The sequence below is a fragment of the Ischnura elegans genome, chromosome 3 (genome assembly GCF_921293095.1).
Source record: "Ischnura elegans chromosome 3, ioIscEleg1.1, whole genome shotgun sequence".
NCBI lineage: Eukaryota > Metazoa > Arthropoda > Insecta > Odonata > Coenagrionidae > Ischnura > Ischnura elegans.
Window position 1 is genome coordinate 667,713 of NC_060248.1, and position 72,089 is coordinate 739,801.

Sequence of the window (72,089 nt, forward strand, 5' to 3'; positions counted from 1 at the left end):
ATCATCGCCATACGTTGCTTGTCCTACTCACGAACAATTTTGTTTAAAAGCTCTCGCAGGAGTGTTGCAATAGAATTGCAGCCATGGAAAATTTTAAGGCAAAACACGACAGGCACATAGCATGAACCTTCCCAAGAGATTGGACAACAATCGGGGAAATCTCAGCGCCGTAGGATAAAAACCACGTCGTACATTTAAGGCCCCTTGCACATGCACCGATTTTGGACGGCCGGTAAAATATCGGCCGTCCACATTCCAATAGTGAACAATGGGAGAGCAAAGGAGCTTGGACACGTACCGACCACGCGCCGGCACCGGCAAAATGCCGGTTAGCTGCCGGCCACTGTCACTGTGGATCGCCGGCGCCGGCTCAAAAACATAGCAACTTATCGTTTGACCGGTAAAAATCTGGCGTGTGTGCAAGCATCGCTTCGCCGGTAAAATATCGGCCGATATTTTACCGACCGTCCAAAATCGGTGTGTGTGCCTCTGCCGTTTTTTTCCTTTCCGAGACTCCACAGGAAAATAGGAAAATATCAAGTTACAAGGGAACAATGGAAACATGTTTCATCCCTACCCCATCTCACCAACTGACCTTTTTCAGCCTACCAGGTTCAATTCTCTGAGTTTCTGGAGGTCAAATGCTAGGTAAGTCACTTTCTGAGCTCGAAGATATCTCGATGTCTTTCAGCAATTATATGACATGCACGAGGTTCTAAAACGAATTAGACCTAACGCGACGTATATCTGACAGCATTTAAGTTTTTTGAGCTCTAATTGATTGACACAAAGATTTATAGCTAAAACAAGGCTACTAATATTCAACATAGTCCAAACAGCACAATTTTCGAAGAAACAAGCGTAGCGTAAGCGCATTCAAACAAGACGAGACGGACTGGAAACTTCAGGCAACGCAAACTGCGTATTTCAAATTGCTGCGCCTTCGCCCCTTTGCTGTGAAGGAAACGACATCACATCCAAGATCGGATGTGTTCGTCCCTTGCTCCTTCGCTCATAGCCTCGTTGCTTTGAAGGGATCGCGCTCCTTCCCCTCGACCTCTCCTTCTGCACTCTTCACTTATAAGCATTTCTGATTTCTTCTATCCACAATTTAGTCCAACACACACTCGTCCGAATTTTTTAAACCGCAGGATTTGACACCAATATAATTTTCAGTTGCAAAAAATCCTCATATTAGCGTCTGAAGATAATTTTTGAAAAATCAGGTGCTCAGCGTAATGGAAATCGCTCGGCAAGTCAGATGTTGACTATTAACCAGGTATGTCCTTCAAAACTACGCGTTTCTATACGTTTGATAAGCGATTACTATATGCAGTATAAATGCCGCGGGATGCCCACTTGTGGCAGTAAATTTAGCGCGCATTCCCGAGCTAATCACACCGTGCGATCTTTTCAATGTTCACCTCTGGGGTACCGACGTGATGGCGCGATGTTTGCAAGAAATTCAAACAGGAGCATTTTAAAAATACGTCACTAATGGAGAAATTCCCATGCCTGCCGCTTGATTTTGACCCATGGTTTCAGATGACTGACTCACGCTGAAAACCAAGGCCACTCAGTTCCTCTTGGACTTGCCACCGGGGAAGGGGAGGGGGGAAGATAACAAGTTTGTGTAAGAGGCGCACCCCCATTTTCGGCTGCAATTTCTGGGGAAAAAGGTGCGCCTCTTACACGCGCTTATACGGTACTCTGGGATATTCCTCTATTTTGTTCTGTTCTTCAAGAATTGCCCCAATTAAGCGGCTGCCCCAAGTAACCGGTGGACCCATTGAACGGAATCTACTGTACTAACTTTTATAAGGTGTAACATTCTGACTTTTGATAATGTATTTTATAACGAAATTGCTATTTTCTACTACCAACAAGGGCGTACTCAGGATCATAACGAGGGGAGTTTGGGGGGCAAGCCATGGTCTAGGGAGAGGCTAACCAAGTTGTGACATTAGTTTATGAGATTATTTCCTTGAAAAAATAGTTTCAGTTTAGTTACATATATTGTATTTATGCATATCATTTTTCGTGGGTTTAAAGAAAATTTTTTGAAAGTTTTCATTTCAATTCAGTACTGATTTTGCTTAAAGACTTAAGCTTCTAGGGTGAGCAGCTGCCTCCCCCTGGCCCCTCACTGGGTACGCCTGTGACTTCCAATTATCTAGTTTTTAAGAGCCAGAATAGCGTCAAAACACATTTTCAGGCATGGAATTTCCTAAAACTTTCCAGGGAAACACTCCCAAATTCCTCATTGTAGTAGGGTCCCATTATGAGCCCTAGCGGAGGGCCCACATTCTCCCTAGACCACCCCTGGTGGTAACTGTAAATCCCCCAAGTCCTGGGGCCTGATTCTGGATTCTTTCTGGCTATCGCCAACGTGATTTGTCGAAAAGGTTAGCGGACGCTGTGTGCATTGATATTCTCATTTTCATTCGCTGGCTATTTCGCCAGAAATGCTTCCCGTTTTGTCTATGGCAATGAAAAAGTTATTCTCGCTCTGACTGGCGAGAATGTAGCAAACGCAAACATATGCCATGTGCGAATTTTGCTAGTGACGGCAATGAAATCACTTTAGGGGCCTTGTGAAAGACAGACTTGTGATTTTTCTACGGCTTTACATCATTATTATGTTGTATTTTTGATACCAATAAGTTGAATATTATCTTGTGCTCATTGGCTAATGGGTAATTCGTCATTGCTCACATCACAGCATTTTGCCGAGAGATGGAAGTTACCCAAACTGAAGCGATAGGTGGGGTGAAAAGAACGAGAATAATCGCGGAGAAAATTTTCGCTTCGCTTCGAGTTGCCGTGGCGAAGCAAAGACCCTGGAGAATGAGAATTACCACCCTGGACATTATACCTTTTTCACTTTTTGTCTAGTTTCGTCAAATCCGTTGCCGCAGTATTCTAACTATCTAAGTTTTGACGCTCTCTCCTCTTTGGAATTTATGAGGTTCCATCCTGTTCTCAAATGACACTGTCACATGTTCCTGCATTTTCTGTTCCCATAAGTAAATCTCCATCCGAAACTTCCACTCTTCGGATTCCTCTCTATCAAAGAGCAGAATTTTAAATCTTCAGTCATCCATACTACCAGAAAACAAATCACTCTCCTTATTAATTTACAATTTGATTTTAACAACAATATTCTTTTCCCAGTGCTGATCGGGGCCCTTGACCTGTTGTCTTGGGTGGATTTTCAGACCGAATGGAAATTAATTACTTAGTGACTTCAATCTTAAAAAAACATGTGTTCCCTGTTTAAAAATTCACAAACTGACTCTGATATTAAAAAACAACAACCAGCAATGCACATCGTAGTTCAGAGAAATAAACATGGAATTTGCATACACATATACACCAACAGTTCCCTTGCTTGCCAAATGGCTAATTCCCCATCACAAACTCTTTGCCAACTTCTTACCTACTCCACGTAGAGCACACTCTTGATTATCCAGGCTAATGATGGGAACAGGTGGCACGAATAATCAGAAGACACGTATGATCCAAACTTGTGTTCTATGTCCGGGCCTGCTCTCCGGCTGTGGTGCTGTGCGCACGATTTGGACTGCTTGTGTCATCATATGCTCAGCAGTCTACATCTCGTCCGGTAGTGTCCGAAAATATCCACAGGGAAGAATGGCGCCTTGGTAGCTTTACTGGATAAAGCACTCGACCGGAAATCGGGGGATCCGGGTTCGAATCCCGGTCAAGGCAAATGATTTTTTCTCTGTGGATCTTTCTTATGTTCTCCCGTAAAAGTTATCACCGCAGCTACTCCCGGTATACTTTAAACTATCCAAACTTTAACTTTTATTTTTTTGTTTGAGGCGTAACTTGGTGAAATCATCATCATCATCATCACTGGTCAACAATCCTAGGATTGGTTTGACGCAGCTCTCCACTCAGTTCTCCTATCAGCTAATCTTTTCACTCCTACGTATTTCTTCTCTTTCACATCTCTCTTTACTTGTTCCATATATTTTGTTCGAGGTCTTCCTTTTCCATTCTTGCCTTCCACCTGTCCTTCGACGATTGTCTTCATCAGGCCATCATGTCTCAAGATGTGGCCTATAAGGTTGTTCCGTCTTCTTATTAAGGTTTTCATGAGGCTTCTCTTCTCTCCTACCCTTCTTAGGACTTCCTCGTTACTAACTCGGTCGATCCATTTGATTTTCATCATTCTTCTGTAGCACCACATTTCAAAGGCCTCTATCCTTGCTTTCTCCGCTGCGGTCATTGTCCATGCCTCACTTCCGTATAGGAGCATACTCCAGATGAAGGTTCTTGTAAATTGTTTCTTTGCATCCATATTTAAGTTTCCCGCTGTAAGCAGGTCTCTCTTTTGGTGGAATGCTCTCTTCGCCTGGGCTATTCTGCTGATAATTTCTTTCTTGCTTCTCCCGTCACTAGTTATCTTGCTTCCCAAATAACAGAATTCATCCACTTCTATCAGTTTTTACCTCCCTATTTTAATGTTGGTCTTGACTTCTTCTCTTCTGCTGCATACTAAGATCTTGGTTTTCTTCGTGCTTATTTTCAGTTGATATCTACTCATTACCCTACCCATATTAACCAGAATATTTTTCAAATCCTTCTCTGTTTCTGCTATAACGGCTATGTCATCAGCAAATCTTAGCATGCTTATTTTTTCTCCACGGATATTCACTCCCAATGCTTTTTCTTTGATTTCCTTAATGGCTTTTTCAATGTAAACGTCGAAAATTACGGGTGACAATGTACAGCCTTGTCGCACTCCTTTCTTAATTCTTGCTTCTTCACAGCTGGGCCCTGATTTTATCACGGCTACTTGGTTTTTGTATAAACTGTGGATAATTCTTCTGTCATTATATTATTAAAGTATTCTACCGATTAAGGTAGGTTTGCATGGAGTACTAAAGAAGTAATCTGGGTGCCTCCTTTTTCTTCCAGCACTGCCTTCTTCAATTCACTATAAGGCCTACTCCCCTTCAATCTATCCAAAAATCCTATTCTTTTCCTTCCCCTCCCTCGTTTCCCTAACATTCTACCCTCTAACACCTTTTTCAACATCCCCTCCCCGCTGAGTACTTCCTCCATCCATACCTTCTGTCTCCTCCGTATCTCATCCAAAACCTGCCTATCCTCACCCACCATATCCAGCACTTCGTCGTTCCTTATCCTCTCCGTCCATTTCACCCTCTCCATTCTTCTCCATACCCACATCTCGAATGCTTCCAATCTTCTCTCATCTTCTTTCCTCAGTGTCCATGTTTCGGCACCATAGAGAGCTACACTCCAAATCAAACTCTTCACTAACCTTTCCTTTAAACTCTTACAGAACGATCCTCTAAGAAGCTCCTTCCTGTTCATGAACACCTCCTTTGCTAGTGCAATTCGCTTCCTGATGTCTTTGCTACTGTGTCCGTTTTCCTCTAATGTGCTGCCCAAATAGTTAAACTGCTCTACCTGTTCAAGTTTTTCCCCACCTACTTTGATCTTGAGTCTCACATTCCTCGCTCGCGATACTTTACAAAACCACATTACCTTAGTCTTCTTGTGATTAATCCTCATCCCATACTCCTCACACCGCTCGTATAACGCATCCACTAGAGCCTGTAATCCCCTCGCTGACTGGCTAATCAGTGCCTGATCATCCGCGAACCTTACCGATTTCAACGTCATTCCTCCCACTTTCACTCCAGCTTCCAACTCGTCCCACGCTTCTCTTACCATCTCCTCAGCGTATACGTTAAAAAGCAGCGGCGATAGAGGACAGCCTTGCCTTACACCTCGCCCAATGCTTGCCAACCCAGATTCCTCGCCCGCTACCCTCACTTGCGCAGTCTGGGCCATATAAAGATTACGAATCAGTCGTCTATCCCTCCAATCTACACCTATTCTCTTTAGAATATCCATCAGCTTAACCCAGTTCACCGTATCAAATGCTTTCTCAAAGTCCACGAAACAGGCATATACGTCTTGGTCATATTCTAGGTTCCTCTCGACGAGGGACCTCATTACTGCTATTGCATCACGAGTTGATTTCCCTTTTCTGAAACCAAATTGATCTTCGCCCAAATACTCGTTTGCCCTTGCCTCCATTCGTCTGTTCAATATCCTCACTACCACCTTCGCCGCATGCGATATTAGGCTGATAGTTCTATAATCTCCGCATTCCACAGCTTTCTTCTTTTTCGGAAGCGGAATTAAAACCGTCTTCACGAAATCTTCCGGCCAACACCCCTCCTCATAGATGCTGCGAACTAGTTCGAAAAACCTTTTCTTACTATCCTTCCCTAGATTCTTCAGAAGCTCACATGGGATATTGTCAACTCCTACTGCTTTCCTAGCCTTCATATCACGAAGTGCTCTCTCAATTTCCGAATCTAATATCCCCTGCCCAAGATTGTCCTCCTCCACTGCACTTTCATCCTCTAAACTCAATCTCTCCGGCCTGTTTCTTCCGTCATACAGATCCTCCACGTATTCCTTCCATCTACTCTGTACCTCTTCTCGCTCGTTTAGCACTCTCCCATCTTTAGCCTTAATTTTAAACATGGCTTGTCCTCTTTTGCCGCACGATAGCGACTTAACTTTGGCGTACAACGCGCCTACTTCTCCAACCTTCTGGAACTTTTCCATTTCCTCACACTGTACTTTCCACCAAGCCTCCCTTGCCCTCTTAGTTTCTCGACGTAATCGATTATTTAGCTCTCTATATATTCTTTTTCCCTCCTCTGTGTCCACGCTCTTCCACTTCCTTCTCTCATCCATCTCTTTTACCATCGCCTCCGTAACCCAAGGCTTCTTTATCCTTCTGCTGTCAACGTAGCCAATTGACTTCTCCGCCGCATTAGCTATTCCAGTTTTAATATTATCCCATCTTTCCTCAACAGACTTCGTACCTTCAATCTCCCGTACACTGATGTCCACTAGTTCCCGATATTCTCTCCTTATACTCCCCTTCAGTGCTTCTACATTCCATTTCCTCACCCTCCTGCCTTTCATGAGCCTCTTGAATCTTACATTGCATTTCATAAGTACTAAATTGTGGTCTGAATCCGCATCTGCTGCTGGGAAGCTGCGCGAGTTTTTCACACTATTCCTAAACCTCTGTCTTACCATAATGTAGTCTATTTGATATCTGCCTACATCCCCTGGACTTTTCCACGTGTACCTTCGCCCTTTATGATTTTTGAACCACGTGTTTGTGATGAATAATTTGTTTCTCTTGCAAAATTCTGCTACTTTCTCGCCCCTGTCGTTTCGAATTCCTAATCCAAATTCTCCTATTTCGTTTCCATCCCTACCTTCCCCGACTAAAGCGTTCCAGTCCCCCATCACGACCAGATTTTTCTTACCCGGTGTGTCTCTAATTATTTCCTCGAGCTGTTCATACACCTCATCTACTTCTTCCTCCCTATGATTGCTAGTGGGCATGTAAACTTGGACCACCACAAGGTTGGCGGGCTGCGCCTCAATTTCTACCACCAGAATCCTATCGTATACCTGGTCTATACCTACCACACGCTTACCCATCTTCCCGTTTAATACTAATGCTACCCCTCGCTGGCTTTCTTCCCCTCCACTATATATAACCCTATACCCATCACTCCAATAGTCCCCCCTCCACCTCACCTCGCATAATCCTAAGATATCTATTCTCCCTTTATCCATTTCCCTTTTGATATTTTCTAACTTTCCCGCCCTCATCATAGTCCTCACATTCCACGTCCCCACATTTATAGCCGACTTCTTCTTCTCCATCTTCTTGGTCTTCCATTCTTCTTTCTTCATTGCTGCTGCCGCTGATGGTGATGATGATAAGTCTCTGCAAGGATTTTGCATGTTGGCGACCCCGAGGACCTTGCCGACCTCGCTGCCGTGCCCGACACCCGCCCTATGCGGACGGGTCCCGGGTGATGAGATTCCGAGGCTCATTTGGTTATACTCCATATGTTCAGGGAAGAGATAGTTGGTAGGGTTTCCCACTTCCATTCCAACAGTGTTTTTTACGTGACACCATCACGTGGACTACCTTTCGTCTGGCTCCTACCCTTCGACCTAACTGGCATGGGTGGCCCTACCGGGAATAATTTAGAATTAATCCCGCCAGTGCAGCTCTAGGGGTCATAGGAACGCGCAAGCCTTTCCACCGCGACAAGGTTGTAGCCCAAGGGAAAGGCTGTCATTATAAAGAACCCCAATTTCCTTTACGATTCCAAGCATTGTGGTCCAATCCACGTTATCAAATGCTTTCTCTAAGTCCACAAACGCAACGAATGTTGGCTTGTTCTTTTCCATTCTCTTTTCTATGAGCAGTCTTAGGGCCAATATTGCTTCCCTTGTGCCTTTGTTTTTTCTGAATCCAAATTGGTCCTCATCCAAGTACTCTTCTGCTTTTCGTTCTATTCTTCTATAGATGATCCTTGTCAGTATCTTTGATGCATGTGTAGTAAGGCTTATGGTCCTATTATCTCCGCACTTCTCCGCTCGTTTCTTCTTAGGAATAGGGATTATAATGTTCCTCTCGAAATCCTTTGGTATCTCACCTGTCGTATACATTTCACTAATGATTTTGTATAGCTGGTTCAACGTCTTCTCTCCTGAATGTTTGATTAGTTCTGCAGGAATGTCATCAATGCCAGACGCTTTATTTATCCTGAGGTCTCTTACAGCCGCATCAAATTCCGATCTTAAAATTGGGGCTCCCATGTCAATTTTAAGATCGGAATTTGATGCGGCTGTAAGAGACCTCAGGATAAATAAAGCGTCTGGCATTGATGACATTCCTGCAGAACTAATCAAACCACCACATTATCATCCCGAGGAGTCACAGCTACTCCACTCAATATATATAATGACATGATGGAATTCTCTCGGGTAAAATATTCCGGAGGTAAACTAGTCCCCCATTCGGATCTCCGGGCGGGGACTACTCGAGAGGGTACATCGGTCAAACGAGAACTTGGTGAAAGCGATTCATAATTAACCCTTAGGTGCACGCTAAGCGGGGATTTTGCCGCATTTTTCAAAAATTTGAAATTGTGCGTTTACTGTGAATGGATCACTTGTGGCATACTTTGTTATTCTATTTCTGTACTTTTCCCTCCACGAAGGACATATGTTTGCGTCAATGTGACGACCAACTATTGCGTTAGAATCTTACAAAGTGAGAACGACGAAACTTTGGGCGATTTGCCAGTAGATGGCGTTCACACGATACTAAGGAACTTCTGATAATCTGTTGTTACTGTGGAAACTTGGAAGCATAATCCTTTTTTCAATACTATGGTAATATGTTGTCTCGTATTTATTATATTTTTTTGTAAGCATTTGCATTATCATTTCTTTACTATTATTATTTGTCAAACTTTATGCTTCACGACCCCTTATTATATATATATTATTATTTGTATAATTTATGTTAACCTCAAACCACATGTCGCAATTTAAAAATTTCGTCTTCATACTCAAATATGCATTATATTATGTAAACATGCACTACATTTTGGTACAACCCTCGTATTTACCACGTTTCGTTACACTGCGGACTTAATTTCTCAATGGCCACATTCACAGCTTTTTTCACGGCATTTGAGCGTAATTTTGGATGAAAATGAATGTATTTTGCAGAAAATAATAAATATTTAACGTTTTTGGCTTAAAAATGTGATTTCAGAAAAGTTTTTCAAATTTCGATTTATTGACCCCTTAAACGCCTAGCGGTACCATATAGTACCAGGCTGTATCTCGGTAACTATTAGAGATAAAAGAATAAAATTTGCACTGAATGACTCAGAATTTCATTCGTATTAAAACATATGATTACCACAAAAATTGCAGAAACTTTTTAATTCAGGCGATACTGGGTTAATATTGACCGCAGAGCTTCGTTCAAAGTTTGGCAATTCTTAGAATAAAACGAGGAATTCAATTCAAAGTCAGATATTTACGTTCAAGCAACAATTATTCATATAGCTAAATCATACAAACAAAGCATGATTGTCCGCAAAGCAGTGCCACTGGCAGTAGGTTTATAAATGTGGAAAAGAAGGAGCATAACTACCCTCGGAGTACGAGATAATGTGCAGTCCCCGCTAGGAAGGGTCGAAAAAGGTTCGTGCTGAGTCTTATTAACAAATGTATGGATTTGAGGTCCTTGACTGTGTATGTGCAGTGCCATGTTATAAAAGATTCTGAATTTCTGCATTCTTTTTCTTTCTCTCATTCTAGTGAGCACAGGCAATCAGGATATATTTTCTGCGCAACTTGCGGATGTGTGGGAGCAGTTTGCGGACGTATCCCAAAAAAAATACTGCAATCTTGAAGGTGAGTATGCTGCTACTGCTGCAGTGGCCATCGCTTCTTTTCCTTGTTTACACATAAGTAGGCTCCGCCCTCCTTTATCCAGTACTACACAGTTACATTCACTTATTTCATATTTATTTATTCACATTTGTATACATTCACATTTACTTATTAAAAAACTTATATTCCCCATATAATCTGAGGTTTCAAACGAGATGAAGTGTAAACGTGACATAATGGAAAAGGTAACTGATGATGCTGTAAAGCGAAACCAGTAGTACATTAAATTTAAAATTGTGGAAATTGCTCCTGCTTTGTCATTTTCCATTATATTCCCCAATATTTTGCTCGTAGTATATAATGCATAAATATATTCTAGGATCAAATATGGTTTTCTATTTTGGGGTACATCTTGTCACAGTGATAGGATTTTTAAACCGCAGAAAAGGGCAGTTAGAACAATTTCCAGAATCTCAAACAAAACTTGGGAGTTTTGAGTCATCTACTAGCCCGAAAGGTGTCTAACAATGACTTTCGGCAATTATTATTACACCTTTATTGGATTGAAATATTAGTAATGTGTGCGTAATTTAAAAAAGAATAAGACCAAACACGACATATTTCTGACTTTATTTAAGCATTTTACTCAGGAAAATAAATACCGGGAAGAAGAAGAAATACGACGGAGGCTTAGCATTTTGGTGTAATGTTCAAATAGGGTGGTTTCCTATTATTTTTTATTGCCTAAATCGAAATGCCTGGATACATAAAGAAATTAAATTGACAACATATTGATAGAGGTTAGTTAAACAAATGTTACTAGAGCTATCTTTTGGGATGTGTTGCACTATGTGACTGTTGCATATTGCCCTTAAAATTTACCACGCCTGAAATTCTATAGCTAGCCCTTCCGAGCGATTAAAATTAAACCCTTTGATTTGATTATTAATGTAATTAACTGTCGATTAACTAACTATTGGTACCTAATTATAGGTTGATTAACCATTGGTTAATTATTAACCTTCAGCTTTTTAATTTAATTTAACAATTTGTCACTTAACCATCGACTGCTTCCTCCTATCCTTCGCTTTAATAACGGATTGGTAGGTTTTTATCCTCTAACTACTTTCAAGCCACTTGAAGATTCTTTCGAGATAATAAGTAATCACTCGTAGGTAGATGAAATTTTCGAGCTGAATTAATTGCTTGTCTGAGGTGTAACGGGCCCCTTAAGGGGACCCGGATACCTCGACCGATTTCGAAACGCAGCTTCTTCCCCCCTCCACCGAAAAACTCAGCATTATGGCTGGAGAGCCTAGCGAGAGGCCTTGTACCCGAGGGAGTGGGAATTTGGCGGTGGGGGAAGTGTTTAGGGAAGGTAGGGGAGGCGATGTGGAGTGAGACGAAGGGGAAATAGACGTCTCAGAGGCCTGAAAATTGACGAGCCGACTTCTCTCTCTCGGCTTGAGTTTGAGGCTGCTGTCCAGGTCGTCCAGCCGATGCGATCGTCTCTCCGCCGCATGGAAGTAAAGAGATCTCAATGCAGTCTTAGGGTTTGGGAAATATATATTACTAATGAAGGAGACTTATACGGACATAGGTGTTTCGTCTCGTCGACATACGAGAGTACTCGTAGTTTATTTAAAAAAATGATTTGACAATTAATGCAATCTCATGTAGTATCGGACAAATACGGTGAAAAAGAATGGCTCGGTATAATTTTATTAATATACGCATTTGTTTCAGAATTTCCTTGGTTTTTGCAGTGTTTCAAACCCTCAAAATATTAATGGAGTTGGTTGTCAATGAAAAACGTTACTCTCGCTGTTAATAAAAATTTATTTCGTATTTTTTTCCAATTTCAAAATTGCTGGGAGAAGGTGATCGAGGTAAAATGATTTTAACTTCTCCACCATGTGGCATTCCCAAAAAGCTTTGTCCCTGAGAATTTTTTCTGATATAAAACCTTGTGGGGTCCAAATTAAAAAAATGCAATACGTTTTCTTTGAAATATTCAGTTGCCCCTGGATTTGGTAAAAATAACCTGAATTTCTCTTCAGACTTATATTACCCTCCCGAATGTCGCAGTATTTAATTGTTTTGTTTTTAATACCCTCAATAGCAGTGATATCTTTGCATGAATAAGGGCACTTCACTTCCACAATTCCTTCTCCATCCTCCAGTTGACCATCAGGGGAGGCAGCCAAAAATGGGAACTCCTCGTCCACGTATAGTCCAGCTGGAAACACTTTTTGACCAGTCTTTTTTACATATTCCTCCAAGGCGATTCTCTCCATCGTTTGGCCGTATTCAATGGCCTTATTTTTGGCATATCTTGGGCGAAGAATGGACCGGACTGTATTACCCTGAGCGGTTGTCGCCCGAAGTTTACAAACGCGGCCAAACGCAGAGGCAGTCAGCCTTTTTAGCCTCTCGGCCATCCACAATTTGGAGTGCCGCTGGTCCCTAGTCTTCTCCTCGAGGGCTGTCCTCTCATCGGCACTGAGGGTGATTTCTTCAATAAAAGCCTTTGCGGCTTCAGCATCAATTTCCACTGACTGGGTTTCAATCAGCCCATAGTGCTCGTCAGGGCCATCCATATGAGTCCTTATACGCCCTGGATGGGGCATGTCAAGTTTTCTTTTCGATCTACTCTCTGCCTCCCTTATTTTTTGAGCAGCGTACTTATTGGTGAATTTTCCTGGGCTCTTTGTGGCCAACTTCTTGTGAATAATGGTTTGTAATTTCGGTCCCACATTATGGGCAATTGCTGCAACCTCACATCTTGCAGCATATGATCCTCGAAGGGAAAAATTCACCCTTTTGCCACCTATGTATTTCGCCACGTAGGAATTGTACATCTCTGCCAAGTTATTGTTAGCATTAAATATTAAACTTGGCACGTGGCGAGCAAGAAGAGTATTTGCGTAGGACAAATCCTCCCAAATACCACTTCCTATGAGTTGGGGAACCAAGTTTAGCTCACCCGACTTGCCCTTGGACCCTTGCAAAAGTACTCCTTGAAATTTTCGTGCTCTCCAAATACGTGATAAGGGCCGTTTCTAATGTCGCTCTCCAAAAGCTTGATCGCCTCTGCAGACGTACCTTGTCCTCCCTGGCCCCTGTACTGGATCGCTGAAGTCACAGCAGTCCTAAGTCGCAGCAAACATTCGGAAACTTTCTTCCGAAGGCTAAATGGCACCTGCCCTTTAGCATTTCTTGTCCTCTTACATATCTCACGAATCCTATTACAGTAATTCTGAATTAAATGATTAGAGCATTCTATCTTTAATACAGGTAAATTAACCCCGTATGGGAGTATATTACAGTACAGTAATTCCTAATTAGTTCGACGTAGTGCTGGTCTTGTATTATAGTGACGGTTAAGACTTGTGTGCGTCAGTTTAATGACACCGAAAGGCATGGAAATAAGATATTTTTGTAAAATAATTAGAATATAGAAATCTCTTTATATTTAATGCATCCTTTTCAAAAATTTATCCTTAAAATGCAGAAAGGCATAGTTTAAAACTAACTAACCAGAATCGTAATCGGCGTGCTTTGATCGTATTAAAAACACTTACATGGCTCCAGTGTAATTATAGCGCAATATTGTAGATAATAGTCTTATTAAACGTGTTGTGCAAAAATGGGCAAATTCCTTCTCCCTCCCCACACTCGTGCCTTTCCCACCATTTCATTTCGGTCGCATGTCCTTGGGAAGGAAGTGCGAACTGGGGAATACCGCGAGGAAGGACAATGGAAGGGGCGGGAGAGAGAGGGTTTTCGGAACTCCAATGAGGGATTATATGGAAAGGGCAAACGGATTGTTTCAGAGCAGGTGATAGAAAAGCAAAGACGGAGGAAATGGAAATGTGAGTTGTCGAGCAAGAGATAGTGTGAGGCGACAGGGAGGGGGTGCGTAATGAGAGGGAAAACCAAGGGGCTAAGGAGAGACGAGAAGCGAAAAGAACAGGTGGGGTCGTCTAGGGTAGGGACCGTTTGAACCGCTAATGCCTCTTTCACAGATCCATCGCGTCGCCAACCCTCCTCCCACCGTGGGTTCGGTGTCCGCGCGTGTCTCTCGAAAAGTGCGGATTTTCCCAACCAGCCCCCTTCCCGTACGCAGCACCTACACCATTGGTACCCCTTCGGCATTATCCACATCGGCCACCTAAAAGGGAAAATCCACCCCCTTCTACAGCTTGCGTTACCAGGGCGCCGAAGTCGGAGGGAAAAACCAAAGCGCTGAGGAGAGACGAGAAGTGAAAAAGGACGGAGCGAAGTTGGGGGTGGATGGATGGAGGATGGGGGGAGGTGGAAGGGGGGGGGACACCTCTGCCCACCCTTTGCCTTTCATACACTTCACTATCCCTTCTTCTTCCACTCTCCCTCCCCCGCACACAATTTCCTGTCACGTACAGTAGCGTAACCGGATAATGTTTGCGGAAATTATGTGGTACGCTCAAATAACTACTTTACACAATAATACTGCGTTAAAAGTAATGTAAAAAGCATCCAAATCGTGTCGATTAATTACCATGAATATTTGATCAGCAATATGAGGCATTATATACTCCGGTAAGGGTAGCCTTTTTTAGTCGAAATTAAAATAACATTGATGCACTTAGCGGCATGAAACTATCACATTTGTATGGAGCGAAATATTTAAGTATGAGATGTTGCGGATATTGCGTGAATGCCAGCATCCTGTTGGCTTAATCAAAAGTATGCAGCCGTGAATCCTTGACAAATGTATGTGTTAATGATGTGATGTTATAATAAAAAAATAATTAGAGACACAAGCTGAGTCCTGAAATCATTCAGTAATTTTGAAGTCTCTAAATAAACAACACTGGTTCCATTTAAAATAAGGCATCCACATCACCATGACTTTGAGTAAATTTGGTGCAAAGAAACTTCCCTCTAAATTATGTAACAGCGAATTTTGTCTTGTATTTACAAAGGGAAAAGGAAAAAAGTCCGTGGAATGATGCACATCAGTGTTCGGATTAATGGTTTTCAGTATGCTTCATTCCAATATATGCAGGAGTTACGAATAATGCTGTCATATCTTTTGAACTATAACTTTGTTATTGTATTCGTCGTCAATATTTTGCACAGACAAAAAAGGACGTAAGTTTAATGAAAATGCTTTTGTGGGGCACGAAGTGAGTTTTTTGTGTTTTTAAAAAAGTGAGTTTTTAAAAAAGCCGGATTCCTAGATATTTTGCTTCGGATTGGAACACGAAAGTTTATTAGAATTCGCATTAAATTTTTTACAAACATATTGCAAAACATCATGCGTAGTACACGTTGTCCATGGGTTCTTGATATACCTCACAATATGATTAAAATCACTTAGAGAAACTATATACGTTTCTATAACAAAGATGTAAATCCGCACGCTGGTCCACGAAGCGTAATCGATGACGCGCAATGAACTTTCAAGAATTACTATGATTTTCGCAGAACTGTAGGCATGGTAATTTCCCGAGCTTACCTTCTCCATAAAACATGGTCGGAGTTTGATGTTGAACTGCATATCACTGATAAATTTTTAGCAAGAGAGAATACACCGATAAAACTAAAATATTACCTTACCACATTGACAGTAATAACGCGATACAATTTAATACTGAAGTTTATATAAACCAAGCAGGATAATACATAGGATTTTTTTTCCGTTACCCGCGTTTCCGATACTATATATACAAGATTCATTACCACGCATATACTGTGCATGCGCAAATGCTTCTTGCTTGCATTGAAAAACATCACCTTATTATAACACGGGAACGAAATATTGATGGAAAAAGATCATCATGATGAGGAAGTAATCTGGCCATGAAGTCATGTAATGCTAAAAAAGTACGCAACGTTCTGTTTGTCTACCGTGAATCAGTTCCTATTTCTGAGCGTGTTACTGAACCAGAATCAAATTCGGCTCAGAAGAATGGAGTACACATCACACGCTGAACGCCCCTCACAAAGCGCACATTCTCCATAGGATGAGGACTACTCGGCGGCTGCCGGCGTACTGACGGCAACAGACCCTATGCTAGTGCTCTCTCCTTCCTATGCCCCTCCTGCAGCGCGCTGAGACTCGCTCAGAGGCTGAAGCGATGTGAACGGGAGAATGTCGCAGCCGTGGAGAACGAAAAAATAGCGTGCAAAGGTTCGCATGGATTGACTTAGTGCCGCTACTATGAGGACTACATTAAAATGGTATGTATTAATATGAAGATGAAGGATTATCGTTTAAAAAGGCCGTAAAACATTTTGGGTTCTGTCATCTTACACGCCGTAGCAGGCAGCCAATTTTGCCGAATTTAGTGTTTTTTTCCGTGGTCAATATTGCAGTATGAAAAACTAGAAATGAAAAATTACGACGATCTTTTTAAATATCCATGTTTCTTCTTCGTAAATAAGCATTCAAATGTTATGTGCATACAATAACAGAGGCCTCAGACGAATCTGCCCAAACGTCTGCAGCGCAGTTTTTGGACTAGGTATCCGGGAGCCTTAAGTCGTATTGAAGCTACTTCCGTGCCAAATTTTTAAACGCTCACATAGACGATGCTTACTATCTTCATGTCATGTCTTTAAGTTACAAATCAAAAAAATATAATGTCCCCTCCTGCGTTTCACTAGTTGCTCAAGCATGACGCGTCGTGACCTCAGAGTTTACAGGCAAGGACTTTGCTCCGCATAGGCTGGCGTATGTGAATAACAAAGCCAAACCTCCTATTTTAAATATAATAAATTCTAGACTTACAACAGAAATTCTGTTTAAAATCTCTTGAAAATGTCAAATTAATAGCCTCATTATGATTAAAACTGTGTTGCGTTTTGCCCGGCAATTGCCTTTCCCGTCGGCGACAAATTAAATAACGAAGGTCGCACATGTTCCTAATGGAATGAAAGCACCATCGCATGGGAAGATTATATCCCTAATTGTCAGTTTCACTGCATGCAAATTTAAATCGTAGCGGACGACCCATCATCGTAGATTTCGCCAAGGTAAAATACGGGAGAAAATTATTTGGCCTTAAACAGGGAACGCTAACCTAACTGCTAAACGTACCCAGGCTTCAAATCATCAGCTCACGGTTTTTGTCTGATGTTATTTATAAAAAAATACCAATGGGTATGCTCTATTTTTTATACCGCAATAACTTCCGATGCTCAATGAAATTCCAATTTAGATGATCTGTACAGGTCATTACGTTGTAACCTTCGCATTCGTAACTCATCTATACTTAACATTTTATCTCACATTTCGTGTGTATCATCAGGGTAATTAGGCTCACATAACATACTTATGCATGACATCAAATAGAATTATTATCAGTTAAGGATGCTTTCTAGGGTCGATTTATATCAACAGCGATACTCGTAATTGGTGGAAATGCCACTGGCGTAAACAATGTATAGTCAATAATGTACGAAAAGGTTTCCTGGGGTGTTAGGAGTGAGTAAGTGATTATGGATTCAAAAAATATCACATGGCAGTATGGATTATCCAAATCAAGAATTAATAATTTCATTCTAGCAGGAAAATTGAAATGCAGGAGCGACGCGAAGACAATACTTAGCATACGGACGTGATGAAATGCAAGTTAAATAGCTCATGTTTTGCTTCGTTATGCTAGATTGCAGAGATTAATGCGTTACAACAAACTCGAATATTGACGCTTATATATAAATATTACTTTGAATTACCGGTACTATTTCCTGACTTATTATGCCAGAATCGGTGATAAAAATTGCCAGCTGTAAGCACTAAGCTTATAGGAAGGGCCAGGTTCGTAGAAGGCAGAATGAGATGACAAGTCTGGTTCCACACGTTTAATTGTCAGCACAGGTATAAACTCCTCCTCCGAGATACAGCGTAAGACTCCCCGTGTCTATTCCCTCCAAGAGGCTTCCTTCCGTGTCGCATCCGTCCCTTGACCCTCTCGGCATCCTCCCATTGGCCGGAAAAGGCCGCATGATCATGCACATCATACGCCTTCCCACGCCAAGATACTGCAACGTGTTACGGCATAAAGTGTTGGAGGAATACGCGGAGACCAATTCCCACGCGAGAGCAAGTTGCAAGTTGTTAATCGGAGTAGGGTGTCAGAGTCATGCACGAGGATGGATCCCACGCAAGAGGTTGCAACGTGTTATGGGTTTCAGATATTGGACCCATCACTCGAACGTGACTCTGCGATTCTTCCATTACCCCAAGAGTGAAACCGAGCTGACACGAGAAGGCAAGCGACACCCTTACATCTCAATTCCCCCCAAAAGTGAATCGCTGAATAATAAGGAATTATTGTTTATATTCAGCAATTCATCCAAATGAATTCAGCCCACAAAATTTAGATACATATAACTATCACAATATAAGAATTAAAAAGTTCATGTTCCATTGAAAATTCCAACTAAAAAAAACACTTTGCATTAAACACTATGGTAATAATCACTCTTCCTGCAGAACCCATATATGATAGAAATAGATAGGTAGATCAATAAACAGACCCAATATTCCACCCACAAAATTCAGCCCACAAATTGAGATACATTTAACTATTAAAATACTACCCACAAAATGTACTGTCCATAAAATACATAGTTACGCAAATTATAATGTTTATGCAGCAAACACCCTCTAAAATTGACTACTAATGATATCAGAATTAAAAAGTTCATGTTCCTATTGAAAATTCCAACTAAAAAAATAACATTTCAGTTCATTTTTGCACTAAGCACTATGGTAATAATTACTCTTCCAGCAGAGCCCATATATTATAGAAATAGATAGAATAAAAACAGACCCCATATTCCGGTTTAATTCACCTTTTAGGGGTTGAAAATCCCAGGCTAACTTCCCACTTGCTCTACAGGCCCTGCACCCACCTCCTCTCCGGGAGCTTCCAAGCTCGATAGCGTGATGCGCACATTCTTCGCATCGACTAATCTCCTCCTCCTCTTCCTTTCGGCCGCTCCACCGAAGCATTCACTACCGACCCACGACCGCTTCCAATATAAACACAACAAGAGCACTATTATCCCAACGGCGCTCCCCAATCCCCCAATAATTCCCCAATTTCCATTTTTTGTAGAGGTGCTAACGGTCCTCAGTCTCCCTAACCATTTGGTGAAATCCACTGGGCGCCTGTGTGTCATTAATTCCCGCCCCAGTTCGTTTCGCAGATCCTCCAGATTCGAATCATTTCCAAGATTTATGCCCCCCCTTTCCTCGTCTATCCTAACATCCGGAAAGATTATTTCCAACAATTTACCCTTCATCTCACTCCGTTGGTAACCACTTGCCAATAACTTAAAATTGCTTCCCACTATGTCACAGTGGCTGACATTTGTAATTATGCCACTTCCCTCGAGTCGGCGAGAGTCTGGCCTACTCGCCGTGGCCGAGTCTCGACACGCAACTGTGACATAGGATGGACTTGGCATAGAGTAAATCCACCCTTGATTCACTCGGTCGAAATATGGCTCAGTAAAATTAATCCCTTCCCTTTCACACCCCTCTGCTCCCTTTCCTATGAACAAGTCGTACTCACAACTCCTCCAAGACCCGGTTCGCAAGACAAACTTTGCCGGACACGTATAAATGGGGCCCTTCTTACAATCAAACATCTCGTCTTCATTTAGAACAGTATAATATGACCGATCCCCGTTCACTAACAATGTGTCTCTAACCCTCCATTTTCCGAAAACCATCAGTTTGTGATGCCAAACTGGGAAAGGTTTAAGTTTATAGCGTTCAAACATACTATCCTTACTTCCCAAAGGGATCTCCACAACCAACCGCAACCGGTCCTTGACCACTACGGCCGATGCCTTCGCCATTTTATAATACAAATATAGTGATTCGTGGTCACAAGGAGCTAACATATGGAGTGGGGGGTTAATGTTATCACGAATTCTTTTGATTATCTCTAAAAATTTTCCAGGAGGAACTAAAGCACTACTAAGGCAGTTATACACGCTGTTTTCCAGCGACATCCTTAACCCCACGACACAGAATAGAAACCTAGCGGAATCAGAATGGTCACTCCTGGCGGTCCCTTTGATGTTTCTGTGGCCATCAGTCCCTCTAGCGGAAACCTAAAGAAATAACGCCGCCATCTTCCCAGATGGTTCACTGCAATGTACTGGCCAAGGATACGGGTTGGAAGGCGCACTCGAAAGCAAAAAAAAAACTATTTTTTCGATCGTTACTGTTCAAGTATACTGTTGTTAATACGCGTTAGCACACTGTACCTTTAATGTTCTCACAATTTTCTAATGACAATGTATAATTACGTATTGTTCGTGGTTGTGATGAGAAACCAGGTACCTTGATGAATTAATTATTTTATGACGAAAATTACGACGAATTATTCTTAAGTCATTTTACTTCATACGTACGTCCATACCTAATGACGCACTAGAATGCTGCCCTTGTTTTCAGTCGGGTGATTTTTAATTCATCAACATAATGCGACGATATAACCACTTGATATACGGGGATTATAAGGCAGCGTTTTTCACGCATTTGGGATATTAAATAGGTGAAGAATTTAATGATAAGTAAGCCTCCTTCCGGGTTTCTGTCATCGCCGAAACTCATTATATTCTTAGTCAGTGTGTATGGCCTGAATATATATCGGTAAACAGGTATTTTTTTCGGAAGGCAATCTAGAAGTCCCCAACGGGTTAGTTCAGCGAAGTTGTGTTACACCTCAATACACTATGCTTGCGAAACAAACTGTGCTGCAACGGAAGTACTTGTTTATGAACATAAACACATATGAGCAGAAAACAGGCTTTTCGAATACTGTGTCACAGATATAATCAAAGGTGATGTACACGTCATTGTGTCGGTATATCGGTCACCTCTAACTGATCTCAGGTGTTTTTGAATAAATTCTATTGATTGAATGAAGAGATATTCAATGCTAAGAGGTTTTCTAAAATAATTATTACTGGTGATTTCAATAGCCACCTACTTGAGACTAGTGAAAAAAATTGACTTCCTCAGTACCATCGCAGCTTTTAACATTGATGTAACTAATTTTATGCCAACCTAGCTCATTCCACTCAAACTTTGAAAATACTCTTACTAATATGCACCATAATGATGTTAGCTCAAGGGTTCTTGATGAGGAAATATCAGATCAGATGCCTATCGTATCAACATTTAAGTTTTTTCTTGTCACCTAAAATTAAAACATACTCCACTACAAATTTCTCAGGTAAAACATGTCATACTTCAGGACAGCTCTCATCTCTTAAGGCTGGGCAGGAATTTTTAATGCTGAATCCTTGGAGGATAGTTTCCAAGGTTTTTATTCATTTTTCTTCCAACATTTTAATGTAGCTTCCCTTTTGAAATCAGAGAAGTTCAAAATGCAAAAAATCCTGGATCACCGAAGAAATTGGTTTGAATTCATCATTCCTCAAAAATGTAGTACATGAAGTGAAACTACTGAAAGTAAAGAGAATTAAAAGGATATAAAAAATCAGTACAGATCACTTCTTAAGAAAGCAAAAAGGACTTTTAATGATGGGACTTCTGTGTTGCAACTATGAATTTCTAACCCAACTTTGCTTTAGTATTCAATGATTCTTTTGGTTTAGTACCGAACTCCTCAGTTCCTCACTCCACTTACACTGCAATGGCTAATCCAATGCATTTTTTTGTGATGACATGGAGATAAAGTCAGTCATATCCAAACTCAGCTGAAGCAGTTCAAGTTCCGGTGTAGATGGAATCCCAGCAAAGATAATATAATTATATAATAACAAAAAAGATACACTTGCTTTACTTTTGAATTGTACTAAAGTTTTTGGCTTCGTAAATCACAATCACCTTTTTTTCTAAGCTTGAAAAAATTGGTAACAGAGACATTGCTCTTCAGTGGATGATATCATATCTTAATGACAGAACTCAGGTTGTAACATTAACTGTTGATGGTGTTAGGCACGTAGCTTTACCTCCTTATTCTAATAATATATATATACATAAATGATTTACTGCATACCTTACCTTGTGCCTATTGACAACATTACCCCTATTATATACGCTGATGACACAACAGTAGAAATATTATCCACTTCACATAAATCTTGATCTAAAAAAGCCCCTGAAATATGATACATATTCCAACCAGCAGTCAGCCATCTGAAAGTATGCTAATAAAATCATCTTCACCGAGCTTCGATGGAATGCACTGTAGGCCAACACAATACATATTATTTGAAGGGAAAATTATTTAACTGGGGTAGGAACAGTGAACACTTGAATGGAAACAGCGCCTTTTAAAAACAGAAACATTTATTACCATTTTACAAATTTCTTATAATTGTAAATTTTCTTCTCTTACTGAAAGATCCCGAAGAGAGATCTCTGTTAAAAAATTTTATAGCATGGTACAGCCTCATCCTCACAAACAGCTTTACTAAAAACACTTTATCAAATTTGTCACAAGGTGGGTGAAATGGAATATTTTTAATTATACTCTTCACCATCATATGCCCTATGTTGTTCCTTAATGCTAGCTGCTCTAATCTTTTTGCAAATACCTTCTCCATATTCTCAACGAATTTCACAAATCCATTGTCAGGCATAAGGAGTCCACCATAGATGGTTCTTCCGTCGGATTTATATGCCTTATTTCGGCAAAATATTGATGCCATGTCAACATTTTGACCATTCCTATTTAAGTAACTTCTGCAGTTACTGCAGGAGTGCCTACCTAAGCAGCACTTAGCCAGATAGCCGCTGACATATTTTACTGCATTGGTGAATGGCAGATCCACCTTATGCATTTCATTTTCAATAAGGAGAGGTTCTGCAACTAGAACCTCCTTTTTACCCTCTGCTACATTGACATTAGCCACTCTTTCATTCAGCAATGTAAACACTTTTTCCGGAACTGCTTCACAGTTTCCTGTGCCACGACTGTGCAGGTATCGGAGGACAAACAATTTCTTGAATGCTCTTTTGAACTGTACTGGAGTAGGATTAATGGAATTTCCTCCAACTCGCCTCACAGACCCAAAATAATTCTCAAGGCAGTCCTGATTCAGCCTTCTTGTCAACAGGAAGGAGAAACCAGATATTTTTAACTGTCTCCAGAGATGGAGAAGTGACGAGATGGTGATCTGGAAACCTTAAATGAACTTCAATGTTCTAGAAATTTCATGCCCATCAACATTGAAAACTTTCATGTTGTCAAAATTTGTCCTCATGCGCTCTATAAATTGTAACTGGAAAGGAGCTCCCATCCATGCCCTGTTATACATTTTCGCATGTACTCTCCTAGAGGAGTTTAAAATATCAAACATTTTGTCGATGTCTGACAAAAAGGATGACGTACCACAAGCTTTTTTGGGTAACCTCCCCAGGGCTATGTAGGTATCAATAGCACTAGCTACTGTGAAGCTTAGTACCTGACTAGCAAATTTGACTTTCATTTTCTGAAAGTTATTTGGTTGAATGTGAGCATCAGAGATTTTAGATATCAGCCTTAGATTCACATTCTTGTCTTGGTTGTACAAAGCCCTGATGTCAGACCAAGAAGCTACTTTGTCATAAAAATGGAAATCATACTTGATCAGATTATTTCGCAGTGATTTCAACAGATGGGGAGGGTCAAAAATATACACTATGTCACTTCCATTAAAAGAAAAAAAGGGCTTCTCACGAGTAATTCCTAGAATTTTACTTAGCTGAACAAAATTGGAGCCCATGTCTGAGGTGATGCTCACCACATTTAATCCTATGTTAAATAAAGCCTCAATGCACTTCATAAGTATTTCATAAAGGGCTTTGGCTTTGCAAGATGAACCAACAAAAAAATAAGCAATAGGCTGCTTCCAAGGACTATAAATCCCTCTTGCCATTACCACTAGGGCATTTTTTGCAGGAGACAGTGCTTTGTTCTCTCCGTCATCTTCAAAACCAATAATATCATCATTGTTAATGTCATAGAAGAGGTTACTTTTCAGAGACATCTCATCAATGCTTAGGGCACAAAACTTGGAGAGGTGAGACAAAGTATCAGATTTACACTTCAATGCAGCAAATAAAGAATCATTAAGTCCTGGCCTATAATTAAAACCCTCGGTGTAGCGTCGCAAAGACCTCAATGATGGCAACATAAAGGTCTGTTGCAGAACAGTATATGCTGATGTACTGGAGAAATACACCTGAAGGGCAAGCTGCTTTACAGCATTTGAATACCTGTACCCTTGTTTTTTCCTCTTATAAAGATCAGCCTGGATTTTCACAAAGGAGGCAATTTCAGGAGGCAAAAGTAAATCACACATTAATGGAAATGAGTTAAGATCAACTTTTGTACTCCTCTCCTCTAAGTCCAGTTTCTTCTTCAATCTGGCAGCTGATGCCTGTAGTGCTTTCACTTTCCTCCTCAGCACAGCTTTTCGAGGAGATGAGAATGAGAGGCTGGGTGGAGTTTGAGTCTCAACTGATGAGGCCATCGTCTCCACCAATGCTGGTGAGCTCACATCTAAATCCTCCTGGACTGGTTCAACAATGTTGTCTTGAAGTTGCTTCTCATGCACATCAACAAGAAAAACGTCTGAAATGAAGAGAAAAAAATATAAGTTCAAATAAAGAAGTCCGAGACATCTATCTTTAAATCCTAATCTGTGTACTTGAAATATAGGCTTTGAATCCTTCACTAATTGTAAGTTAAAAATAAGTAATAGGTAGTTGAATATTGAAGCTCATAACAAATCAATTAAGTAGACATGAAGACACAATTGTTAACACATTTTTTCAATGTACATCATTGGCCGAGTGTATCAAGGAACAACGTTTGCACACTATATATGGCATGTCAGGAAGTAATGAAAGTAATTGAGAACACATAAATGGACAGCACCACAAAAAAGTAACCATTGCACTGCTCTACAAATATTATTTATCAGTGATCCATTAAAATTGGTTAACTTAAAAGGATCTGCCATAGGTAATCTCATTGCAACTATACAAGACGTTTTCTCATAGAAAAGCTTTTGGTTTTATAGTAAGGCATTGCATTCATGGATTTCATGGAAATGGGTAGATGATTGTACAATGGAAGTCTCATCCTCCAAAGAGGTATCATGCAATGTCTTCGTTATAAGAAAAAGATAAATTTTTATGGGCATACATGGCAGCAGATTCATCTTTCATGACATTGGGATTTCTTCATTGGAAATGCCTCTCAATAGCCAACAAATTAAGACATTATGAAACAGTTTACAACAGAGAATGACATATGCAAATGACACCACCTTGAATGGAAGTAACATTATAGCAATAGATACATTACTCAAGATAGAAAAGAGAAAAGTCAGAACTCATTGGAATTAGAGTATCTAGGATTCATAAAGAGAAACTGTCAAAAATTATCTTTACTCTTTCTTTAAGGACTATTAATATAGCTCTGTATGCTCAAAACTTAATACTCTGTTGCCAATTGGTCACCTAATTATAATGAATCAATCCAGTGTGAAAGTGTCTAAATTAAATTTCTCACATTTATTTATTAGAAATTAGAAATTTCACAGTATAATTACAGTACTTCATATTTGATCCCCCTTTTATTAAAACCCTTATCTGACAGACATTAATAATAATAATAATAGTTTTATTAGCCAAAAGAACCAATACAAGTAAGTAAATGGTATAGGCTTCGTCAAGTATAATACATAATTGGTATTTTAGATAATGTTCACTCAAAAAAACAAAGACATCTTCCTAAAATAAAAAAGTTACATTACAAATTTCAAGCACACAATAGTGAAAGCTGAACAACAGCCATGTATACTTCAACACTTACTTCACAGCACAAAACCTTAAGCACAGGTATACAATTCTCATTTAATAGGTTAACACATCAAACTACATACTTTCTTTACAATAGTTAATAAATTCATCAACACTATACAATGCCTTTCCAGTCAGGTATCTTTTCAGATTTACTTTAAAATTATTTACAGAAGACAAACTTCTCAATTCTTCTGGTAAAAGGTTATATAGTTTTGTACCCTTATGTAGAGGACCATTACTACTCCTTTTTGTTTTCCTGGGTAGCACATGTAAACAGTCTTTGGTTCTGGTCATATGTGAATGGAAGTCAGCATTTTTTGGGAGAGAATTTATACGTTTTTTTATGAATAGCATTAAGTTCAGAATATAAATGGATGTTAGAGTTAAAATTTTGTGTGCCTCAAAGTGAGGTCGACAGGATTCTCTATATTTTAGGTTTAGCATAATTCTTACAGCTTTCTTTTGCATAGTGAATACCTCAGTGCTATTGCAACTGTCACCCCAGAAAATAATGCCATAAGAGATTAAGGATTGAAAATTAGCATAGTACACATATTTTAAAACACTCAAAGAAACACTTGATCGTAAATAGCGCAGTTGATACATAATATGTGACAGTTTGGTGGTTAAGATTTCGACATGTCTAGACCACTTCAAGGATTTGTCTAGTGTGATTCCAAGGAAAGAAATATTATTTACATAAGTTATTTCAGAGTTGAATAGTTCCACTGTTGGTGGCGATTTACAATTTAAGTTCATACATACAGTTTTTTCTAGATTAACTGCCAACATACTATTTTTTAGCCACATTTGAATACTTTTAACTGTAGAGTTTACCTTAATCTGTAATTCTTGCGAATTTGGGGCTTGCAACAATATACTAGTGTCATCAGCGAATAAGATTGTTTTTGCTTCCTGGAGATATTCAGGAAGGTCGTTAATATACAAAGTGAACAATAACGGCCCTAGGATTGACCCTTGGGGTACACCATATTTGACTTCTTTCATAGTAGAGGAGCAATTATTTATATATTTTGTGTTTGAGTCCAAGTAAGAAATTTGGACAATTTGGTGTCTGTTAGTTAGGTAAGAATTTAACCAAGAATAAGCTACTCCTGTAATACCATAATTTGAGAGGCATTTCAACAATATGTCGTGGTTTACAGTATCAAATGCTTTTCTGAGATCAATGAACAACCCCACAGTTTGGTTATTTTTGTCGAGAGCATCAGTTGCATCATTTAGAAATTCAAACAAAGCATCAGTTGTTGACTTATTTTGTCGGAAGCCAAATTGGTATTTGGATAAACTTGCATTTTTATCTAAAAAACTTAAAAGTCGATTGTACATGACTTTTTCGAAAATCTTTGAAAAACCTGAAAGTAAACTTATGGGTCTGTAGTTATTACAATCCTTTTTGTCTCCTTTTTTAAAGAGGGGGTAGACTTTGCAAATCTTTAGCTGCTGAGGGAAAATACCTTCTGATATTGATAAATTACACAAATAGGTGAGTGGGTTTACGATGAACGGGATAGAGTATTTAATAATCTTATCCGGGATGCCATCAAAGCCCGATGACATTTTGTTATGGAGGGAGAGGCCAATTTGTAAAATTTCCCTTGGAGTGGCTGGGTAAATAAAAGGTGCATTCTTATTTTTAGATGCTGGTTGCTTGTAATAGGGATCTTTTGTAGCATGATTGCTGCTTAATGTTTTGAGTATTTTCTCAGGGGTTTCAATAAAGTGATCATTAAAAACATTTGCCACGGTTAATGGGTTTTATGTTAATGGGCCATTCTTACATATATGCCCTATTTCTGTACAAAGCTATTAATTCCTATATCTATTGTTCATTTCTTCTCTCCTTAATAAATTTTCATGCAATTCACCATAGCTCTAATTCACCCATTCTTTACCCATTTGTTGCTGATTACCATTTTAAAAATTATGCCTTAAAGAACACGATATCCATAATGATGTGGAATTTTAATAACCTTGGCCAAACATTGATTTCTTTAAGTCTTTATCTCAATTTCAAAGCTACTTATGGCAAAGCTGAGCTCAATTCAGAAATTCTACCACAAGAGCATGTTTATATATTAAAGTTTATCTTATTGTACCTACCTACAAATTTTATACATTGATGTGCAATCTTGTAAAGATTTTTAATGAATTTATTGCACATTTATTTTTTCCTCTTGTCTTTCATCTATGTGCAATCTTGTAAAGATTTTTAATGAATTTATTGTATGTTTACTTTTTTCCTATAGTCTTTCATCTATGAAGTTATATGTAAGAATATGATTAGCGGGCTATCGCATTATCAGTAAGTGATAATAAAAAATACCAAAAGAATGGGTACCGAATGATAGCTTAATATGAAACGAGTCTACAGAGAAATAAATTTCACCGATCCTGATGGAAAGTTAACTTTAGAAACAATCGTTTACAGCAGGAACACTTCTCTGATCACCGTTATCTTTATAAAATCACAGGTGTTACTCACCATCAGCAATCACGTTTGCATTCACGGGAGGTTCCTCTGCCGAAGCTTCCACAACAATATCCACGCTTTCAGGACGAGTGTCATTTCCTGGAAAATAATGGAATTACTTTAGTATAAAAATACTTCAAAAGCACCATTGCGGCGATAGACAAGCAGGAAACAAATTTGTAATAAGTTAATATGTACGTGTATTCAAGCAAATGAAGGAATTATGCAAGCATTCTTTATTTATTGCGAAGTCTTAAATATTATACTTTATTTGAAATATCTTACTTATCACAATTCGATGGTCTTATATTCGTAAATTCCATAGAATTACAAGTTGAATAAGCAGCCTCTCCCCATATCATACGTTAGCAAAATGTCCCATTAGGTTTCTCGGCCCGCCATCTGCCTCCGCGTCTTCTACTAGACCCTGCAATTGTGCCCAGCGTCTCAGTGTGTATTCTCCTGTGACTGGATAGAAGTCGTTTGCTTGCAGCAGATTTTTTGCCTTCTTTTTATTATAATATATTTATTATAATATTTAATATTTTCTTTATTAGTAGTGCAAATTTTAATAATTTTGAACTATGTATGATTGTATACGATTAAGGAAGACATAATATCTGATATTATTGCAAAATATTTTTTCCACGTGGCGGTGTGTTATGATAAATTTTCTCAGCATTGAGTGTGTTAAATGCATTGTTTTTTAGTTGTAAACGTAAATGAAGTAGCTGATGAAAACTTTCTCTTCTCCCTCAAAATGATTTTTGGTGGTATACTTTTCAGATTGCAGCAATCATTTAATACTTTTATATTTTTACGCAAATTTGAGCTGTAAAATTATTAATTACATTTTACGTTTGCTCCACCTACTTTCGTGAGGAAATGCTGAGGATGATTTGATCAAAGCGATGAGACTTTACGTATCTTGAACTCAACTTTCATACTTTGGTGTCAATAAATGTTTCATGCGTTTGGTGAGAATTTTTTACCCAATTCGAGCAAAATATAATTTGAGTTACATGTTTTTTGCTGGTTTCGCTCCAACAGTGTCAGAATATGGAGAGTAATTAACCGATAATCGTAAAAACCACGAATATAAGGACAGGGCTTGAAGGGATAAAAATATTATTTTTTTGGTATTATGTAGCAAATACCACCATGTTTTCTTGGAAAGGGAATGCTAATATTTTCAATAAGAGAAGTTGATATGCCTACAAAGGGCGTCAGCGTCGAATGAAGGAAATCTCGAAATAGGTAGTTCAATGATATTTTGCCGTGCAGCGTGGACTTCAAACCGGATGTCATTCATTTGAAACAATTTCAAATATAAGGAGGGTGGGGAGGCAATTTGTTTGGGTTTGTCACCCCTGCCGGCCATCCTTGAATGCTGAGTTGGCAAAGAAAGCCTTTCCGTTGGCACGTGTGTGTGCTCTGCAGAGGGGTTTGGGTGGTCGAGTTACCGGCTGATGCATGGACGCGTGCACATGATGACAATCTATCGAGTGGCGGTCTTTTCTTGCTCCCGGCCTCTCTCCTGGGCTCTCCTATTTCCCTTCATTCTCGCTCTGCCCCGCGAAAGGGTTTTGGACATAAAAGCCCGATCCAGAATGAGTATACGTCGCACATTTAAACACGTTCAGGAGTACATTAACAAGAAAACGACGAAACTATACACAGCGCAAGTGCGTCCATTGGTGACATAAAAATCATAGGTTTGGACTTTCACTCCGCCTGACGAGATATCACTCATTAGCATTCATATGGGCAGGGGAAGGTTTTATGAAGAATCATGAATATGATGTTTTCCAATGGCACTTATGAACAGCTTCATGAATTTAAAAGCCTTAAAGGAGGTTGCATTTCACGCATTAGGTACGCATCTCCAGATTAGCAAAAAAAGCTTTTAAAATCCTTGAATGTGTATCTCCGTTCATTGTTAATAGCATTAATAAATGTGTGGGGGGATTTGGTCGGACCTCAGACATAAACCTGCGAAGGACTTCCACAAGAGATAGTGTTTTGTGAACCAAAGGTGAATTGACTAAAATACACTAAGGCCATTTATTGTTTGTGCTCCTTGGTATTTTTATCGCGAAAAAAATCCCATTTTATGGTTATTCAAGTAGCTATCGCAGTAAAAGCTGTGCATCGCTTTCTATTCTCTCCAAGACGTTTTAGTTACTGGTACTGCTTCCCAAGTGCTTAAATGCTAAATAATTTTCAATTTTTTAGCTCTCTGTATAAATTATTTATGTCAATGTAGTATTGAAATAAATGTTTTCAATGATAAATGAATTGTTCGTGTCCCATTAATGTAAACTAAATTCGTAATTTTCATCCGTTTATTCTCGTGATCGTCACCATTAGCAATTCCATGCAATACCCACCGTCTACTTCCGCCTTTCCTTCTAAAGATTCAAGGGCTGCATTGTTGTGTGATGAAGGGTCGTTCTGTCGGTGGTGATGCAGGCTGTGTGGATAACAGCTCTCGCCTTAAGAGGAGAGTGGAAAGAGAAATGCATTTCAGGAGGCACAGATTGAAACCCTGGGAGAGGAATGGCCTAGTATCCAAGGCGGCCCTTGTCCCTCACCAGAAAAAGGGTCTTCCAGCCGGAGACACGGTCGCAAAGTTTCGAGGGGGGAGGGGTCTTTGGCGTGTTCGGAGGGGGGGCTGAGGGGTCCTGTTTCCTACTACCAAAGCAGCGGGTTGAAGCGGTGGTGGGCAGAAAGGGCTCTCACAACCTTACCATTAGCGGACAAAATCGCGGAATCTCGTTATTGGGCGCGCCGAAGGCGCGTAATCTTACCGAGCGAGCAGAGGTACAGGGTAGCTGGAAGGAATACGTGGAGGACCTGTATGACGGAATGAACAGACCAGAGAGATTGACTCTAGAGGAGGAAAGTGCAGTGGAGGAGGACAATCTTGGGCCAGGGATATTAGATTCGGAAATAGAGAGAGCACTTCGTGATATGAAGGCTAGGAAAGCAGTAGGCGTGGACAATATCCCGTGTGAGCTTCTGAAGAATCTAGGGAAGGAAGGTAAGAATAGGTTTTTCGAACTAGTGCGCAGGATCTACGAAGAGGGATGTTGGCCGGAAGATTTCGTGAAGACGGTTTTAATTCCGCTTCCGAAGAAGAAGAAAGCTGTGGAATGCGGAGATTATAGGACTATCAGCCTAATATCGCATGCGGCGAAAGTGGTACTGAGGATATTGAACAGACGAATGGAGGCGAGGGCAAACGAATATTTGGGCGAAGATCAGTTTGGTTTCAGAAAAGGGAAGTCAACTCGTGATGCAATAGCAATAATGAGGTCCCTCGTGGAGAGGAGGCTAGAATATGACCAGGACGTATATGCGTGTTTCGTGGATTTTGAGAAAGCGTTTGATAGGGTGAACTGGGTGAAGCTAATGGATATTCTCAAGAGAATGGGTGTAGATTGGAGGGATAGACGACTGATTCGTAATCTGTATATGGCCCAGACTGCGCAAGTGAGGATAGCGGACGGAGAATCTGGGTGGGCAAGCATTGGCCGAGGTGTGAGGCAAGGCTGTCCTCTATCGCCGCTGCTCTTTAACGTGTACGCTGAAGAGATGGTAAGGGAAGCGTGGGATGAGTTAGAAGCTGGGATAAAAGTGGGAGGAATGATGTTCAAATCAGTGAGATTCGCGGATGACCAAGCGTTGATCAGCCAGTCAGCGAGGGGGCTTCAGGCTCTAGTGGATGCGTTATACGAACGTTGCGAGGAGTATGGGATGAGGATTAATCACAAGAAAACTAAGGTTATGCGGTTTTGTAAAGCATCACGAGCGAGGAATGTGAGACTCAAGATAAAGGTGGGTGGTGAAAAACTTGAGCAGGTTGAGCAATTCAACTATTTAGGCAGTACGTTAGAGGAAAACGGATACAGTAGTAAGGACATCAGGAAGAGAATAGCATTAGCGAAGGAGGCGTTCATGAACAGGAAGGAGCTTCTGAGAGGATCGTTGTGTAAGTGTTTAAAGAAAAGGCTGGTGAAGAGTTTGATTTGGAGTGTAGCTCTCTACGGTGCGGAAACGTGGACACTGAGGAAAGAAGACGAGAGAAGATTGGAGGCATTCGAGATGTGGGTATGGAGAAGAATGGAGAGGGTGAAATGGACGGAGAGGAAAAGGAACGACGAAGTGCTGGATATGGTTGGCGAGGAGAGGCAGCTTTTAGATGAGATACGCAGGAGACAGAAGGTATGGATGGAGTTAGTGCTTAGTGGTGAGGGGATGCTGAAAATGGTGTTGGAGGGTAGAATGTTAGGTAAATGAGGTAGGGGAAGTAAAAGAATAGGTTTTTTAGATAGATTGAAAGAGAGTAGGCCTTACAGTGAATTAAAGAAGGCAGTGCTGGAAGGAAAGGGAGGCTCCCAGATCGCTTCTCGAATACTCCATGGAAACCTTCCTTAATCGGTAGAATACTATAATAATAATAATATATTTTTTAATTCTTTTTAATTGGTTTTTTAAGTATTTAAATGCATTTTTTTTTTCGCCTATACATTTTTTGCTAGTATTGGTATGCATTTAATAGATTTTTTTTCCCATTATAAAGCATTGAATCATCAAGTAAAACAACAATAAAAAGACCTTCACATAATCGCTAATCCTAGAAGAAGATGGAAAGACATAGGATAGACTCATAGAAGAGTTACTTGGTGAGGCAGTATATATGTCATTGGAACAGTTGGATCGTAGTTTCAGATGTCTGTGAGGAGTGTATTTTTTGTTCCCTTGAGCCTGGACTTAAAATTATTTACAAGTTTGTTAATAAAGTCGTTGATCGACGGGATGTTGTGTGCGCATCGAACGTCCTTCATGCTTGTTAGTCTAGAGAGGTTGAGGATACGTCTAAGGGATTTGTTTTGATGGCGTTCTAATTTTTGTCTTATGGATTTATTGCAGGCGAATATTTCGCAGCCGTAGAGGAGGGTAGGCCGGACAATGGATTTGTATAGTCTGGCTCTGGAGGAATGAGGTGGAGGAGAGGTTGGTGCGCAGAGGGAGTAGACAGCTTGCCTTGCTTTGAGGGCTTTAACTGAGCAGTATTTAAGGTGTGGTAGGAACGTTAATTTGTGGTCTAAGTAGACGCCGAGGAATTTGTGTGATCGAGCTCTTGGTATACGAACTTTGTTGATGTATGGTGATGAATTTGGAGTGAATTTTCGTCCGCGTGTGAAGTGTATGTGTGTGCTTTTGGCGGCATTTATCTGAATTTTCCATGTAAGTGTCCATTTGTGTATAAGTTTTAAGTGGTGGTTGAGTTTGTTGATGTTTGTGTCTCCCTTCCTTGAAGTAGCAGCGATGGCTGTATCGTCTGCATACACGTGTAGTGATGTTTTTTGTGTGGAGGGCATGTCGTTGACTAGTAATGGACTTAAGATGGAACCTTGTGGAACGCCTGCTTCCATCGGTCGAAGGGATGAAAGTGTTTAGCTTCGGCAATTTGGAATTGGCTCTGGCCACATCTAAAAATACAGCATCGGTGGTGTAGCGGCTGTTAAAACCGTGAGATATTTTTTCCACCAAACGTAGGATTTGGTGTGGGGCAGACATTTTTCTTCGAAACCCAAGCAGGTCTGGTCGGATAATGATGTGTTCTGATGAAAAGGATTCTAGGCGTTGAAGAACAATAATTTCGAGAATTTTGGAGAGGTTAGAAAGTAAAGAAATGGGACGACTGTTGCCTGGAATTTTAGGATCTTTGCCCGGTTTTGGAAGAAGGATAACTTTTGCCTGTTTCCATGCAGGTGGGATGAAAGGGAAAGAATAGAAATGGTTGAAGAGATCAGAAAGAAGGAATAGAAAGTTTGGGGAACGGCTGGCATATTTCAACTGAGTGTTTGAAATATTGTCTAGCCCGGGTGCTTTTTTAGCTGAGAGGGAGTTTAGAATTTTTTGGACTATTGAGGGGTTAGCAATGGGAGTGAACACGGATGAAGAATGGAGAGTTCTTAGGAATGAATTGATTGTAGGTTCTAAAGGGGAAAGTGATTGGTCACGGGCCATGGTTTTCTGAAGGTGGTCTGCTTGGATTTCGACTTTTTCAGCTGGGTCGAATATGAGATTGGAGTCAGAGATAATTGGGTGGAATAGATTTTTGTCTGCCCTTTTTAGGGATCGTATGGTTCTCCAGATCAGTTTTTGTTGGCTTTCTGTGGGATTTTCAAGCGTGAGGTTATTGATGTGGTTTTCCCAGAGCGCAGTACTGTATTTCTTGACCTCGGCTTTGTGACGGTGTTGGCAAGTTTGTTGTACTTGATCTTGTTGGCAGGAATGTGATATCTTTGCCAGATATGTCGGGCTGAGTTGCGGAGTTTGATCAGGGAGACTAAGTATTTGGGGAATCTGTCAGGTCTGGTGTTGCGGGGAACAAAAGTGCGTGAGACGCTGTCTTTTGCGGAGTGAAGGGCTGTTTTAAGTGCTTCTGCCTGTTTCTCTATTGATTGTGGGGTGGGATGTGAGATTGGGAGGAGAGAGGAGAGAGAATCATTTAACAGGAGAGGGAATTTTTCCCAATCTGATACCGTGAATTTGGAAGGTATTAGTTGCTTATTGGATATGGGGATGGAGAATTTTAAGGGCATATGGTCAGGGGTGAAGGAGTAAACAACGGAGGGAGTGAATTTAATGGGAAGGTTTAGAGAGAATCCAAAATCAATAATGTTGCATGATCGTGGGGCATAATGCGTTGACTGGAGTGGGGAAAGTGGGAGGATGTTTTTGTTTTTAATAAAGTTGTAGAGAATTCTGCCGTTTTTGTTGGTCCGGTTGCTGTTCCAAAATGAATGCTTAGCATTCCAGTCGCCGAAGAAGATACCGCTTGGTACGGAAAACAGGCGTTCTAGGTTGTCCACTGTCATGTGTTTGGAAGGGATTCTGCATACTGTGTATATATTTAAGGGACCGGCTTTCGTGTGGATCGATACACCAAGAGCTTCGAACACGTCGGGAATGGGAGAGTTGAGGAGGGAGTGAGGAATGTTATTACGGACCAGAATTGCTACTCCTCCGCCACGTGTTGTGTTGCGGTCCAGTCTGTAGGTTTTGTAGTGTGGAGAGAAAAAGGAGAGTGTGGGTTTTAGGTGTGTTTCCTGTAAGAGTATGATGTCTATGTTGGTGTCGATGGCGTACTGGAGGAGTTCATGTTTTTTAGTCGGTACGCCGTTGCAGTTCCAAGAGATAACATGTAGAGAGTTAACGTCTGTAGTGTGTATGTTCATGGTGAGTCTTGGAGGAGTAGCATTTGGGACAGAAGGAAGTGTTTCCTTGCTGAAACGGATTGAAGGGAGGAAAGTTTGGAGCTGATGGATTGAAACCAGGAGGTAAGGTCGTTGGGATCTGAAGGTTGGTCTGCGGGAAGGTCATTGGTGAGGGAAGGAAATTGTTGTGGGTTTGCGGCTGCGGCGAACGAGCGAAGCAGGGGAGGGGATTCTGGAGCGGGAAGTGAGTTAGTAGCTGGCGTGCTGCGGCGGGCAGTCATGGCAGCTTTCGCTGCGCGGTGCTTTTCGCAGCCGCTGTAGGTAGCTGTGTGGGCGTTGCCGCAAAGTGCACATGTGGCAGGAGTTTCAGTTGTCTTTTTCCACTCTGCGCTAACATGGCCTTCTCCGCAACGCACGCATTTTGGAGGGAGGTTGCAGAAGTTCTTAGTATGCCCAATTGCTTGGCAGCGGTGGCATTGTACTGGTTGTGCAGGTTTTTTGAAGATTGTGATGGTAATTTTGAGGCCTGTCAGGTGTGTAATTTGCATGAGAGCTGCCGCGTCAATTGTGGATTCAGCAACGACTTGGACCACTTTGGTCGGGTATTGAGGAACCGACATAGTTCCACGCTGAAGTTGCCTGTCTGATGGCCGTGTTGAGAATATGCGTTTGCATGAGACAATAGGAAAACCTAGGTCAAGAAGTTCAGTTTTGATTTGCTCGTCCGCCACAGAGGGAAAGGTTCCGCTAAGGGCAAATTCCCGGCGCCTATTTTCTGAGAGACAGTATGTATTGTATGGAATTTTCATTTCAATGAGCGTGGTTTTGACGGTGTTGAAATCGCGGACAGCATCGTGGGAACATGCGTCTTTTAATCACAGAAGCGTTCCAGATTCGGGTGTGCGAGGGATTTTGGATACGAATGGTTTCTAATTGGAGAGAATAGAGGGAGATAAGGTAGAATAATACAATTGATTGTCATCAGAGAGAATTCATAGAGATAAGTGACAGTAAATCACAAATATCTCTGAAAATTGAAGTTCGCATTCAGCATATTCATACATTATCGCGTGGAGTGAAAACATCGCCATTAGTAGGAAATGAGGAACTTTAAAATCACTCCAAATAAAGCAAATTTGATGGCAACTTGCATGGTGAAACTCAAGCAAGTTACTTCAACACGCAATTCTCTTTCTCATTCTTGTAAACTTGTGGTATCCAAACATCCCCCGCCACGCGCTTGTTGCGGTGGCTTGCGGGGGAGTATGTGGCACATAGGTGTGGATGTAATTAATTGAATTTGAGAATTTATGAATGCCAAAAATTGATGGGTTAGTGTTTGATACGTTTGGATTGTTTATCAACCTCACCCCTTGTGACCTGGGTTCACTTATGTGAGTGATCAGTCGTCAGTCCAAAGATAGGTTCTACTCAGCCCTCCACTCCTTGCTCCTGTTAGCTATTCTTATAATACCTTCATAATTTGTCAGCTTTATATCCTTCAGCACCTTCTCTGCGTATCTCATCCGTGGTATATACTCCTACCGTTCTCCCCTCCTCCGATCTTTCAACGATTAAAACGCACGTCTTCTCCCCAAGGTTTCCGAAAGACCTCTCTCGTACTCATCTCCAAATTTCCGAATTACTTAGATGAGTCATCTAGTTCTTCTTCGTCGTAGCTCTCTAGCGCAACATTGCGAAAACTACGAAATGAAATACCGAGGTAAATAATGTAAGTAATTTATCTTAGAATAATCAACGCTACACCTCAATGAACTGCTTGGAGTCGTGCCGCTACTTGCGGTTGGAAGTCGAGGCAGACACACAAGCAGCTGTGAGGTACAATTACTGACTTGGTGCCCCACTAGTAGCCTCTATGGGCGAGTGGCGGAGGGTGTTGGGATAGCAGCCGATTAATTGTGTTCGAAGGCTCAGTGGCTGGATCTCTTGGCCTTGTGTAAATTGAGTGCTGCACTGGATAGTACCATCTCAGACTGTGGCGGAAATAAACCACATTTTCAGACAGTATGGTTTTAATACAAAATTTAAAGTTCAACACAATTATAACACAATAGGTGAGCCTGAAGGACCAGCGGTTGGCAGGCCGATGCGACGCTGTCCAGTGCCCGGCAACCGCAGAGAGAGCACAGCAGGGCAGGGGTGAAGAGTTTCTCCGCCGGTGATGAACGAGCGAGAGAGCCAGGTCGCTCCGTCGGCACAGCGTAGATGAGACAAGAGGAAGAGGGGGAGGGCGAATGCAGTCATCACTATTGCAATATCGTCATCGTCATCACTATTGGTCAGCAAGTCTAAGATTGGTTTGACCTCCACGCAATTCTACTGTCTGCTATTGCTTTCTCATTTTCGTATTCTGTCTCTTTCACATCCTCCTTTATCTGTTCAATATTTTTATTCGTAAACTTCCGTTTCTATTCTTGTCATCCACATGTCATTCGTCAATTGTCTTCATCAGGCCACCATGTCTCCAGATATGGCCTATTTGTTTGCTTCGTTTTCTGATCAGAGTTTTCATGAGGCTTTTTTCTGCTGCTATTCCAAGGGCTTCCTCATTGTCGACTCGGTTGATCCATTTGAGTTTCTTCATTCTCCTGTAGCACCACATTCACTCATTCAGCGCATGACTTGATATTCTTTTAAGCAGTGCCTTTGATAATATCCGGAGACCATGGTTCGCACAAGAATAAAATAGGGAGCATTATTGAAATTATCTCTCTATCTCATTCTCCTCTTTTCTTTTGCTTTCACTACTCCATGAATTGCTTTCTCAGCTCGCTATTCGGATCCAAAGGAATTAATGCAGGACCATGAATATGCTTATGTCTCCAGAATATTATTTCATTGCGATGAACCTAGATTTTTAAATCTTTCACGGCACTGTACAGAAATCTTTCTCGCAAAAGTGAATGTAGTTGTGTGAATAAACGCCTTATTTTTTTGTATTTTTCTGCGGAGGGACATTTTTTTCGTTTCCTTTAAATCCTATGCCACATAGAAGGCAAAATTATAGGTTAAGACAATTGTAATAATTCAAACACGAAAGACTTGCGAACGTTATTGCAGAGTATTTTTCAGAGGTGAATCAATTACTATACATATTTGCCCCCTCCAACTCACTCATTGAAGAGCATTTAATTTAATCCGAATTGCCAACGGATGAAATGATCGACTCCAAGGCAGACTAATCCAGCATTGCATACATACAAATAATGAACTTACAAATTCGGTGGGGGCACTAGAACTAGATTTTTAAAAAGTTTTTTTACCGTTTAGTGCATCATTGTTGCTCTCACTTGTATCCTTCAAAATTTCTAACGTTAAGTATGCCACGAAAGGAAATCATTGATAATCCTCTGCTCAAGTATTAACAATGACAAGGAGACTTGGCGACGACTAAGCAATGTCCAAAGCATGGTCGGGTATAAAGTGCCAGCGGGACACACACAAAGTGAATTTTACTTTCGAATGATTTTCATTCGTGATTTGTATGCGGAGGCATTTTGCCGTGGCATTGAATTCTTTTGCCTCGCTCTCCGGGTGCTGTGTTTTTTTCAATTGGACTTTTCCCACTTGCCGCCTTGCGTGAGTATGTCTTGTTTGATGGACACCAATGTGTCCTTGCGGATTCGCATTGATGCGAAGATTTCCATTTCAGGCGCGCCTCTCGTCAACAGGAAGCGACGTCAGAAGGGCGACGGTCGTAGTCATGGAGTTGTGTGGACGGGACTTTGGCTATTCCTCCTACCTTCCTTTGCAGGTGAATTCAGGAATACGCTATTCTGTCTTATCTCCTGTGAATCAGTAGTACGCCGGCCTTTATGATGAGTCGGAAACTATATTTGCTGTAACAACTGAACGAAAGTCCCCATCTCAACTCATACTCCAAGTTAGTTGCATGCCCCAACCCAAAAATATACATTCTTTTGCTTGTCGAGGGTGGTAATACTCTATAATGTTGATGAAATGTGTCAATTATATCGATTTTGTGAATGCTTCAAAAGCCTACAATCCAGAGCAAAATTGACTATTAATTTAACATGCGCTTACCTGCAACCTTTGTGGTACATAATTATGGCAGCACCAATAAATAAGCTTCCCGCAGTCTTCACGTTTATTCCGTAACGAGAAGCCTCCGTGGTTGTAGTTCTGCGGCTGTAGGCTCAACTGCTTTCATGCATCGCCTTGCTTCCTTCGGCCCGTCTCTGCATATCACTCATCAGCCATTCCACTCCCCTCGACTCCTCGCGGGACAAAGCCTCATTATGCCAAGCGATCCTTCAAGATCGTTGTCGACCTCTTTAAATCCCCCCTCGACCGAATGGCGGCTCTGCCTTCGGAATTCATTTTGTTCATGCTATTCATGTTGAATGCCGCTGTGCGAGTACGCGTTCCTTTGTATCTTCCCCACCTCTTGCTCTGCCTGCACGCTGGAAGCCATGAAAATAGAAACTGGAGGGAGTGAAGTTGGCAAAGGTCTCGTCACTGCTAATACCTAATGCTAAGACCCAAAGTATTTGGTAAGAGTTAAAAACTGAAGTATGGATTTATTTTGAATTGAGAAGTTATTATTTATGCCGATAAATTAGAGATTCTGAATAAGATATTAAAATATTAATATTATTTTCCATTTCTTTCCCATGTAGCGGCAAGTAGTTTGGTTTTCAAATCTTATGTTCCCATTCCAGTAAATTTCAACAAGAGCGCTTCATAGTTTTTGCATTTCTTATCTGTGAATATAAAAAGATGCTTTTATGGTTGTCTTCATCGCGTTTCTGATCCGATGGCATTGAATGTTGAAATATGTTTGTGAGTGCAATAGGATCTCCGACATATAACCTGGCGAGACATCTCACAAGTCTTCTGTCCCCCTTTGTGGGCCGGTGCGATCACCACGTCAAGAACTCCGCAGATTTCGTCAAGACCCTAAAAACTATTCGGATTGAAGAACAGGACATACTAGTGAGCTTTGATGTCATTTCGCTTTTCACCAGAGTCCCAATCAGTTACACATTGAAGCTCCTCGAAGCGAGATTCGACCAGAAAACGGTCCACCTCTTCCAACATGTCCTCTCCTCAACGTACTTCCTGTATCAGGGGAAGTTCTACGAGCAGAAAGAAGGAGTACCCATGGGTTCCCCGCTGTCACCGGCCATCGCCAATCTATTCATCGAGGACTTTGAGGAACGAGCACTTGAGTCGGCCCCTCTCCACCCGAAGCACTTTTTTGGATATGTGGATGACACCTTCATAGTCTGGCCACACGGATCCGAGTCGCTGACGGACTTCCTAGCGCATATGAACAGCGTCCATCCCAACATCAAGTTCACCATGGAGACCGAAAAGGACAACCGGCTACCCTTCCTAGACATCCTGATTGAACAAAGGGCTGACGGCAGCCGAGGACACAGCGTGTATCGGAAACCCACGCATACGGACCTGTACCTCAATGGAAGGAGCCACCACCACCCAGCGCAGTGGAGTGTTGAGAACTCTCATCCACCGAGCCAAAGCTGTCTCTGACGCCGAACACCTAAAGTCGGAAATTGATCACCTGAGGACTACCTTCCGCTCAAACGGATTTACAGAGGGAGACATCAAAATGACCCTTAAAAAGTCCTTAAGGAAAAAAGCAGAAGCCGATAAACCTGACGTAAAACCAACAGGGAGAGCCTGCCTGCCATATGTCTCAACAATATCCAACAAAATTTCTAGGATATTAAGAAGCATAATGTGGAGACAATCCACAAACCACTGGGAAAACTCAAGGCCCTTCTCGGAACCACCAAGGATAAATTGGGATTGAAGACATCAGGAGTCTATCGCATACCGTGTGAGTGCGGCCAAGTGTACATCGGGGAGACCGGACGCACCATTGAAAAACGCTTGAAGGAGCACGAAAGATGCATCAGACTGTACTATCCCAATAAGTCTGCGGTGGCCGAGCACAGCCTAGAAAACGGTCACCGAATAAATTTTCAAGATACAAAACTAATATGCCAGGCCAAAAATTACTGGGACCGTGTCGTGAAGGAGTCAGTAGAAATCAGGCTTGAGTGGAAAAACATGAACCGAGACTCCGGCTTCCACCTGAGCAATGCGTGGAAACCAGCTCTGAAAAAGCTGAAGGGGGAGAGGACACGCATTAGCCCGACCGTCGACCAATCAGAGCCCACCTGAAACCAACGCGAAGGTATATAGGAAGGACACAACTTGGCTAATCCATTCACCCTGAAGACGATGGCAGACTTAGCCTTCGAAACGTCGGTGCTGACAAACCCTTGGACCCGGCCGGAAACCCGAGAACTCTTCCTCCAGTCTATTCGCCGGGAAAACCTTAGATCCTTCAATAAGACCATATTTTACTTTGTAATCAACAATAGCTTCTGGGAGGTTCGCTATGTAAGAATTTAAAGAAAAGGCTAGTGAAGTGTCTGATCTGGAGTGTAGCGCTTTACGGTGCAGAAACGTGGACACTTAGGAAGGAGGACGAGAGAAGGCTCAAGGCATTCGAGATGTGGGTGTGGCAAAGAATGGAGAAGGTGAAGTGGACGGAGAGGAGGAGGAACGACAAAGGAGGCTGGACATGGTGGGTGAGCAGAGGCAGCTTTTAGATGAGATACGGAGGAGACAGAAGGTATGGATGGAACGAGTACTTAGAGTGGATGGGATGTTGAAAACAGTGCTAGAGGGAAGAATGTTAGGTAAGCAAGGGAGGGGAAGGAAAAGAATAGGATTTCTGGATAGAATGGAAGGTATTAGGTCATATGGATCACTGAAGAGGGATGTGCAGATGTAATGGGGGGCTCCAGGAGTCCTTAAGCTCTCCATGGAAACTTACCTTAATCGGTAGGATACTTAATAATGATAATCAACAATAACATGTTTCCTTGAAACATATTGCAATACTGAAAACAGCAATCTTGACAATGATAATGAATCGAAGCGTGAGTTTGACATGTATCACGGTCATATCCATTCGGATTGTGTCACTAGTTTGAGAGAGTGCTTGCACGATTATTCAATAATTTTTCTGAGCATATACATTAAGGTAAAAGAATATACAGAATGGCATGGTGACGTTTGCTATTTTACTCATTTAACTATGTTGTCTCTTTTATTCTGATGCTCCATTTTTATGCTAGCCTTGGAACTTTTGGACAGTTTGTCATTTTTTGCCCCGGAATACAACGCTGTACCGTAGTTGGTTTTTCCAGTGAAAAATTTTAAGGATTAAATTTGGCTCCCTGCTATTTTAAAATGACAGAGTGACAGCATTTGGGAATGAGAGCATGCGCCGCCAAAGTATTTTTAAACTTGACACCTTTTTTCCTTTGTCACATGTCGTTTGAAAAGAGTGTTTATGCTTCGTGTCACGTTTTCAAGTGCTGATAAAGGGCTCTAAAGGCAAGGTAAGGTCGTAGAATTACTCGAATTACTTATCCGAGGGCATAATTGCATGAATTTGATAGCATGAGTGTGTTTACGTGAGGCCTAATTGCTGGGAAATCCACCGTGTGGCTGCACCCTTGCCATCTCACTGATGGAATTTTAAAAGCTCTTAAATTAACTCCCGTATTCTCCTTTTTCAGGTAACTTCCGCTGGTGATCCAGGTGAATGTTTATCCCCTCATGCGGCGGCCATTTCTCAGTGAGTACGAAATATTTATCCCTGTTTGCATCGCTTTCTGGGGCCCTATTTCGATGCATCACAATTTTTAATTCAAGCCATCAACTCCATTTGCCTATGGCAGGCACTGTGCACAAAGCTATCCCTTGAGAGGGCGGCATTTAAGTGTAGAAAAATACGAGGCCCTTAAAAAGAAGTTTTTTTCCAGAGCCCTTATCCGCCCCTCACTATTATGACTCCAATTAATATTCCGAATGAGTTAATGATGGGCTTGCCTCCTTGAAATTATGCACCATTCTCACCATCCGTCTTTCGCCGCTATCAGCCTCTCCACGCCGCCGAGAGATGACTCTGAATCAGGGACCTCCTCACCCGACATCATTTCTCCACGCTACTCCGTTAGTGCCATTGTTTCAATAATCGAATAGCAAAGTATATAATTAATCTAATGTTGTTTGGGAAATAAAACTGGAGGGACAGTGGGAGATAAATGGTATAAATGTGTGATTAGGGATGATATACCGTTGACCGAGGAGGTAGCGGGTGCTGGAAAATATTAGTTAGTCTGCAACTGGAAGTGACTAAGATAAGTGGAGGGGTAGTGGTAAGAGGAAGCTGATTGCAGGGACGGAAGACGATGAAATATTAAAAGAGGTCGTTACCTGAAGAATGTAAACATGGACTATGTATTTTGCGCAACAATGGTATCACGGAATTGATTAGAATAGATTAATACACAAAGATTTGGTAAAATGAAGGTAGTTTTTTCAAGGAATTGAATGAAATCACAAAAAGCCTTCTCAAAAAACAATTTTTGAATGAGGGTTAAGCTCTCTGAAAACATGACCATAAAATGGATGAACTCGTAGTCAGTCATAGGTGCATATTCTAGCTTGCATGCATTCCGGATTGGTCCTAGTAATCCGCCCAATAGCCTGACCTGTTCAGGATTTGAGATTATTAATGCGTGAGATGCCGTGGGGCGGGGTGCATTGGGTGAATTCCTGATTTCGCTTTTTGGGCCGTTTCAGTTGCAAATGTTACTCTGCAGAGTGATTATCTCTGGCCTCTGCACTAACGCAACTAATAAACTCCAAACGATCTAGTAGCTGCGGATATCCAGGCGTGTGAAGGAGTCCGTTTTTGAAATCTCTTAATAGGGTAGTTTCCTTCATCAATGAAAACGAAAGGCATTGATTATTATTCGTTACTCACCATTAGTGAGTTCATAATATACTCCGTCAATACCACTCCGCCACCACTGCGGGAAAGGCGATGCGTGTCCACCATTGTTAGGCTAAACGCTCCTTAAGATATCTAGTTTTTTTTTTAAGTTCATTGAAAGAATTGTCGGGCATTCAAGAAGAGTTGGAAGGTTTTACGATGGCTGTATGAACCAGACTACGAAGCGTTGCAGCTGTGGGAACGTTGGAAATTAAGTGAAACTCATTTATGGAGTTATTAAAAATATTTTTTGCTAAATTATCACGCACACAACATTGCATGATAGCAAACAATGCTCGACAGCTGTTTCCACACTATCCGTATTTAGTGATGTCCCTAAAATGGTGGATTGCGACGAACCTGCTTCGTAGTAATTATGATGCTATCTGCTCACCAATTACCTAGGTACGAAGAGAGAGAAAAAAGCAGAATATGGCTTGCGTGCCGCATTCTGGGAAGGTCTTTGATTTGCCTCGCTCGTACTTGCACAATCTGACGTGTGTACGAAGGTGCAGTCAAAATTGCGCCATGTAAAGCGGTGAATTACTAGAACACATGCGAGAATGCGTGGCCGTGAGATGGCAAAATAGCCCCTGTCCTAATTTCGTTCATTCATTTGCACAATTCCACGACATTTAGAAATTGATGCTGCTCTAACCTGCACAATTCCATGCCCCATGTAAAACGGCCTTTAGAGAGCCTTGGTCTCGCCTAGAACCCTAGGGGTAAGACCAAGTGGGAGTGTAATTGATGCCGAGAAGTGGCTCTCATAATTAGCCATGCTTCACAATAAGATTCCATAGCTTTGCGAAGGAATGGTAAATTGACTATTGCTTAAGTGTCTAAGACTAATCGAAAATGTCCCAATGAAATTGCTCAACGAGCAGTTGGGCTGCATCAGCGCTGAGATGACGGTCCTCGTCATGGATAATAGCATTTCCAGGAGTCAGCATGTCTCTTCTTTTGTTTTTAATGAGATTGGACGTGATTTTTTATAATCTTTCTCACCTAAGCCACAGTGCATCAAAAAAATTCTCTTCTATTGGCATGAAGGTCAAGACATATCATTGCTGCAGCCATTCGTCGAGTTTTCTGTCTGTCGCTCCGCAGTGCACAGTTGGCAGGAGAATCAATTGAGGCTGAGTAGTTAATGAGATTGCATTAACTAATCTTAAACTAACAACTTATGCTAAGAAATGTATGTGAAGACATATGGCAAATGAGGAGGATCACTAATCCAACAATTATCTTCGTCTACACTCGTATCAGTGATGAGCTCGCTTGGGTAACAGATATTTTTAGCTTTCCTTTTCCGCTTCCTCTCCTCACCAGCCATGCTCTCCAGTACCACTTCAAGGTGAGTGTCACTACACTCAGCAGCCTTGTGCTCTACACTCACTGCTTCCAAATAAGAATCTGTGGAAAGTTTTTAATTAAAAGAGTTATGGTCCAAGCAGAAATCTATGCACATAATGAAAACTAAGCACTACACACATATACATACCAAAGGTGGGGGAAACAAACTTCACCCCCAGTATTTCCCAGTTGTCCTTGGGAGCAACCTCTTTATGGATTAGTCGGCTCATTGCAACCCAGGAGTACCCAGGGGGTGGGTACCTGGTTACATTCTCACCAACTATCCAGCAGGCTGGAATTGTCTGGACGGTGACGTCCTTGAATTCCCGGTGAGGTAAAAACTCAGCCACCACAAATGGCATCCTGAAAGAAAATATTGTATGTAAAAAATATAGAAAATTAAAAAAAAACACAGGCAAGACAACCTACAGTTTCAGTTACCAAAAGTGCAAAGGGCAATGCTGACGATCATCCTGCGAAGGTTTCTCCAGCAATGTCCGTGAGTGCAGTTTTCCGGGAATTTGACTAAGGTATTGGTGATGGTGAGAAGCTAACGTCCAAGGAAGATTACAGAAAATAGAAACCATGTCCACTAGGATGGGCCGAAAAAAGGTTTTTTTTCCTGATCAAATTTGCCATGTGCGAGAAAGTTGCGAAATGATATAAGGATCTCGCACACAAAATTTTTTTCAGATCGGATAATATTAACCAATGCCGCCCGAGCTCTAAAGTTTAAAATTTTGCGAAAAATGAGGCTGATTTCAGAATCAAACGGCTATGAAGACGAATTTTATGAAAATATGGGATAATGGATAATAAAAAAGAGTGGATACATGTTTATAGTTTATGAAAATGAAATTTGAAGTTTTTTTTGATAAAATCTATGGTTAAAAAAATGTCTATGAATTAACAACAAAATTAGAGTATAGACCACCCGCACCACACAACTCATTTTTGCCTGCATTTCTAAAACTCCATTTTGGGGGCTAAATTGCTGGTAAAATAATATTTATTTCGATTAAATTTCATTTCTTATCATATAAGTCATCATATGGTAGTAAATAATCCCACAAAAAGTAGTAATAAGGTAAATTATTTGAAATTAACATCAATCATAATGACGAATAACGTACCTGTGGAGCTATTTTCAACAAGAAATTCAGCTAAGGCTTAAAAAAAACAGAACCTGAAAACTAAGCATTTCACTAAGTAGCTCTCTGCAAGTTTCGTAAAGAAACTACCCAGAACTCACCACGAGGAAGAGGCTGCCATCGAGTTCCACCCGTGTCCCCCCCAGCCAACATTCTGAAGGACACGATTGTGAAAGCACATCAATTACTCTGAGAAAATTATTCTATTCTATTATTATTATTAGTATCCATCTCTTATGCACGATAATGCCCATCCATGCCTGTGTTCTATACTGCACACGGATTTTGATGCTAACATTATCATTTGTACCATCCTTTCAACTGCTTGTGTATGGCAGGGAAAAGGATCTGATACAGATCTTTTCGTAACAAGGTTTCCAAGTTTTTGTTTGTCATCCCAGCTACTATTGGTGGTTGATTTACCTCAATTGGTTCACAGTCAACCAAGTCAATATAATTTTGAGCATCGAAGTTTAGAAAGATTTTGTGCTTTCCCGGCGAATGGACTGAGTGAAGAGTTCTCGGGATCGCCACCGGGTCAGGAACTCCATGTCTGCAGATGTTTCGATGACCGAGTCGGACATCGAAACGTCGGCAGATATGGAGTTCCTGACCCGGTGGCGATCTTGAGAACTTTTCACTCCATCGAAGGTTAGCTTTGGAAAATTCGCATTTCCTCAATTCCTCCTGCTGAGTTTCTCTCGATTTCAATGTATTTGTGATGGCCATTGCACGAATTTGTCTGCGTTCATCGGCTAACATTGCAAGCGGAATATTCTCTGGGTGAGCAAAATTACATTTCCCTGAATCATAGAGTAGCGGCATAATTAGATGTCTCTATTTCTATATTTCATAAGAAGAATCATAATATGCTTCGGGACTTCTGTTCAATATTTTCTCAATTTTATTGAAAACCGCATTGGAGCGTAAACTTCGATAACAAATTTTTCCAGGGTCATCAGTTCTTTTGACGGTTCTGAACGATATTTCATTGCAATGAAGCAGGCGAACAAACCAATGCAAAGGTCTTCTTAGGGCCATTTCCATTCTCCTGATTAGTCCAGCATGGCTTCCGGTGTTAACCTCAGTTCCATCGCACACAATTGCTTGGAGTCCATCGATAATGATCATTTCCTCTCCTAGAAAATTCGTTATGAAATCTTAGAGGCCAATAGCTTTACTGACACATGGGGTGACATGCCATAAGTAGCGTGAACCGGGCTCTTGAACGAGAGTTACATCGAAGTAAAGAGCTTGCAGTTTAACAGTTCCCATATTCCTCCGAAGAGACGTGTGCAATCTTTCTCTTTCCCTTCTAACTTTGTTCTTGTCAACAAAAAGTACATTGACTCTTTGAGTAACTAACCTGATATCTATTAGGTGCGCAGATGCAAGTGCTGCAGAGGTATGGTTTGACATGCAGAATTATTCACAGGATGATGCAAATCTTGGCAATTTCAAATTGCTTAACTAACCTTTTTCCATGAAATACTCTCCTTCACTTGCATCACATAACTCTCCGTCCAATGTCATTTCATCACCTGAGTCTTCCGAACATAAGTGTTATGACAAAATATGACCTGTAGTTGCCAGAAAACTGCATTCAACACTGATGATCATTATGCATCAATGATGGAGGAGCTCACTAACATAAAAAGATTGGCCATCAGATTCATCATGTAAGGGGATACACATTGCCTTCCTTTTGATACTCTGCACTGGCCACAAACGTGATGCTGTCCATCCCCGAGCTACATATATTCCCACATTCTTTGATGAAGAAGGTACTTCATAAAAGCAAGTCACATCACTGAAAGCTTTTCCAACAATTTGCACTTCAGTTCCTTGTGTGGCAATTAAAGTGATAATAAAAATTTCACTGCTATCAGTAACCACACAGTTATCTGGCTGTTGGTCTGAAAATAGTAATGAGTTTAAGTCATATTTGCTGTAACAAGGAGGCTGCAAACCAAAAGGGAGAACTCTTGGGATCCGCCAGCCTGCATGAGGCCTTGTCTTTGACTCCCTTATACAGTGATTAAACAAAGGTGCCTCTTCAATGTGTCGCACAATCTGAGGAAGAGGAAGGCTTGGCTTCCGCACCAGTCTCTTTATTTTGCCTAGTGCATTCTCAAATTTAAATGCACTAAATTTATCAACAGGCCCATGTAATTTTACATCATCTGCCAGATGGAGTAGTCCATGCATAATATAAGATAGATGTTGCCGGCCGTACAATACTCCAAACTTCTTCACAAAGTATTCAAGGAGGGATTTGAATAATCTAAATTAACAAGGCAATCTTTCCAGGCCAACAGTCTGAGGGCATAATGGAGAGCCAAAAAATGTTTGTAAACATTAATGTTTACAATATCTTTCATTAGCAAGAGCCCAGTATACAGGAGAAAGGTACGAAATTCAGTAGCTTTCCACCACTGCAAATGAACCAAAGATCTTGGTTTCCGTGAGAAATCCACAGGTACACCTTGAGTGATGACAGCTACCCTCTCATTCAAAGACGCCACTTTTGCAGCTGGTAGTCTAACAAGGAGACTCCCTTTTACCCAAGCTAGAAGCATCTTGCGCATAACCCCTAGGCACACCAAATGCATATATTCGAACGGGAACTGTGAAACCATCTTTACATCTGGAATGTCTAACAGTGGGGAATGCCCAATGTGATGGTCTTCATCTAACCTTAGATGGAAGCTAGTGTCAGACCTTAGAGGGGAACTAAGTTCATCAAACACCACTCTATTGTCAAAATATTCCCCCTGTGAAGTGCACTTGCCACAACCAGAGTATCCCGTGTGTGATTTTATTTGGGCAACAAATGCACGAGCAGGGGCATCACAAACATAGCATGTGACATCAACACGAAAATCTTCACCATCACAATTGATACCACTTGTTTTAAGTTCCCTCATCTCCTGGACATAGTCATGCAGAAACTCAGAGCACGAAGTGGGTTTGCCATTGCCATGGAAAATGCCCACAGGAAAAGGTGGGATTGCCGGAAAGTCTTCCAAGCACATCAAAATAACCCACACCTGACTGCTGGAGCTCTTTGCAAGAGGAAGGCCATCGACAGACATTACACTGGAGTCTTAAGACTTGAATGCCATGAACATCGGGAGATTCTCTGATTATGCGCAATAAGTTCTTTTGCACTCCTATATGGCTGTAAGTACCACCACCAATGTTCTTGATAATAGAGCTACTCAGACTAATAGTTTTCAGCAAAGTTCTGGAGTCTGAAGGCAGGTACGTGAAACAGTGATGTCGTTTCAGCAACGTTAATAACTCATTGCATTTCCTCATTGATACTCCTTCACTTGCCCATTCTGAAAGACCTTTTTGGAATTCTCCCAGATCTAAATTATCGTCTAACTCCGAATCCTACGTGGAGAAATCACTGCCTCCGTTTGCAGCTTCCTCCCCAGGGCTAAGGTCACCAGAATCGTCCTCAATATCAGTGGGGTTACAATTACTTCCCCCAAAACTCTCAGCAGGTTCAAATTCATCAAGGACCTCACTGTCACTGTCTACATCATTGTCACTATGCTGAATTGCGGAAGAGAGGTGTCTTTTATGCCTTCCCGAACATTCACTGTACGGCTTGTACCTACGATTTGTGGGCTGATTGGTAGTGGAACTTGTGTGGGCAATAAAAGGTACACATAAGTTGGGAGTGAATAACTTTTATAACCGTCACCTTCTTACATCACTCGCGCGACTGCGCGACCAGTACCAACTGGTACAACATAAAAAAAATGAGCGGTGCCTTCTCACGCCTGCCAACCTTGCTGGCTGATAGCCGACACAAGCATGAAAACCCCAACACTTCCCCTTGTCGGATATCAGACACAAAACGAACATAACTACATCAACTAAAAAAATAAATGTGCTTCTCACAAACAGAATTATCTTAGTCCCAACTTGGACACAAAATCCTTAGTTTTAACACCAGTTACAGATTTAGTAAACAAGTCGGCCAAGTTATGGTTACTTTGAACATACTCAAAGTACACCTTCCCCTTTTCTACACAAGCTCTTACAAAATTGTACTTGACCTCCAAATGTTTTAATTTCTCTGAAGCAATTCTATTTTTACTGAAAGAAATAGCCCCCTGATTATCAGCAAATATTTTACAAGGGGTTCCAGCAAATCTGGATTGTCCCAATTCATCAAGGATTGATGTTAACCACAGTGCCTCCTTCGTCGCCTCACACATTGCAATATACTCTGCTTCGACAGTAGATAATGCTACCACACTTTGTTTACGAGTCTGCCAACAAATTGCAGCTCCAGCAAGCAACACTACATATCCACTGATAGATTTCCTACAATCCTTGTCATTTGCCCAATCAGAATCACAATAAATCTCAATGGGTGCATTTTTCCGTTCATAGTTCAACTTTAAATCACAGGTATGCTTACGGTATCTCAATATATGTTTAACATCGTTCCAGTCCTTCTTTGTTGGGTCATTACACTTTTAACTGATTTTACACACAGCATAACACAAATCAGGTCTGCTAGATCCGGATAGGTACCACAAATTACCAACTGCCTTGCGATACAGATATTGGTCACACTTATCACTGTCTCCTTCTGACTCTCCCTCTCCATTTACTTCGAGGGGTGACACACGACCTTTGCAATCTGACATACCATATTCACACAGAACTTGTTTTACATAATGGAGTTGATCAATAATTATTTCTATATCATTAGGTCTCACAACATGCAAGGATAACATCTGGTACATATTACCCAATGCTCTGACTTCCAATACATTAGATAATTGTTGTTTGGCCCAATCAACTTTACATTTCTTTCCCCACAATGCCAAATCATCTACATATACTCCTATTAAGAGTTTCTTCCCCTCATCACAATACACACATGGATCACTTGTAAGTCTCTTAAGTTTTAGGTCACAAAGTACTTTATCAATATGTTCATACCACTCTCTCCCACTTTGTTTAAGACCATAGATACACTTATTTAGTTTACACACACAATTTTGTCCTCCCTCCTCAAAGTATTTCGGTTGTTTCATGTATACTTCCTCATGCAATGGACTGCTCAGATATGCTGAGAGAACGTCCACATGCTCTTGAACCCACCCATTTTCCACTGCTAAAGCCATTAACAACCTAATGCTTTTACGTTTAATCACAGGGGAATAAGTCTCTTTGAAATCTATACCAGGTATTTGGGAGAAACCTTGAGCTATTAATCGAGCTTTATATCGTTCAACAGTACCGTTAGGCTTTTGCTTAACCTTCAAAACCCATTTACAACCCAGAACATTCTTACCTGCGGGTTTCTTCACAATTTCATAGGTACCCTTCCTCTTGAGATTTTCTAGCTCTTCTATCATAGCAGCTCGCCAGTGTTCAGCTTCCCCTCCACTCAATGCCTCTTCCACGCTGCTAGGCTCCATGCAGCTGGGCTCACAGCACGGCAGGGTGTGGCTGAATATTGTCATTTTGCAACAGGGACAATGCACTGGTTTTGGGATTCTGCTGCTACGCCTGAGAGTCACTTCAGGTTGCAGTACGTCCACTTGTTCTATCTCATCATTCTCCCATTCTATTAACTCACCATGTTCCCTTTCTACTCCCACCAGATTCACTTCCTTAGACTCATTCTCTTCTAAATCTTCTTCTTCCCACTCAAAGTCCTCATCATTCAGACCAGGTATCTTATCAATTGCTGCCTCATGAAGGTGCCCAAGACGTTGTTGCCACATTTTCGCTGTCCTCAATGCAATAGCTTCCACATCTTCACCAGGATCTTGTGATGTGGTCTCGCTCACACTTACCGCCACTGCCCCTCTTGATTCCTCTTTGCAGGCTAGTAAATACAGTCCACCTGACTCACGAGCAGTAAATAGAGGTACGCCATCGTCGGAGCCAATAGCGCTGTTCTTATCAAACGTAACTCTAATTCCATTGTCAGCAAGGCGCTTCACAGAGATCAGGTTGCACTCCAGTTCAGGTACATAGAGCACTCTGTTCAATCCCAATGTCCAACCTCCACATGCTTCTGTCAAATTGACGTTAACAGTTCCAACTCCTTTAACGTCCGCTCTCCCCTTGCCCAAAGCTACAGACCCACGCAGTTCCTTGAAGGTGTTGAAAAATTCACGATGCGGCGTCATGTAATCTGAAGCTCCCGAGTCCACGACCCACGAAGATTTGCCGTAGTTAGAAGTAGGAGTCCTTAGAATACATGCTCTGAAGCGGTCTGTGGTCACTTCACTCTTGTTTTCATTTTCTCCTCGGTTCCTGTTGATTTCAGCCCTCTTTTGATCGCACTCCCTCGCTACATGACCACGGTTGCCACAAGCATAGCATCTAGGATTGTCACAGTTTCTGGCAACGTGTCCCCATTTTCCGCACTCAAAGCACTTAGACTCACTTGCGTTTATCGTCTTATTTCCGTTTATGCCACTTCCTCGCATCTTACTGTTTCCTCCGTAGTGGTTTTTCTTCTCGCCCCTGTTATTAGGCTGATTTCTGCGGAATGGATGGCCTTTCGTCGATGTCAATGCTGTTGGTCCTTCCTCTCTCTCTCTTTCTGATCATTTTCTCTCTGAACCCTCTTCTCTTCCATAAGTAATCTTGCTTTCACAGCTCTAGTTGTAAGGTTCCCCTCCTGCTCCATCGAACGGATTAGCCCTTCGTATTTACTCAGAGGAAATCCCATTAGGAAGATCATAGCAATTTGCTTATCGGTAAAAGTTATTCTGCCTTTGCTCACCTTTCGATAAATATCCTGAATTCTCGACATATACGCCTGCATACTTATATTTTCAGTCTTCTCCACGTTCACCATCTCTTTCATTAGCATGACAGTGTGAAGTAGGGTAAATGTTGCATGGATTTCCTCAAGGGTCTTCCAAGCCTCTCTTGCTCGTTCACAATCACCTATGTCTTGCAGATATTCATCATTAACATGTCTGAAAATATGTGCCAAGGCTCTTGTGTTTGTTCGCGCTTGCTCTGCATTCAGCTCTTCCACGTCGTCGAATCCGGGGTCAACCACATTCCAACAGTCCTTCTCCACTAGTCCCACTTGTGTACGAATAGCCCACACACAGTAATTATGTTGGTTTAACCTCATGTAATTATCGTCTTCGCGCACTTTCGCTTCGTCCGCCATTTTCACTCGCTTAATGCCGGCAGCACGAGTTCTTTTTCTCAACGTTATATTCTCTCGACTAACACTTGTCACTCCTTGTCCGTTTGAGGTTGATAGATACACTGGGCTTCCATAACCTGTGGGCTGATTGGTAGTGGAACTTGTGTGGGCAATAAAAGGTACACATAAGTTGAGAGCGAATAACTTTTATAACCGTCACCTTCTTACATCACTCGAGCGACTGCGCGACCAGTACCAACTGGTACAACATAAAAAAATGAGCGGCGCCTTCTCACGCCTGCCAACCTTGCTGGCTGATATACGAAACACAAGCATGAAAACCCCATCATGTTTCGGCATCGTTGACGCAACAGCAGTGAAGTAGTGTAGTCAAGATATCAGAGGAAAGAGGCAACTGCTGAATCAACCGCTTAAGGCGAACCTGCCGATACAAAAAAATATACTGTCATTCTACCCGACTACTATCTACGTACCACATTTACCCAAATAATAACAAAAGACTGCAAATTATTCATTACGGTGACTGTGAGGAAAAATACGCTAATCCATAGCCATCAGAAAGCTACTTTCTGAGATTCATTTCTACAATGTGTGATTACAATTATTGGTGAAGCACGTAGGTAACTTAAACGACATGTTCATGGTTAAGGACTTAATGGACATGGTTCAAGGACATGTATGGTTATATGGAAAGGCATATTCAGCGAGCTACGAAACAATCCCGTTCAAGCAAAATTACGCTGCAACTGTGAATGTCGGTGACAGTAAATCTTAATCGAATAACCTATTTCGTCTGGATCTTCACAAATCTTACAATTGTAAGATTTGTGAAGATCCAAAGTGAAGTTATTTATTTTTCTAATGTATTTAACATTTGATTACATTTTTTGTCACTAATCTTGAAATATCTGATAGGGTAAACTACCCAGTTATTGGCACTTTAAGGACCTTGACGAAGAAAATTAACTCTTGTGACCGTTGTATCACAACTTCAGTTTATTTATAACTTGCCTTAGATCTGAGAGACATGTTGCTTTAGGATTCCCATGTGAGCGATTTATATTATACATACAACTATTTACTAAAAATAATTGTTTAAAAAGTCCAATAATCCCAGTTATTGGCACACCAGATTTTCATGCAATGCATAGCACGTTTTCTTTTAAGTTATAATATATTAAAGAAATATAGCCTTTTTCAGCTACTGAATCGATCATTATCTTACCTGTAAGTATATTAAAACACTGAGACGTGGTAAAATATCTTGAAATGAAAATCCAATGATGTAACTTTAAAATTTTACGTTTTAATGATTTTACGCTCAAAACAAATTATTTTTGGACCGAAAAAGTAAAACAATACATGTTATGCATATTAATCTAAATACATACAATATTATGTATTTAGATTAATATTTGTTTTGTCTCTTCAAAATATCTATAGATCACTTTGGGAAGTACTGTCCTCTGGAAACTCATAGCATTCGAGACAAACAAATAGAGAAAAGACAGTATCATCTGGAAGATGCATTTGGTGTGTTTTTGGGACTCAATTTAGGTGATACAACTTCTTGCAACTGCTGCATTCAATTCCTACCTTCTTTTGCCTCACAGTGGAGTTACACATACCATTGGTAAATTCCTTCCACTGACAGGTGTGAGTACGACTTTTCTTCCAATGCCAGTGAACGATGAGATTCAATGGCGAAAGACTTTAGACATTATTTTTATGATAGATGATAGTTGGTGAACGGGGAAAATGAGCTCTACAGCCTCTATAAAAGAGGATTCAAAAGGGGGTTCTCAAATGGCCGTAAAATTTGACACCACTCCTCAGAGGAATAAGCAAAAAACACTTCACCAGAATGCCCTCCTGTTGCAGTTTACGGGAATTACTTCCACGAGACTACCACAGACACAAGCACACACCCCCGAATTGACACCTTCGCAAGGCTGTCGGACCTCGCTTAGGTAACCTGGGACCCCTCGCAGAGCTGGATGGACTTTTACTCCTTTAGAATCGCTTATTGTTTTTGTGGTAAAGCTGTACTAAAAATAGTTTGGGATGGTAGCTATTCCTGCTCATTTCCTAATATCAATGTTTTAGCTGCCTTTAACATTCTCTTTGGCTCTCTTTTGAATGGTCATTTAATTGCCTTTTCTTCTTCTTAAGTCTTTTTTTGTTGCTTGCTTCTGCAGTTTTTTCTCTTCCCTTTCCTCCTTTCTTAGTTCCTTTTCTGTTTGAGTTTCTTATTTTATTCTTTTTTTTCTTGTCATGGCATTATTTCCATTTTTCTGGGATCAATTTACGTCTTGTACCAATGGTACCCTTTCAGTACTTTTTCCTTTCTTTTTCGTGTTTCAGGCCAAAAAAGAATGATATTATCGTGGCATGGACCCTCTGTTAGGTATGACCTGTGTATGTGTGGCACACCAGGAATTTCAGATAATGCTGCCTCAGTCTCTACAGAAATCTATCGGTAGTCGTATCTTCTGTGTTATGCTGGTTATGTGCAAGTACAATTACTTTCTCACCCGTTCCTTCTTCCTCATTCTCCATCAATTTGTATTGTAATTTGATAGCGCTCCCACAATCTATGTAGAACTCTGAATTCCTCTCCATTTCCCAAATTTTGTTGAATACTTTTAAAATTTTCACTTTGCTCTTCCCCAACCATCAAAGAAAAATCATGTTATGGAAGTGGATTCATCTTACAAGCTGAGATATTCACACTGACTTTGGATGAACGCTTTCCTAGGCACTTAGAATAATCTATTGCCTTGGCATTCCATGGATATAGGCCTAATGCCCTGAAACCATTCTTAACTATTCTAGTCAAGTCAGTGTTGTTCAATATGGCTGAAAGAATGGGAACATAATTTTTTTTATCGGTGTTAGGGTTTTTAGTCTATTCGAGTACGGCATCCTTCCACTTAGTCTTTATTGGCCTAAAGGCAGCCACATGAGCGGGTTGCAATATTTTTGTGGAGTTTTGGTACAGAGCAATTAGAATAATTTGAAATTCTGTGCATAGCAAACTTCGGTGGCATAGCAGATGGGTTTTGTGGCCATTTACAAACAACACTACTGGTAATGGGATTTTATTTTCCAAAAGATAAAGATGAAAAACATTCCCAATAAATTAAAAAAAACTTCTGACCTCATCCACCCAATGTCACTGCACCCTATCCCCCATTTTTTAGGAACCTTTCGGACTATTTTATTAGGGATCCTCTGTAGAAGGTAGATGATCATCGGAGGACACATATTTCCTGAGGATGAAAAGTTCTTATGACGGTCAGCGTTGCCTTCACGTGACGGTGGGGGTAACTTCATATACATTTTTTGATCCAGAGGGGCAAGCGCTAAGTTCTTTTCAGGGCATTACATGAAATTAGTTTAGTCGCCAATTAACAAGCTATTCAGATCAGAGAGGGTATCAAACTTGTTTTGTTCTTTAAGAATGTCCTCCACAGGTTTAAACCAGCCTCTGACATATAGAGGATATCGCTCACGCATGCACTTGCATCAATTACTCCTTCAAATGAACGGTAAGAAATTTCAGGATATCTGCGTAAAAACCACTTATTCTCGGGAGTATTGCCCTTAAAAGGATTTCCGCGATTATTTTGCTCGAATTCTTTGACATTATCACTTATCAATTGTTTTGCTTGGAATTATTTGAAATTATTAGTTTGACTATATCCAATTATTGGGACCCATGCCAAGTACTGGTTGCAATCATTTCTATGAGCCAAAATATAAAATACGCATTTATACTAGCAGTACAATGCATTTGGCGAACAAAATAAATATATAGCTGTAGTTGATGAAATTTCCAATACTTGGCACCCAATGCCAATCACTGGAAATTAACAATATTTACATACCAGTGATTGGCACCCCATAAAAATCAATTTTAATTACGATAACAGGCTCTAAGTAAAAAACAACCTCATTGAGGTATTACTATCATTACAAATATCTAAGTTTCATACTATTCAATGGGTTGATATTGATAAAAAATGCATCCAGATGAAGTTATATTCTTAAAATTCCGCTAAGGAAATCTCCAATTTCTCCAAAGAAAATGCAGCACTTGGTTATATGGTCCGCAGTCACTTCTCAAATGGTGTAAGGTGGATGGAACCGCTGATATATATTAAGTAAAACTCCTTTGCTTCTATAAATACAGAAACATCAAAAATGCAATGCATCTCTGTCTCTTAATATCACACAGTTAATTACAGAGTGCCAACAACTGGGGGGTGCCAACAATAGGGCATTCTACCCTACTTGTACAATGTATACATGCTCATATACCTACTGGCTTGCGTGATAGCTTCTGGTAAATTAGCAATTATTTTACAAATTCCACGAAATAGACGTGTTTTTTTAGTGTTCTAAAAGTATTTCAACTGTCACATGGCTTGCACCAGAGAGGGGCGTTTTCAAAGATAGTTAAAAATAGAAACCTAGATGTATAGATTAATAAATCTTTTTTTCTAAAATCATATAGATGTTTGGCTTTGTTTACGTTTTACGTCTAGAAGGATCAGTTTCCTTGTTTTCGGTCTCTGAGTAGCATTATGCCAAATATTACTAAAATGTGGACCCATCTGTGCGGAAACAAGAAAAGGCAAAGTGGTGAGACAAGGGTGTGCAATTTCCCCAATAATTTTTAGAGCTCACATCGAGTAAGGTATCAATGGAATCAAAGAGAATGCTTGGGTGTCAATATCCACGGAGGAAAAATTAGCATGCTGCGATTTGCTGACGACATAGCACTCATAGCCGAGACAGAAAAGGATTTGAAGAATACTTTGACAAATATGGAAAGGATAATGGCCAGATATAAGCTGAATATCAATAAATAGAAGACTACGGTATTATTGTGCAGTAAAAGCGAGGAGGCTAAGACAAATATTGACCTATGGAGGTATAAGCTGGGAGACGCAAAAGAGTTTTCTAACCTGGGAAGCTGAGTTACCAACGATGAACGAAGCAAGAAAGAAATAGTATAGTAGCGCAGACGAAGAGAGCTTTCTATAAAGAATAATCTTCTTACAGCTGAGAATACAAGCATAGAAGTAAGGGAACAATTCATCAGATGCTAGATATGGAGTACGTTTCTCTATGGAAGTGACGCTTGGACGTTGGCAGCTGCAGAGAGGTCAAGAGTGGAAGCATTCGAAATGTGGTGCTACCGAAGAATGATGAAGATAAAATGGATCGACCGTGTAGGTAACGAGGAAGTGCTAAGAAGAGTGGGAGAAAAGAGAAGCCTCCTAAAAACCTTAAGCAGAGGATGGGAAAACTAGGTTGGCCACATCATGGGAGAAAATGAAACAAATCGTAGAAGGAGGAAGAGAAGAAGGGCAAGGGACGCCTCCAAACGAGTAACATAGGACAAAGGGTTATAAAGGATTTAAAAGAGAAGAAATACCTCGGTATGAAAAAGCCAGGACAGGATAGGACAGAGGAATGAAGAGCTGCGCCAAAGAAATCTTAGGATTATTACGGAGGCTTCAGCGGTGATTAAAATGATGATTGGTTTCCGGGTTAATGATTGGTTCCAAGTTAACGCGGAATTAACCCGGAAACAAATTATTATGGGAATCAGTATAGGATTGTTGACTAATGATAATGACCTTTTCTTCAGGACTAACCTTTTGTCTTATGAGTAATAATATTGGTAAAGGTAAGCTGGATGTTCAAGAAGAAAATGTAGAAAAATATTCAAAGTGTTGACTTTAAATAAATAAATTCCCTAGCAACTTTAAGGGCCGATTTCACCAACCTCTCTTTGATCGGCGATCAGTTGATCGGCATCAATTCCCTGATCCGAGATCAAATCTCGCATCCGTTTCACCAACATCTGATGCTTGATCAACAATCAAAATCACTTGATCGGCAATCGCGTAGCATTATTATTCTCATAGATTTGTAAGTAGCTTTCCTATTGGCTGTCTGCAGCGCATTACAACGGCATTTGTTATTACCTACGTGAAAACCGCGACTTTCGAGTTTAAAAAACAGCAAAAGCGAATAATTTCTCAGAGTTGGAGGAATCTCATCTCGTAGAAACTCATTCAAATATTATATGAAACAAAAGAACAGATGCTAATACATGCAATGAGAAGAAGAAAGCATGTAAAGCATAAGCGTAATATAATGAACTGAAAAATAGTGTACTAGCTTTTGGAAATAGAAAAATAGAAATTGAGATAAAATAGGCTACGCTAGCCAAAGTGATGGAAAATAAATAATATTTCTCAAATCCTAGGTTTTTTTATCCTAAATAATGTCATCAAATCTAAATTCCAAGTAATACTATCCGTGAATTGAGGTAAAAAATTATTTCTGTAATTCATCTGCAGGTTTAAAATGCTATTGACTGTTTAAAATAGATGGCATTTACCATTTAATTTTTTATGCTCACGTAAAATGTAAAAATGAGAGAAAACCATTTACCATGAGGAACCATGAAATGGTTATCATGAAAAAAGAATTTATCTTTAAGAAAACTCATAAAAGTATGCATAAATAAAGGCATGCCATTAATTAAGGCTAGTCAAACAGCTGCTCCTGTAGATCCCTCTCCCAAGGGTTAATGAAGATTCACATCGGCATCTTGAATGAGTACCTTCTCTTTGAATATAATTGACATTTTGTGTAAAACCCCAGTAGTCACAATGATGTATTTTTTTCATTCTTAGTCCAATGGAGAGGGAAGGAAACCTCTGTTTCAATACCCCAAAACTATGGGCATACCCAGCGAGGGGACAGCTGCCCCCCCTTAGAAGCAAAAATCAGAAATGTCTTTTTGGAAAATAATACTTTTTCAAGCTAATAATTTTAAAAATTAATAAAGATTGTTACAGTTTCCTTAAAATTTTAATTTCATTCACCTTTTCCATGCTTAAATCTTACCTACAACTTGAACAACCATGACTTCCCCTCCCCCCCCATAGTTTTGATACTGGGTACGTCCACGGGTCCTTTCTCACTTTGTAAACAGTGGACTTCGAGCACCCAGTAGCCTTCCAAGCTTCTCGGCAGGCCTCACTAATGCTGAGTGTTTTCTTGAAGTACGAGAAGACTTAGAGCACCGTCTTTCGCGGCTTATGAGCTTCTCACCTTTTCTCCTCTTCTTTGTATCGGAAATATTGGTTGGGCGTGTTACAGCAGAGATAAGTGTAAAAAACACTTCACAATTCTCAAATTCAGCAGACCACACAACACTTGTTCACTCCAAAAAATGCGATGACAAACTGAACGCCTTCGTAAATTCTTCCCCCGGCCCCTTCGGTTAGGGTCGATTTCGGTGCAGGTTTTCTGGTACCCTATGAAAGGAACTCAGAAAAAACCCCAAGCCCCCTTTTGTTAAAGGCATGCACTGGATGTGGAAGTGTTTCGCACAGATTATGAGATATTCACTTTCTTGGTTTCCGCGATGGGACCGAAACACCCAAGGCGAAAGCGTCTTATTTCCAAGCCACTTGCTTACTTTCGTGTATCAATGTATTCAGATAAAAACACTGCTGTTACGACGTATGAGTGTTCTCTGTTTAGGATATCAAACGAATAGATAAATACATTTCATAGTATGCATTGACAAAACACTCCTTTTCCGCCCGAGAATTTTCCCTCTGCGCGCAAGAAAAAGCAAGAAGCCCGGCCCAGCGGCGCCGTAATATTTTTTCTTAAGATCAAAACCTTGTAACTCGCTTCAGAATTGATGTAAGTTAATGATTTTTTCACCGAAAATAACTTTGTAATTTCTTCACATTTAATACGCAGCATATAGGGACCTACGACGTAAGAAACGTAAGTTAGTAAGCGACTACTTTTTACCTTGCAAAAATCAAAATTTTCTTGTCCTAATGAGTGTTACGTCGGCATAACAACATTTTAACTCAATATTTGTACAATTGATGAAAACCTTCTATGAGAGAATAGTGTGAAGAATTTTGCGCAGAAGATTCAATTCAATACAGACAACGGTCAGGCAGAAATTGCGAGAAGAAGATAAAGTAAAAAAATACACGTTCCTGACGGAAATTTAAGGAAATGTTTTTTATAGCTTTTTATGTAATTTTTATCGGAAAACTATTGGCACCAATGAATTCAGCATCTATTTCTACATTAGAATGCAATTTTTAATCAGTACATAACGCAACATTAATTTTTGTGTTGTTATTGACAACACCGGGCTCCTGGCCTTACGGAGATTAACATGGGAAACGATTCTCGATAAGAGCCCATACTGTCAACTAAATGTGGAACGCTCTATAACTAAGTGGCTAAAAACCTCTAATGTAATTATGTAAATTTTACAATAATAGATGATTAAGTTTTTGTAAGCACCCTCTTAAGGCCGTTTTACACGGGGCACGGAATTGCGCAGGTTAGAGCTGCATTAATTTCTAAAATGAAGCGGAATTGCGCGAATGTATGAACGAAATTAGAACAGGGGCTATTTTTCCATCTCTCGTGCACGCATTCTCGCATGTGTTCTATCAATTTACCGCTTTACGCGACGCAATTTTGACTGCCCCTTAGTACACACGTTAGATTGCACAAGTACGTTCCCCGTGTAAAACGGCCTTTAGAGTGAAATATAATCATTATTCATGTGAAATTCAAATATTACCATATATTTTTTAAAAAATAACTACACGTTAAAACACATAAAAATGGTCAGTAACATTTTTTTAGACGTTTTAATCGGGTGGCCCAGTCTCTCAATCAGATAGACTGTAGCAGGCCTCTGTTGCCGCAAGTTCTTCTTCTTCGAGGTAGGGGGGTGTGTGAGGGTTTTTTTTAACTTGGTTCGACAGCAGTGGCGTAGCTGTTGGTAATATGAGAAGGAAAAAAAGATCCAGGATTCTCCTAGCACACTCGTTTCACCTTTTATGATATTTAGCTTTCAGTCTGGCCACAAAATGAGAGAGTTGCATTTTTTCTGTAGAAAAATATTAATTTAACAATGCACTTCTAAAATGTAATTAGGTTATGTAGCAAAATTTTGTGTATTATTTCCTGTAGTGTGGTGTGCTATTCAATCTGGAAGACCCCCACATCCCACAGCCTAGTGCAATGTACCGCCGCTCCGCGGGTGAAAACATCTTATCAATGCTTCCCTCAACATTTGAAACTATTTTACGCGGTGGATCCCCGTCATTCCGCAGAGATGCTTAGTGATCTTCAGTTATTGGCTCGCTGTGGAATGCTTGGGCCGCGAATATGGTAATGGAGGATTCTTCCGAGGAAGGACGACAATGTGTGCTGTCACACACCACGATTTCAAATAGGTTTGCAAAAGGCGCCACTGGTATCGCTTGCGAGCAGAGCGATACGGATTTCCCGGAGATAAGAGCTGTGAATAGGAATGTTTACCGAAATATGTATTCGTGATGATATAATCAATCCTATTCTTAACTTCCGAACTGACTCCACGGGTTAAAATCCTAATTTCCAAATAAATTGGAAGTTGAAGAAAAATTTCTCGGGATTCCCACCGGGTGTGGTATTGGATTAATTCTCCCAACGTTTCAATGGCTATGTCTTCCATCGTCTTCAGGGGTTCACTTGTAATGGTACTTCTTACGGTGCTTATTTATTTATTTATTTATTGATATCCCTGGTTGCCGTTATTGTTGAGTGCGGATGTAGCGGTAACGGCAACCAGGGATATCAATAAATAAATAAGTACCGTAAAAAGAACCATTACAAGTTAACCCCCGAAGACGATGGCAGACATAGCCATTGAAACGTTGGGAGAATTAATCCAATACCACACCCAGTGGGAATCCCGAGAATGTTTTCTTCAATCTATACGCCGGGAAAACATGAAATTTTAAATTGTAAGACAATTAATTGCTCTGCGCAGATCGGCGTGCAGGGCATTTTTATTTAGGCCCGATTTAGAAGCTAGAAATTTAATAAATCAGTACTTTGGCTCCCCCGCTCTCCTTGAGGATGACGTTTACTCCTCGATATTGATTGGGGAGTATATTCAGGATGAAGACAAATTGTGTCACGAAATTTTAACCCTAGACAGTGTGATACCTCCAGGAATTAAAGTAACGAATGATATTTTGGTCAAAAACTCACCATCTTTAGCAAAAGAAACTTTGGCCTAAAGTTTACCCTGTTGCCGGATGCCTCTAATGCATCGTGATCCGTGGAAGGCAAAGCATTCGAAGTCATGAGCTAACGAGAGCATCTTGAAACAGGGCAAACTCGCGGCCAATTGGAGCGCTTGGTGCAAAACTTCGGTAGTTTATAAATGGCGCATGTTTGTAGTAATTTGGTTTCCTACTGGCTACTGCTATCCAGTGTTAAAATGTCATGACATAATTTTTCTTCACTCTGCGCATGAAGCTGTACGGAAATCTACAAAGCTCGTCCCATTCACGTTTACGCATGAATCAACCTTTTACGAATAATTTGGGACCTTCCCTATGTGGTCCTTCTGGTTTAGGCTCGCAATATAATGATTTGTTTGTCGTCCTCTGTCAACTTTCATGGCCGCAATTATGATCATGCAAAGAGTGCCATTGTATTTTCCAAGGGGTAAACAATCGCGCTAGTGGTGCGGGAGAAAGAGCATCGCATTTGACAGTGAACGAAATTCTAGTTCCCCGTCTATCTCTCCACAGAACGGGCATTTTCGCAGTCTGCCGCTGAGTTTCACGGTGGGAGGACCTCGCGAGAGAGGGAAGACGACAGGGTATGGCTGGCAGGCCAGGGTGGGTGGAGAAGTGACTGGTGAAACACCCGCGTGTACCTGTGGGGGCCTTCGCGGTTTGGAACGTTTATATAGACCAAGAGGAGTATTGAATGTGGAAGTGGCGAGGATCCGTGTGTGTGGGTCAACAGGTCAGGTGATGTGAACAGGAGTCGCTTGCAGCGAAGGAACTCTTCACGCAGCGGCAAGGGTGAGTAGTATAGCATGCATCATTTATGAGTATATCCTCCTCGGCCTTGGCGTATTGTAAACAATGCATCCACGTTTGAGTTTTTTCATCACTTGGCCAACTGAAATGTTTTAATGCATCTAGTTCAGTGCGTCCTGACGGATGACAGAATCTTTCATAGAAATCGCTTATGTTGTTTGGTATCATCTAATTAATTAGAAAACATAAATTCAGATTAAAATAATTGTAGATATGTCCGGGACTGAGGAGGATACGTTAATGAAGACTGTTTTATGTTTAGCTTTGAGGGTCACTGTCAACAAATCATTATGTTTACTAACTCAAGAGCTCTCAAGAAGAGGTTGCAAATATTTTTTTGGAAAGGATTTGGAGAATGGTCTTTTTTAGTGATAGAAACGGTGAATCCTCCGTGTTATTGTAGACTCGGGTGGGGAGATATCGCTCTGTGATTAGGCGGCGAGACCAATAGGTTAAACACTGGAAGACACTCTTTAGGAAGGAAGAGAACCAATTCATTTTGATTAAGAAAAAGAATGTCCGTAATTTTAGTGGCATTGAGGGTATTAATTGCAAATTTAATTTATTCTCTATCCCCATTGATGCTCTCACGGCACGGATAAGTTGAGCAATTGGCAAAGGAATGACAATGGTTTAAGCTATCAATGACATCCAAAATATTTCCCTTTTAAGGTAGAGTAGACGAGGGCAGGCGAGAAGGGGAAATTCCCAGCCACAATGATACTTAAAAGTGACCTTGCTGCGTTAATTTAACGGAAATATTTATGGAAATGCGAAATCATCACATTTTTATATTTTGAGAATTTCAAATGCCATCCACGAAAGGCATTTTTTAATTTAAAAATTCATTAGTAGTTCTGAATGCGGCAAAATGAGATAGTTTCGGTCGATCAACAGAGAAGATATTACACTGAATCAATTCCTTCCCGTAATTCATAGGTACCCATCCTAAATGGATAGTATCAGAAATATGGAATTATTTACCGTTAGAACAGGTGTTATAACAAAGAATTTTAGAATCAAATAATGCTGAAATTGGCTACTGAAATTCATATTCCGCATCGATTGAAATTTGTAAACAATATCATCACTGCGTTGATATTTGAATTCTGAAAAATATTTTAAATGAAGTACTCATCTTTGATTTATTTTGTATAACGCGTACTCTTTGACCTTATCTTTAACAACCACTAATTAACTTCGAAAATTTTGCAAAGCTAATATATACCGTGCGCGTCCCGCTTGAGTTTAGGGTATATTTATTCTGAGGTTTGGGCAAAGAATGTTCCTTATGAGGAGATTCCAATGGCCGACCGGAAGTAAGGGAACCCTTGATGCTGACCGCGGGGTGTGAGTGCAGCGAGCGACCGTGGCAGCCGTAACATTCTCGCTCGGTCGGATGCGGCGTCGTCTCCTTCCGCGCACCCACTCGCTTGCATTCAATTCACATTGCCGCTCTTCCTCGTCTGCGCCGTCAAACGCCAAACAAATTCTCTCCCGAATTGTGGGAATGCGGACTAGACACACTACAGCCGTGGGCGTGTTTCGTGTGTGACCTGGCGTGTTTCGTGTGTTTAGTCGTCGCAGAGTACAATAGCAACGCACGCTTCTGCGTGGGGATTCGGAGCGATTAAGACATGATTTAGAGGAGAGAGCGGTGGTCGCCCGAAATCCGAACTGTTGGGCCTTCATGAGAGGAGGCACCTGTCCGCTCCCTACATAGAGGCTTCATTTACGCTGCCCCTTCCCGTGCAGTTTATTAAAGAACAGCGGAAAGAGCGACCCAATAATTCTTAGTACGAGGCGCATATTTTATGTCAAGTACCGTTTTGAAGCGTTTTAGATAAAAGCCCACACTTTTAAATACGTTTCCACATGATTTTCGTCACTATGAAGGCACTTTTCGTTTGGAACCACAAGCCATTGAATACCGTCGTCGCAGAAAATTGCCAAGTGACTACCACTTATCTTTTTTGTCTCTAGAAACATCTAAGAGGTCAGCGCCGTGATGACGATGAAAGAAACAAAATTTTAAATTCGTTACAGTTTATTTTATATTTTAAAGCGGTACCTACTGAAAAAACGCGCCTCGTATTTACTGTATGATATTTACTCTCGTTAGGAATACTATTGAACGGATATGAATCTTACTTGATCTCAAATTTAATTTTGGTTAAGAGACGTAATAATTAGGGATGGGTCGAATAGTAGATTTCTCGAATTCGAATATCGAATTCGAATATCAAATCATTGCTCGAATATTCGAATACCTCGAATTTCGAATACCTCGAATACTAAACGATGAATGTGAAAATGATTGACTAGGTCGCCTATGCAGCAGGAAACCCGAGATTTTGGCGAGTAATTGTGATTGCCTTTAAAGGATTCAAACAGGAATTTAGCTGATTAATGGAATATTTTAATTTTATGTAAACAATAGGGTAGTTTCCTTCATTAAAGAAAACGAAAGGCATTGATTGTGATTCGTTAACCACCATTGGTGTATTCATAATATACATATTATTTGGTTCTAGAAATACCGGTTTAGATTAATGGCGATGGTCAATTTTTTCCTCATTTGAAAAAGGCCAGATTGGCGCCCATGCGATGCCACTCCTCGTGACATCACAGGGACCTTGTTTATACACGAGAGGATAGCAGTTTTACATCGTCTGAGGTTACCAATGCATGCGTGAGGCACAGAGCTCAGGGAAACATGTCTTAATAATCACTTATTAAAACTGACTAAGTTCGGAAAGTTTTCTTCGTTTGATAAGGTATTAATAATCCTTATTTAAGCCAAGGGCTACCTGCTAGCATGGTACTCGGCTACCTGCTAGCATCCTGCGTCGTATTAGCGCTCAGAGCCTCACCCCTAGGTCACCTCACTCACGGCAGCGGGAAGCAGAACGACGTCACGCGGAGTTTTTCCCGGCAATCATACTTACTCGCGCGCTTGAAAATTTTCACTTTTAATTTAATCGCGAAAAATAGATATCGTCTTATAAAAATCTAAAAGCGTTAAATACGTACTCCAGGAGTACATATTAATATTTCGATTTAGGCAATAAAAAAATAATAGAAAAGCGCCCTATTTGAGCATTACGCCAAAATGCTAAGCCTCCGTCGTATTTCTTCGTCTGTCCGGCATTTATTTTCTTGCGTAAAATGCTTAAATAAAGTCAGAAATACGTCGTGTTTGGTCTTTTTCTTTTTTAAATTACGCGCACATTACCAATATTTCAATCCAATGAAGGTGTAATAATAATTGCCGAAAGTCATTGTTAGACACCTTTCGGGCTAGTAGATGACTCATGCAGCAGTTGACCTCCGGAAAGGGGGAAATTCGAAGCAGGTAGGTAGAAAAAGGTCAGTGGGTGAGAAAAGGGGGTGGGCGCGAGACCAATTTTATTTTTCTCGCGTAACTTGATATTATTTTCGAAGGTCTTCGTAATACTATCCCTGCGCGAGCCGGGACCTTTTGTTTGATTTCGGAGAAGAGGAAATCGTCGGAGGGGGTGGGGCGAACGCTGAATGGAGGGGGATAGCGGATCGTGGGAAATGCGCCAATGTCACTATCTCACGGCACTGAGTTTCTCCCTATGGTGGTTTCATCTCCTGGGGAAGATTCAAAAGTGCCTGTAGTTATTAGCCACAAAGTGCACATGGTAAACACCTCGTCTTTTTTTTATCAAAAGATGGATGCGGGAAAATGGTCAGTGGGGCAGAAAGAGTGAAGGGTGAAACGCGATTCTATTATTTTCCGGTAACTTGATATTTGTTCGAAGCTAAGGTCTTCGTAATACGATTCCTCCACGAGCTGGGACTTTTTTTTATTTTGGAGAAGCGGAAATCGTGAGAGTGGCTGAGGCGAATGCTGAATGGAGGGGGATAGCGGATCGTGGGAAATACGACAATGTTGCTATCCCACGGCACTGAGGTTCTCCTGATGGGGGACACCTGGGATTTTCGGATTTTTTTTACCCGATCAATTTCGGTTCCCCGCGTCGAAATCTTTTCGCCGCTCTAACCCGCAAATTTGATGTAGTTCGTCAACTTGCATAAAACGGCGCTGCATGGACTAAAAGAATAGAGTTCTCTCCATTTTTCCGAGTCAGCTACGAACGACGTGCGAGCGACAGTGTATGACGCGAAATTCAAAGTATTCGAGGTATTCGAGACGGCACCTTTGGCATAACTATTCGAGATCTCGAATATCGAATACTTTCTAGTATTCGAGGTATTCGAGTATTCGCGGATAATATTCGCACATCTCTAGTAATAATAGCTCCTCCAGATATTCGAATAGCTTGTCCGTCGTCGACGCGAGTGGCGACTTTTCTCAACCAATTGAAATGCACTGCGAGTCAAAACACATCTAGAGGTGCACTAAATATCCCTCTTCTGCAATATTATTTTAGTTGGGACTAAGTGTGCGAGTAAATGTGATTTGCAGTCAAATTCTGAATGGTAACTACAGAGATATTCATCTGGAATGAATAATAAAGCAATCTATTCTCGCAAACCCTGTTAAAAACTGCATCGTTTTCAATAGCAACATCTAATAGCATTGGAAAGCCAAATACTATTATTTTCAAATATAAGAAATCCATTACTCCGACATTAAAGAGCCAATTAATGTTTCATAATGTTGGCGATCCATTGTTCTTGCTATGAATTATAATGCTTTTGGGAGTTTCGTGAGCCAAACTTTGCGTCATTCTCGTGAAATTGATGGAATTTAGCTTTAATTGCGGCCTTTATATAGTAACAAATGAAAAAACGCAGTTAATTCTCCCGGAAGCCGCGGCATTCCGACTCCTCTGCATTAAAAGATGATTCTCTTCTCTACGAATCCAAGTTTAGTGGATGATACGTAGATGCATGGAAGCTTGTGTGCTGTTAATGTCGTAATTGCATTTTCTTGAATGAAACTATGATCTGCAAAACGACTAAAGCATAGTCAAATTTGGAATTAATATTTTCTTTTAATTTATATGATGCAACAATTGTTGTTGCTTTGATTTTTATTATATAAACGGATATAAAAATATGGCTACGAACCCATTTTTGGGGAAATTACCTCGTGATGGCTTTGGCAGAGGAATGTTGATGTACAGCAGGCCGGCCGTAATTTTTGAAAATTTGGAAAAGTTAGGTTTTACTTGTCTCAAAACAACTAAAATGAAGTTCATATCCATGTGCTATAAACAGGTCAATTTCAAGTAACTGGAGTTTCGAGAGCCCTCAGTAGTTTAAACCCAAGTTTAGTTTTTTTGGGACTGAAAAAAGTCTGTCCCGATGAAAAACGTGATTATTTTAAGACCGAAAAATCTTTTGTTTTGACGCATCTCTCAGCTTTCATGATACATAGATTCCCCGCAACCCGACCTATATAGAGCATTAGTGGAGTTTATTAAAGCCTTGCTGAATGGAAGTATTTGTGCTGTTTGGTAGTTCATGGCTTGAGGTTCTCTCCGCCAAGCATAGAGGAGTTTACCTCGCTAGGTGAAACACACCATTTTTGGACTAACTCTTACTTGAACTCTTGAATATGGGAACTGTCATCGTGATGCGTCAAATTGTGCGAATGACTGAGCGTAAAATAGACTTAAATTAAATGTCGTTGTGAAAATAATACAACCTCTCGTTCAATCTGTTATAACAAAACAGTTCATTACATAAAATTGCCATTAAACAGAACCTACATGTGTTGGTAAAACATAAAAATAACCACATTAAAAATTAATTCCGGGTCAGAAAGAAACCTACGAAAATTGAATTGGGTAAAGACTTTTTATTCAATGTTACATATCTACAGCTACATTCTACACTTCGTCGCCTAAATACGCGTTTGACGGTGGGTTTTGGGACACCGGTCGTTTACAATTAAAAAAGGAGGGACGAAGCACCTTCTGACTGACTTGTGAGCTCCACCTAGAGCAGGGGTCTCCAAAATACGGCCCGCGGGCCGGATCCGGCCCGCTAAGGGTTTTCATCCGGCCCGCGCACTCGTTTCAAGTTACTAGGGTTACGAAAATAATGCATGATGGCTACTGTCATCTGAGAGCATGCCTCCCGTCTCGAACGAAAGCGTCAGAGTCCTCTGTGAATATCGGCGGGGACATCGCAGAGAATGCACGTAGGCATAGTGGCGGCAAGAGGGTGAAGGGGGGCTATGATGAGTCGACCTTTGGAGAACATCACTCGTGCTTCCCTTTGACAAGGGTCACCCCTGCCCCCCCCCCTCCCTTAACAAACTCCTTTTTGGCTCCGTGCCGCCTTTGGGGGCTGCATCCCGCAATGGGAAGAGTCGAGGATTGGATAACCCCTCTCGTTCCCCCATCTTCTTCTTCATTATTCCTCTCCTCCTCCTCTTTTCCTGTTGTCTTCGCCACTCCACAGAATGGGGGAAAGGCACTTGTGCCACTTAAACCTAGCCCTTGTCTTCCTCCCCGCTAGATCGCTCCTTTACGTCGTTTTATTTTTGCCTTTTTTCCGCCCTCTTTCCCATTCTTGGCCTCCTCCTCCCTCTTCAGCCGGATACTCCCCGAAGTCATCTTCCGCTGTAACCGGAGGGTGTTCGGCGCCCGCTTTGTCGGTGTGGCGCGTGCCCACGGAGAAAAAAATGTTTCCGTGCGCGGAGATTTTTGCGGATCGGGCAGAAAAAAATTTACGAGTCCCTTCTCGTAGCCGCTGG

The 72,089-nt window shown here is 40.9% G+C and overlaps 2 protein-coding genes across 2 annotated transcripts; one reads left to right on the plus strand and one right to left on the minus strand.

The window, feature by feature from the left end:
• Positions 1-22,636: 22,636 nt before the first annotated feature.
• LOC124156641 lies at positions 22,637-36,492 on the minus strand. The gene is made up of 5 exons (XM_046531299.1): positions 35,990-36,492; positions 31,031-31,113; positions 28,653-28,739; positions 23,758-24,908; positions 22,637-23,469 (listed from the first exon to the last, which is right to left on the minus strand). The coding sequence occupies exons 1-5, from the start codon at positions 36,490-36,492 to the stop codon at positions 22,651-22,653; spliced, it is 2,643 nt and encodes an 880-aa protein (XP_046387255.1). The 3' UTR covers positions 22,637-22,650.
• A 4,198-nt stretch (positions 36,493-40,690) lies between these two features.
• On the plus strand, positions 40,691-41,410 carry LOC124156642. Its single transcript, XM_046531300.1, has one exon. The coding sequence runs from the start codon at positions 40,691-40,693 to the stop codon at positions 41,408-41,410; it is 720 nt and encodes a 239-aa protein (XP_046387256.1).
• The last annotated feature ends 30,679 nt before the right edge of the window (positions 41,411-72,089 follow it).

What these genes read in the sequence shown, in the direction of transcription:
- LOC124156641 (XM_046531299.1), bottom strand. Translation starts at nt 36,492, where the DNA reads ATGTCGGTTCCTCAATACCCGACCAAAGTGGTCCAAGTCGTTGCTGAA. An exon ending in CCCAACGACCTTACCTCCTG is followed by an intron (nt 31,114 to 35,989) that starts GTTTCAATCCAT and finishes TTATCCACACAG; the next exon opens with CCTGCATCACCACCGACAGA. An exon ending in AAGTCAAATTTGCTAGTCAG is followed by an intron (nt 23,470 to 23,757) that starts GTACTAAGCTTC and finishes TAAGGTTTCCAG; the next exon opens with ATCACCATCTCGTCACTTCT.
- LOC124156642 (XM_046531300.1), top strand. Translation starts at nt 40,691, where the DNA reads ATGTTTGTGAGTGCAATAGGATCTCCGACATATAACCTGGCGAGACAT.